Source organism: Lissotriton vulgaris, chromosome 7, assembly GCF_964263255.1.
Source record: "Lissotriton vulgaris chromosome 7, aLisVul1.2, whole genome shotgun sequence".
Lineage (NCBI taxonomy): Eukaryota > Metazoa > Chordata > Amphibia > Caudata > Salamandridae > Lissotriton > Lissotriton vulgaris.
Window position 1 is genome coordinate 1,600,504,701 of NC_141695.1, and position 72,089 is coordinate 1,600,576,789.

A 72,089-nucleotide genomic window follows, 5' to 3' on the forward strand; every position below is an offset into this window, starting at 1 on the left:
AAACATCACGCGTTTGCTCTTGCGCTGAAGACGCGAGACACCAACCGGATGCCAGGATACATGGAACGAAGTGTGCCGGGTGGGATAATCAGTTGCCAGGAGACAGACACAATGCACTCACCGCCGAGTAGTTGCTACGGCAACACTGAGATGACGTCAGGAAATCGAGGCAACGGCATTACTAACATGAAAAACGAAGAAAAATTGGGATTTTCTTTGTTACTCGCCGTTCTGCTCGATGGAGAGGTTGAAGGAGAGGTTGAAGAGACGTCCGATCCTTTATCACTTGACACGCCGGGTATGAGGAAACAGAACGCAGTATCTCTGTGAAATTCAATTTCAGCTGCAAAACGAAGACTTGAAAAATGGCCAGATGCATCCACAGCCAAGTCGCCAAATGATGTAAGTAAGGCCAGCACATCAACAGGTTGTAGGTAGGCAATAAGTAAGTAAGTTTATTGCAGCACAGATAAATACAGGTCTGTAACCGATCTGGCCAATACACAAACTGCCAGATTGTAGAACAGAGAAAGACATCATAGGTGGAACACATTGAACAATCTGGAAGTCTAACATAGAAGAGGCTAAGCAGAATACAACAGCGGTCTTCTCCGGTGGGTTGTTTTGGCTGGTGTTGTCGTTCTGGTCCGGGTCCCGGTTGCCGGTTGCTCGGGTTGGCGGCCTCCTTTATTTGGAGCCCTGGGTTTTTCTTTCTCTCCGGCCTTTGTCCCTGCTGTCCTGTTCTGGGTTGCGGGCCGGGTGTTTCCTGCGGTCTTCCTTTCCTCCTTCTCGGTGCTCCCTTGGGTGGCTGCTTTTGTTGTGGTTTCCTGAGTGTGCTTGTGCGTGCGGAAGGCCGGGTTTCTGCTTTGGTATTCTCCACTTGTTGAGTATGAAGGTGTCGAGGACGGAGGGACCTGGGGGTAATGTCCTATTACTTACCGGTAATCTTCATTACTCCGGGTCCCGTAGTCCTCGACACCTTCATACGCCCCTCCCTCCCTCCCGGGCGGCCGGCCTTCCTGTCTGGGCTTGTTGGTACAGGAGGTCTGCTGGGTAAGTACTGCTTATGTACTCCCGGGGGGAGGGGCAGTATTAGTGTCCCAGCATTCCTCTTGTTTTTTTCTGTCGGGAGATGGTCATCTCCACTTGTTGAGTATGAAGGTGTCGAGGACTACGGGACCCGGTGTAATGAAGATTACCGGTAAGTAATAGGACATTTGTAATCATTGTTATGGTTCACAAAAAATCTTTCGATAGCAGATAAGACAGTAAGACAAGATATTAACAATTTCCAAAATAATAGCAAGTAAAAGTTCATTTGGATTAGAAACAACAAAACTCAAACAAAAAGAACGGGGATATGTGAGTGAGTGGACATAAAATCAAAGTTGTAGGGCCGGATTCCGATCTAGTTTGGAAAGCATACCGACCGAATCGGTTCAGGAATGCTTTCCGTACAATTCAGATCAGGGGAGTCCAACCAAACGAGTACGATGCATCCGCATACGATTCAGTCGTACTCCAATTGACTATAGTGGGAACCTGTGTCCTGAACGTGAACATAGGCTCCCATTGAAGAAATTGGTGGGAGGAAAAACATTGCTCCCTGTGGTGGGCACCCTATGGTGCCTGCACACTGTGCATGGTTGGAAAGGGAGACCCATGGGCACCCCCACAGGCATGATTCAGAGGTCCGCGGATGAAGGGGGGCCTGCTATGGGCCCCCAAAGACTGATTCTGGCAGCCGTTTCAATCCAGGCAAGCCGATTCAGAAAGACCATTCGGAAAGGCTGTCTGAATCGGTCATCGTACGCGGTCATTCGGAAACCAAGTCCATAGAGCTGTACGAATCCGCTCCGGAAAGGCGCGACCTGTCCGAATGCCTTTCAGAATCGATTCGGTCAGCCCGAATGGTTTCCAGGCATCAAACTTGGTCATTCGGAACTGGGAATGAGTTGGTCAGATACAAGGGCTCCGGATCAGATTCTGCAAATCCGAATCCGATTCAGAGCCCTTCCAACTGACATTGGAATCGACCAGTAGTCTTCTTTCGGCATCACACATTTGAAAGAGGGACAGTGGTGCAAAAAGACTAGGAAGTATTAGGAGGGTGAAAAGGTTAGAAGGGTTTGGAAAATGGGGGCATTAATGCATTGATAGGGTTTTAGATTTGCACTAGGCAGGAGAGTAACATAAAACGTTTGCATTTTAGGGAAAAGTATGTCAGAGAAGGTATGGCTTCTTGTCTAAGCTGTCCTTAACATAAACTGGTCGCAAATGTGATTAAGGAGAAATCTCTCATGGCTCTATTTTTCAAAGACACACTCTGCAGTTCTTTCGAAGAACTCCACATATCACAACAGTCTATGGTTCCAGCATCTTCATTTATATGTTGTTTTTCTTGAGACTGAAGCTGTTCAGAATCAGCTATGTTGCCCTTTTGTGTAGCTATGGAAAAGAGGCCTGATCACTGTTTCTCATGACACCCCACTGTGATGGATTCTAGAAGCCTGCCAGAACAGATGCATTTTTAGTCGGCTTTGAGTCAGTGGATAGAAGTGGAGGAGCCTTTAGCAGGTCATCTGAAAATATGTACCTTATTGAGTTGTAGGTAGCAGTAAATAAAGTTTATTGTATTAATCGAAAATACACAATTAACATTTAGCTCTTAAAAGTCTGTAAGCAAAGCCTAAAAGTATCATTAGTGCATTAATAAAGGAAGAAACTTGATGAACAAAATAAAGTTTGACTGCTTCTTTGAGTGTTCTGACGTCTGTCTCAATAAAATATTTTCGTATCTACAACTTCCTCAACTTGAACACTTTAGGGCAAAACATCTGATGTGATCTAATGTTTCTAGTATGTAACCACACAAACAGGGTAAAATTCCATGATTTCTCAAAATGAGATAAAGGAAGTATAGGGTTCTAAATGGAGGAGCCTTCAGCAAGTCATAAAAAAATATGTACCTCATTGTATGAACAGGGAGTCTCATTTGGCATGCTTATCTATTTGACTGGCAAGCCAGTGTGACATCATCATGTTCGAGAGATAGGATGATGCTCTACCATTAAGGCCCTTGCTCATGAGACAGTTCCTCTTAAATTTGATCCATTGCTGGTAGCGTAACATCAGTGTAGGTACAGTGTAGACTTGGCACTTGAGGTCAAGGCTGGGGTGGGATACATGATTTCAGTGGTCAGTTTCTATATTGACAGGAATCCCAAACCCTTAAACTACATTTAGGGGCCGATTCCGATTTCGTCCGGAAGGGCTCCGAACCATGGGGCCGATTAGGATTGCGGATTTACCGCTGCGGCGATTGAAAAGACCCCCCGCCAGATTAGGATGGCAGGGAGGTTGGGAAGACCGTCCGCAGATTTTCCGCCGCGGTCCCGCGGAAAAGCTCTAATATGGTGGCGGTGTCTATCAGACACCGCCAGCCATATTAGGATGCATGCGGAAACATGCTTTTCCACTGCGAGTTTTCTGCTGTGGAAAAGCATGTGGTCTTTGGTGTTTGGGGGTCCGTTGCGGGCCCCCAGGGTGTTGGGGGGTGGGGGGTACCCCCGCAGCATTTACATGCACCGCGAGGTGCCTGCCGCTTTGTGCATGTAAATGAAGTACATGCATTTTTTAAACTTGCCACGGGTGCTGCTTCAAGCAGCACCCGCCGCAAGGTTAAAGGTACGGATGTGACCGCCAGGGTGGCGGTCACATCCTAATTTGCATGGAGGGACCGCCGCTGCCCATACGGACCGTCCCTTTACCTCGGGGGTCATCCTAATGACCCCCCACGTTTGGAGCCCTTCTGACAGAATCGGTCAGTGCCGGCGAGATTTGTTTCTGACCGAGCCATTCCGATGGGCTCAGTCAGAAAGGAATCTGACTCAGATTTCCGGATTGAGGACGACAGTCCGCAGTCCGGAAATCCCTCAGTACTCCCCCGGTCGCCTCTTTACGACTAAGGGAGTACGATAGCAGCTTTTCACTGCCTTTTCGTTCCAGTGTGTCCAGCATGAGATGGCAGTCGGAAGCTGTCTCTGAGGGCCCCCAGCAGGGCCCCCATGGGTGTGAGGCTGCCAGATGGCAACCTGGGGGCACCTCTGGTGCCCCTCCGTGGATCCCTGTACCCGGTGGCAGGCACCTTGTGGTGCCGGCCACAGGGCGCAGGGATGAACTGAACCCCTGCTTTCAGCAATGCAGGCATGCATTCCGCTAGGAATGCATGCTTGTATTGCAAAGTATACGAATGCGACCGAACCCTATTTGGTTGCATCGTACTAGCAGGGCTGTAACTGACGACAGCAGATCGGTCGGTTACAGCTCTTGGCCGATGTCAGACGGACTCAGGTCCATCTGACATCAGAATCGGCCCCTTAGCATTCAGGTTTGGAAGTGACCCCTGTGGATGCACATTCAGTCTTATGAGGTACGATCAGCAAGGGCAGTATTAGGTGGAAAAGGCGTAGGTGGTAGAAAGCATTTGGTATAACTGACAGACTGGCACCCAGCAGATATCTTGAAAGGTTGTGAGTTTTGGTCTATCAAATTGAACCAAAGAAGGCAGAGAAAATTGATCTATGAGGGTCGAAGCGAAGGAGATCGGTTTTGGAGGCATGGAATAGAGAAAGTACTGGAGCATACAATGTTGTACGTTTGCAAAGGGGCTGATTATGATGTCGGTCGTAGTTGCCTCTAACCGAAATCATTGCGGAATTGGGACTGACCGGCCACCTTAAACATGGTGCGGTCGCATACTCACATTTCCCTATGGAAGCGTGTGCTAACGCCGTAAACTGGCCGTAGCACAAGCTCCCATAGGGAAACGGGAGGTTCTGTATATCCCTGATTCGCATGGCAGGCACCTCAGAGTGCCTAACACATGGTGCAAGGATCCACAGGGGATCAACAGGGGGGCATCATAGGTGCCTCCTTGGCCCCTAACCTGGCCTTAAAGAGAAGGGGTCCCTGCTAGGGGCCTCCAAACTCGCTTTACGACAGGCTTTCCATGTCGGAAAGCCTAACAAGGAAAGCCTATTGGAAACCGAGCATCGTGGTATTCAGTCAAAATAGCGAGTTGGAAATCGACTTACACTAATATTGTGTTTTAAATATTGTGACAAAATAACAGCAAGAATATTGTGGTCTAGAATTTGGACTTTAAGGTAAGAAATATCGATTTAAAAAATATAGAAGTCATTAATATTGTTTCAAAAATATAGTTGTTTATAATATCGATTTTGAATTAATATTACGTATTTTAGTAAATATTTTAAATGTATGTGATGTATTTTTTGTTTAAGTATTGTTTCGTTTTTTCAATATATGTGTTACATTTTTAGTAGTTATTGATTTTATTTTAATACAATTTTATGTTTTTAGTTCTGTAGCGCGTTGCGGGATTATAGGGGAATAGGGTGGGAAGTAATTTAATTATAATAAATTAATGAACATATGTACTTACTGATATATTTTTTATTGAGATTGTATAATGTTAATTGTGTTTTTAAAAAAATTGGGTACATTTTTGGTGTGGGTTGTGGGGTTCATAGGGGTAAAGGGTGAGAAGTAATTTATTTTTACTGAATTCACAATTAATTGTTAATTAATATTAATTAATAGACAACTAATGATTGGAATTTTGTAATTAATTTTAGGGTCCAGTTGTAGGGCTTATAGGGGTAAATGGTGGGAAGTAATTTATTTTTAATTATTTATATTTATAATTAGTTGTTAATTAATATTATTTAATTAACTGTACATTAATTATGGTAATTGTGTAATTAATTTTAGGTGTTGGTGGTGGGATTTTTAAGGGTAAATGGTGGGAAGTAATTTATTTTTAATTAATTAATGATAAGTTGATAATTAATATTAATTAATTGATTGATAAAAATTAGTGTAATTGTTTAATTATTTTTTGTGTGGGTTTGGAGTTTATAGGGGTGAAGGGTGGGGAGTAAATTATTTTACTTACTTTATAATAAGTTGTTAAATACTATTAGTTACTTGATTGTAAAAGTTTTTTAATTGTGTCATTAATTTTTTTACAGTTTAATTTTAGGTATAAATGGTGGGGAGTTAATTACATTTTGTGTTTTAATTTGTATTTTAATTAATAATAATGACCATTATTTATGTTAATTATGCAAATACATTTTTTTCGATGTGAGTTGTGAGTTGTATGTTGTTATACAGTAGGAAGTAAACAGGCTTAATTTATGTAATAATTCATGTTTTTGTTAAATAATTTCTAAATAAAAATATTTATTTGTTTGAAAATAATATTTTTATTTCATGTATTATTTGCAGATATTTATATGTATTTAACATTATAATATGTTGGAATTATTTTATTTTTAATATTAAATATATTTTTTTTACATACTTATATATTTTGTAATTTACTTAGAAATGTTTTTTTTGTTTTGACATCAATATTTTCGTCACAATATTTTTGTATGGGGAAATTTTGGGTGTTGATATTTTGTCAGTGTACCAAGCATCATAATCCCAGTGGCGGAAACTCCGTCCATTGGGAGTACAGGCCCTTCTCCAACTGACCAACAGGCTCCTTGAGTCCGTCGAAATCCAGCCGAAATGAACGTCCGGTTTCAAATCTGACCGCCTACATTGTAATTAGGCGGTTAGAGTTTAAACCAACATCGTAATAGCACCCTAGTTAGGTAGTTCATGTCTTGCTAATGATCCCTACATTATATGGATTCTATCTCAAGTGAGTTTGTGGTTCTACAGTCTGCATTTAATTGTTGAAGCTGGTTCAAAGTGAGGCGGTAGGAGGGCAATTTTAACTGTTGGGACCTGTTAGGTAGATAGGATATGATCCAATGCTGGGTTGCTGTGCTAACTTTAAGGGTCTCTGAGGGGTGGGCAGAGTGTAGTTTATGGTTGTGTGTGTTGAACACTGCTGTGAGGTTGAATAGACTCAGGGGGTCATCACGATGGCGGAAGGCCCACACCGCCAGCATTGAGTGGCTGGCCCTCCGCCATCAGAAAGCAATTTTCCCCCGCCACATTACGATGGCAGGGGGAATCGCTTTCCAACCGCGGTGGACGCAAAGACTTCCCTCCACACTTCTGCCCCATGCAATCATACCGATTGCCTGGCGGAGCGTTCACCATGCCTAAAATGGTGGCGGTGCCTAGCAGGCATCATCCGGCAGATTACGATGCTGGCCACAGCCAGCCTTTCCGTGGTGGGTAAACCGCTATTGAAATGCTGGCGGCGATTGCATTCGGGCCATTGCTGGTCCCCCTTGTGATGGGGGGAAGTGGTGGTGCACTATGTTTCCAGTAACTAAGTTGCAGGTACCACGTGGTGCCTGCCATGTAGCGCAGGGAAATGCACTACATTAATTTTTAACATTGCGTCGGGTGCTGCAGCCAGTAGTACCCACCGCAATGGTAAAGATGCAAGATGTGACTGCCAAGGTGGCGGTCGCATCGTAATTCTACGTGCGGGACCTCCAACATACAGGTGGCCAGTCCTAAGCACCACCACGATGGCAGGCTGGCTCAGGTCCTCCCTCCATCGTAATGACCCCCTCAGTGAGCACTTATGGCTCTATCACTGACAATGAGCTTTTATTCCTAGATGTTCTGTAGGGAGATCTAAGTTTGTTGCTATATATGGAAACTAGACAAGAAATCAGTGAGCAAGTTATAACTTTCTTAGTTGGGTGAAGGATTGGGTATTCACTAACCATTCTGATTACCTTGGTTAAGCAGGCGAGGCTAGTAAATGGACAACAGTTGGCCATGGACTGAAGGGAGAGTTATGACCTTTGTAATAAGGTAAGTGGGGATGAGATGACAGGGTTTCACAGAGTTTGCGGAGGAGACTCCCCTGCCGTTCGCACTGGATAGGGCTGTGTGGCACAAGTAGAACATCGCAGAAGGCTGTTGGTGTGGCGCAAAGAGGAGGCTGGGCATAGTGAAGCTTTGCATTGGCAATCACCCACATGCGGTCGATGCTTCTTTGCAAAGGGACGCTCTGGCTGTGGTTCATGCGGATTTCCATGCAATCGGCGCGGTCTCCATGCAAAAGGACTCATTCGCAGTTGCGACGAGACCAAAAGCTTGATTAAGGCCCTGCCCCTTGCCGATTCCCTGCTCTCGCCTCCCAGCTGCAAGTCCTTACCCCCTCCCCTACTTAATGGCTGCCGCACCACTGGCGCACTGAAGGCATGCTAAAGGCAAGCCTGTCTGGGCTTGTCCATGACCCGTCCGCGGCCAGCGCCTGGAACACTGGATCTCCGACCATCCACCACTACAACTCAACCACCCTCCTCGCACTCACCCCCAGAAGGAACAACAACTGGCAGCTGTCTATGCCGAGCACCACCCACGGACAGTTCTCCTGCCGTCACTGCCGCTGAACTTTCACCACCACCTGTACTCCCACAACCACAACCCACACATGGAATGCCAACACTTCCGAAGTCCTGAAGTGCATCCTCCTCAACGTATGCTCCCTGCACAGACACGCCGTTGAGAGCTGGGACCTCCTCGACACCCTCTCACCAGACGTCGCCTTCTTTACAGAAACCTGGACCAACGCCTCCTCCTCCCCCGACATCGCCACCGCCATCCCTGACGGGTACAAGATCCATAGGAAGGACTGGCCCAATGGCCCGGGAGGAGGACTCACCATCGCACACAAGAGCTCCCTCCAGCTCTCCACCTCCACCCAGTGACCCCCCTCCAACACCAAACACCTCCATTTCTAGATCCAGACCAGCCCTAGAACCACACTTCACGACACCCTCACCTACAGACCCACCAGACCTCCTGCCCCATTTGCCACTACCATCGCCGACCTCATCGCACCCCATGCCATCGCCTCCATGGACTACATACTCATCGGAGACCTGAACTTCGACCTCAACAACCCCAGCAACCCCAACTCCACCACCCTCCTGGACAACCTCACCAACATCGGAATAAAACAGCTTGTCACAACTCCTACCCACAAGGCAGAATATACCCTCGACCCCATCTTCGCAGGAGGGAACAACACCCACTCCATGGACAGACCACCACTGCGTACACTTCCAGGTCGACAAACCCACGCCGCCCAAACCTGCACTCCGCCCTTCACAAAAGAACTGGAGCAAAGTCACAGCAGAGCAGTTCAACTCCACCCTCTAATGCGACGTCCCCACCACCTCTACTGGCGACAAGCTCACAGCCAAAGAACTCCGCAGATGGATCTCCATCAGTGCAGATGAGCTGGCACCCCTACATAACTCCAACAAACAGCACCCCAGAAAGGCCACCTGGTTCACCACAGACCTCCAAGAATCCAGACGCACCTGCAGATGTCTCGAGAAGAACTGGAGAAACAGCAAAACGCCAGAAGACCGTACCACCTACGAAGATGCTATGACAGAATACCACCATCGCATCAGATCCACCAAAAGGACCTTCATCCAGAACAAGACCCTCGCCAACTCCAGAAACTCCAAGGAACTCTTCAGCGTCATCCAGGAATTCACCAAAGCCCCCAGCGAAACCATGGACATCACCCCCTCTCAGAACCTCTGCAACAAGCTTGGCTCCTACTGCCATCTGAAAATCAGGGGCCTCTACGACCACTTCAACAACCAGTCACCCAACCCAAAAACAACTCCCTGCGCCAGCAATGCCAGCCAACTCACCATCTCTTCCTGGACACCAGTCACCACTGAAGACACTACTTCGACCATGAAAGGCATCCACTTAGGAGCCCCCACGGACCCCTGCCCGTCGCACATCTTCCACCAAGCAGCCATCGCTCCGGAACTACGACGCACCATCAACGCTACCTTCAAGACCGGCATGGTCCCCGATGACTGGAAATGTGCAGAATTCAGACCCCTGCTGAAGAAGCCCTCAGCAGATCCCATGTACCTCAAGAACTACCAACCCATCTCCCTCCTCCCTTTCGTGGCCAAAGTCACAGAGAAGACCGTCAACACCCAGCTAACAAAATTAATCGAAGAAAACTCCATCCTCAACCCCTCCTAATCCGGATTCCGCAGCAACCACAGCCTCAAACCCACCCTACTCACCGCCACAGACGACATCCGCACCCTCCTCGACCAAGGATACACTGCGGTCCTGATCCTCCTTGACCTCTCTGCAGCGTTCGACACCATCTCCCGCCGCACACTCACCGCTAGACTCCATGACACTGGCATACAAGGTACTGCCCTTGACTGGATCCACTCCTTTCTCACCAGCAGAACCCAATGAATCAGAATGCCACCCTTCCTCTCCGAATCTATGGAAATTAACTGCAGAGTACCCCAAGGATCATCGCTCAGCCCCACACTCTTCAACATCTACATGGCCCCCCTCACCGCAATTGTCAGACAGCACAGACTCAGCATCATATCCTACGCTGACAACACCAAGCTCATCCTCTCCTTCACCAAGGACCCCATCACCACAAGGCTCAGTTTCCAGAAAGGTATGAAGGACGTTGCATCCCCCCTCCCCCCCTCCAGCGCCTTGAGACCCTCACGGGTATGTAGCACGCTTTAGAAATGCAGTGATTGATTGATTGATTGGATGAGCAGCAGCTCCCTGAAACTCGACTCAGAGAAGACAGAGGTCCTCATCCTTGGATCCTCCCCCTCGGCATGGGACAACACCTGGTGGCCCACGGCTCTTGGAAGCCCTCCCACCCCAACAGACCATGCCCGAAACCTTGGCATCGTACTCAACTCCTCCCTCTCCATGACCCGACAGGTCAACGCCGTCGCCTCCAGCTGCTTCAACACCCTACGCATCCTTCGAAAGACCTTCAAATGGATTCCCCCCAATCAAGAAAGACAGTCACCCACACAGTCATAACCACTAGACTGGACTATAGAAACGCCCTCTACGCCGGGATCAACAAGTCTCTGCTCCACAAACTTCAGACCATACAGAACACCGCTCCAGAGTGGTCCTCTGCAACCCTCGACACGAACACATCACCCAACACCTGCGAAACCTCCACTGGCTCCCCGTCGAGAAGAGAGTTACCTTCAAGATACTCACCCACGCCTACAAATCCCTGCACAACACTGGACCCCAATGCCTCAAAGAAAGAATTTCCTTCCATGTACCCAAGAGAAGCCTCCGATCCGCCGACCGCGCCCTCGCCGAAACCCCGCTCATCTGCAGAACCAGAACAGGTAGAAGAGCCTTCTCCTACGTCGGGATCAAAACCTGGAACAAGCTCCCGATCAACATCAGACGCACCCCCTCCCTAAACATCTTCAGGAACGCACTCCAGACCTGGCTCTTCGACTGAGCGGAGCTGCCCCACCCCCCAGCACCTTGAGACCCTCACACGTGAGTAGCGCGCTTACAATTCCCCTGATTGATTGATTGCGATAGCCACAGATGGTGCTTTATGTTTATAGGTGCTATTTTAGAGTTTATTCTTTATAAATTCATAATTCCAGTTCTATTGATTGGAATTTTGTCGTTTTGGTCTTCTTTATTTATTAAATTAAGTTCTAATTTTTTAACTTGGTGTGGGATCTTTTTGTGTGGTGTTTTCACTGCTGTGCTGTATGAAGTGTTGCACAAATCTTTCTTCATTGCCCCTAAATTAAGCCAGACTGTTTTGTGCCAAGCAACCAAAGGGCCAATCACAGGTTTATCTGGGGTTTGCTTGTACCTTATCCTGACAAGAATTGTGGTTGCTGCTTGACCAGGGATCACACCCCAATCAACCAGTCACACAATTTCTCACAGATTGTTTACAATTCTTCAAGTCATCCTATAATTTCCAAGCATAATCTAGCCGATGCTTGGAAGTTTATTGTCCATTAGGTTGGGATTCAGTATTAGCTGGAACATTCACTGTGGTGCTGCTGGTATGGATGAATGTGGGATGTTCAGAGCTTTACCACATTCTAAAAGCTATAGAGGTATCATTGTAATGTAATGTAATGTATTGGCATTTATATAGCGCACTACTTACCCGTAGGGTCCCAAGGCGCTTCGACCGCTGCGAAACCCTTCCTGGCTTCCCTGAGAGATGGTCCCTTAATGGGTATCTCCAGGGTGAGACCAGGCATCCCCGGCGGTCTGGTGGGGCCGTTAGTGAAGATGAGGCAAGCTAATGCCCAGAGTTGCCGAGTGTGATCGCTGATCAGAGTGGGCACCGAGGCGAGAGAATTATCGAGTCCGCTGACCCTGGTCCGGAAACCTGCCGCGCCGGGAATCAAACCCTGGTCCCGGGCCGTCCTCTGCTCTCGGGTCTGCCGCCTCTAACCAGTGAGCCACACTACTTCATTGAAGACCCTGGATTAGGTGAAATAATTGCATGTGGAGGAGATACATAAATTATAAAAAAAAACTTTAGTATTTTGGCTTTGGAATGAGTCTACAAATGTATGTACTAAAAAAAAGATGTGATCACGGAAAAAAGAGGTACGGGTTTCGCCTGTCAATCACAATGGAGAAGAGCTGTTGGAGGCAAAAGAGCACACATTTATAGCAAATCAGCAGACGATTCTAGAATAAGGTCACAAGGGTATAAGTTTTGAATTTCTTGGAGAAATGTGTTAGAATGAAACCATTAAAAACAGTCAGTTATATTTATACGTGGATCATGGCTGCTCATCTTTCTGCTTTCACATCAGTTTTAAAAATTCATGTCTCAAGTGCCAAGTGCAACTCTCTGCTTACTGCAAGGCATGTGCTTCAGTAAATGCCTTAGTGAGGCCTATAGAAAGATGGCTGCTACAGCTTACCTGACTAGACTAAGCATATTTTTATCAAAATACTTAAAACAGTAATCCACATAGGCAGACCAACAAGACAGGGGCTTTTGACAAATCATCTCTTTATGCACTTCTCCCTATGTCATAATACTTTCTCTGGTGGAAGAACAACCTGTATGAACCGGCTCCTTCTGAATAAAGTAAACAACATGGCTTTTCCCAGTGTAAAACAATACAGTAAAGTAGAAAACAGCTAATGATTCTCTACTGTAACATTTTTTGGTTAGCCTTATCAATAGTTCTTTGAGACTTCATTAGAGCCACAAAAACCTCATATTGAATAGGCTTGAAAAGTGTAAGCTACTGCAAAGTTTAAGTTCTCACAAAAGTGCAGTTTGTGAGTACCTAAAAGTAGTAAATTTACTCAAAATTATAAACTTACCCAAAAGTGTGTTACCTTTGTGAGTCAGGCCCTCAATCTGTGAATCTGAATAGTGAACTTAATAAAAAGTGAAAATGTACTAAAAAATGTATACTATCTTTGTGAATCAGGTCCAAAGACTATGACATAACATGGTATTTTGGATCATATTAATTGCAAGCTCTGCATCCTATACCCATGTTGCATTTAGTATTTTTTAACTGGGTCTCAAGGTCATCCTCTTCAGTAAAAAGTAAGCAGCCATCAACTATTACCTTCAGCACTTCCAGCTAGTGTGTTCCAGAGACCGCCTTTCTTCTGCATTTTATGTAAAATGTAAATGTATTGGCATTTATATAGCGCACTACTTACCCGTAGGGTCCCAAGGCGCTTCGACCGCTGCGAAACCCTTCCTGGCTTCCCTGAGAGATGGTCCCTTAATGGGTATCTCCAGGGTGAGACCAGGCATCCCCGGCGGTCTGGTGGGGCCGTTAGTGAAGATGAGGCAAGCTAATGCCCAGAGTTGCCGAGTGTGTTCGCTGATCAGAGTGGGCACCGAGGCGAGAGAATTATCGAGTCCGCTGACCCTGGTCCAGAAACCTGCCGCGCCGGGAATCGAACCCTGGTCCCGGGCCGTCCTCTGCTCTCGGGTCTGCCGCCTCTAACCAGTGAGCCACACTACTTCACCATCAATGTTTTCCAGTCAACATGTGGGTGTGAGCAAACTAGAAAAACCCATGGAGTTGTGGATGAGGTCGAAAAATCATCCAGAACACTAATTGGAAGAAACTATGAAGAAGGGGTCTGCTGATTAAATGAGATGGATGTTAAAAAAATGAAAGATACTGACAATCCCTTCTAAAGACAATTAGAGAATATTATTTAGAAAAATCAAACAGACGTTAGAACCCGTCACTCGTGCCTCCATGCAAACACCCAAGTAATAATATCAACCAATTACATAAACGGTGAATTTTGATGGCTGCATCCTCATCCGTGAAGTAGCCTAAAATCACCACAAATGTTAGAGGGACTTTTGCTCAAAGTTTCTAGACTAACTTGTTGATAGAGAAAACACCACTGTAAGTCACTCAATAACTTATGTGTCAAGCAATTTTTAGTAAAGGATGCAGATTTGTTCAGGCGCCAACCCAAAAGGCAGGTGAGAGGGAGAAGGATAATCTTGAGTATGGCAAAATCGAAAAAGCAGGGTGAGGTCAATGTTTCTCGAGGAAGCAGGATGAGGTCAAATTCACCCAAGAATTAGAAAACAACTATGGAGTATCCTGGCCTACATAGGCTTTGTTGCAGTGTTTGCGCAATCTGTTATCTACTTCCAGGCACCAGGGGGCATATTACCAACAACTAGCAATAATTATCGCTATGTTGGCTTAGCGGCAATATTTTTATCGCCGAGCTGCGGCGATTTTAATCGCTTAGGAACCTTGCTATTATCAAGGTTTATCTCCTAAGCGATAAAAATCGGCCGAAATGCATGAATTTCGCTGAAAAGTCAGCGATATTCATGCATTACCGAGCTAATGCTCTTAGCCATGTTATCCACCTACCATTTGATAACATGGCTAAGAACTGCTATGGGGCAGGTGTTAGCTTTTGGAGATATTCACGCTTAGCGCGAATATCTGCAAAAGTTGGTAATAGGAGATAGCGATGTTAGCAACTGTTTCCAGTTGCTAACATCTTGGCACGCCCACTTTGCATGTCATTAGTGATAACATTCACTGACATGCAAAGCGGGGCCCAAGATGGTTGCTATCTCCTACTAGCTGTCGCTAACTGGTGTTAGTGACAGCTAGGTAATAGGGAGATAATTATATCTCCGCTTTCTTGGCTTTTAAAGCCAAAAAAGCGGAGATAAACCCCCTTGATAATATGCCCCTAGATCCTGTAAAATGCTAGTCACTACTTCAGATGTCCCACTGCAGCCTGCCAGAGTTCAAAAGCACAAGGGAGATTAATTGAGATTTTACTAAAGGAGGACTGAAGCCCTGCTGTTGGAACAAGGTTGGAACGTTTTTCTAGAGAGTTAATCAACTTTCGGCATTTGATAGTAGTAATACCTGCATTTATTGAGTACGCTATACAAGCTAAATCACTGTTAGGTGCTCATACCAAGTATTGCAGTAATCCAAAATAATAATATTTATTTAACAGCAGCAAAAGAATGAAAGGAGGAGTGTGCAGATTTAAACCTGTGATGTTGAGATGGCAAAAGTACATACAGATGCCGGCAGTAGGTTCATTATTCCACTAAGTTCAACCTTACTGTGCAAGAAACAATAACATTGAGTCAATCTGATGCAGTTCATTTTCTGCTTTATTCTCTTTTCCTGATGATGATTTATCAATGCTGATGCATTATGTTCCAAACTTGTTTCATTCCACATCATAATTTACAAATAGAACAGTTAATGGTCAGTGCTCCACTCCATTATCTGTTCATAAATTTTGAGGAGTACTTATGTTTCCTTTGCTTCTACAGCAGCATAATTTAGGCTCCATCCTTTATTCATCACACATAAACACATATATTCATATACAACATTGTATTAGGTATGTGACTTAACTTTATTAATGTATGTGATGCATTTAACCTAATAAATGAAATGTAACCATTGTGGTCATCCAGAACACATGCATAAGATAAATAGGTAGTCATGTTTCTTTATATTCATGTCTCACATTTATACTCAACATATATATTTGTGTATTTTATAATTGCGCAACCATAGTTCATGTTGATTATTGAGTTAACTTAGCCTGAATTGAGGCCTAAGTTAAAATGTATTTTACCTTGTCAGTATGTTGTCTCTTGCTTTTGCAGGGGTGCTATCATATTTTTCGTTAGTTAGAGAAAGACTCCGGGGCAGATTTACAAGTCCCCTTGTGCCCCTTTTACGCCGCCGTTGCGTCACTTTTGTGACTCAGCGGCGGCGCAAAAGAAGCGCCATGCTGCGTGGTATTTACAACGTGACGCATCTGGGAGATGCGTCACGTTGTAAAGCCCTGCGCCAGAAGGAGGCGTTCCTGCATAGGGGGGGGGGGGGCCTTCCGGCGCTGGAACGCTTCCTAAAAGTGGCTGAGTGAAATCTACAAGATTTCACTCAGTCACTTTGGGGCCCATGCTGCGTCAAAACCCTGCGTCAACTTGAAGCAGGCGTAAGGATTGACGCAGCATTAACAAAATAGGGCCTCCCAGAGCCTTGCTGGAGCTGCGTCGCGCTTGCAACGCAACTCCAGCAATGCGCCACTTTTACGGGTGACGCATCTGTGCAGTTTTTGCCCATTGGTGTGCCGCATTGTAAATGCGGCGCATCAATGGTGGCGGAGGCATGGCGCACAATAAGTGGCGCATCTCTGCTGATATGCAGGGATGCGCCACCTATTGTAAATCTGCCCCTCATTGTTTATATTAGGTGTTCTGATAGTGAGGTCAGAGTGAGGGCAAACTCAGAGAAATAATCATCAAAGGAGGCCTTCTGTTTATCACGTAAAAGGATGGTGGGATGTTTGAGGTTGAATGCTGCAGTCCCAGTTTCTATGAGATGGGAAATTTAAGGGAGTGTGCTGATGCTCTTCAAAGTCAAAAATTCAGTTGGTTCCTGGCGGTGTAAGGAGAGATATGGGTGTTATTGAAGGTACTGTTATATTTAATTGGTGTTTCGTAGTGAGTTAGGCAGACTTTCCCTTGACTCTCAGAGGGAACAGAACTCTCTCTTGCTGAGCTACCCCTAGGTTTAAGGCTTTATGCTGGACACTCTCTTGTTTTCTTGACCTTCACCGAAGTTCAACTCCTTGCTGACACCTTCTATGCCACCTGAATAGAAATCCTTTTTTGCAAATCTGTCCCCTATCTATGTTTTGATCAGAAAGGAGAAGTTTCTTTAAGGAACACCTGTTTGTGACAATGTGTTTTATTCTCGTGGTGGCTGTTACCATTCCGTATCTCATATTATTACGGCTCACCCATTGATACATTTCAACCTGCAGGTCATTTTGCTGCATCTCATAAACTTATTTGTAATATGTTTACATACTGGACTGATTAATATTCTAAAATAAACCTATGTAATCTTATTGAATGATTCCTGGTTCTTAGTTCTTAGTGTGGGCTCATATCTGGCTTCACAAGCACAGCCTGTATTTCTGGTGTTTGCTCCCTTATAGCTCCTCAAGTCAACTAACAAAGGTTCATGCAACCAATGGGGAAATATCTTTGATGATTTTACTGAAAGATTAGGGTGAAAGTACCAGTGCCCCATCACTTATATCACAAAATATTATTTATTAACAACACTTGAAATTCAAATATTTTCAACAAATAAAGAGATCATGTATCCAAAATGCATCGGCGTCTCGTAGTTCATGAGGTCGTCTGGTTCGGAGAACCATACGAGCGCATGAACTACGAGACGCCGATACTTTACTGACGGCCCTTACTGCTCTATCTCATTGAAAACCTGGATACTTGGTGCATTTTGGATACATGATCTCTTTATTTGTTGAAAATATTGGAATTTCAAGTGTGAAGACCAATGTGAAGCTGTGCCATATAGAAAAATCTAAATAAAGCCCTGAAGAAGTCCGGTCACGGACGAAACGCGTTGGTTATTGGTTTTAATCATCAGTCGTGAATAAAAGAATCTGTTTACAGAAGAAATCTGACTTTGGAATTCTTGGGAGAACAACTGGAGTTAAGGACCGGTGTTAAAATGATCGCCATTTTATCGGCAGGAAACTGCCGATAAAACGGCGATAATGGGCTTGATAATACGCCCTTGTTAATTCCCATGGAAGCCCATGTTCTGGTGTTAACATGGGCTTCTATGGGAATTAACAAGGGCGTATTATCAAGCCTATTATCGCCGTTTTATCGGCAGTTTCCTGCCGATAAAGCGGCGATCATTTTAACACCGGTCCTTGATAATATGCCCCCAGGACTCTTTCTCCATCCCCTTCCTCTTATTGTTTTCTCTCTTGTGTGCTACTTGCTCCCTTTCTCTCTCTCTCTCTCTCTCGTGTGCTCCCCACTTAACTCCCCAATCCCTTATGCTTTGTGATGTTCTCTCCATCATTTGCTTCTTCCCCACCCACTATGCTGCCTTCTCGCTCCTGTTATAGCGGTCTAGGAGGATTAAATTGCCAGATTTCTGGAGCTTTTGTCTCACTATTGGCCGAAAGACAGTGACCCTGGCCACTAGTAAGAAAGTGCATCCCAACATACAAATGGAACAGAGATCAAAATGGTGTCTATTCAACAATTCACCCCCAACGTAGAGCAAAAGGAAGCCTTGAATGGTTACTCCTAAGTAGTGAAGGCATCACAGTGGAACAACGAAAAAATTGTATACCCTCATTGGCATCACTCCCATAAATAAAATGGCTTAACTCGCCTCTATGGAACAGCTCTTAGCTAGTGAGAAAAAAGGAAACAAATATGTGTATCAAAAATAAAGTATACAAGGGGGCGTGGCTTACGCGCCGGCGTGTGATGGCGCTGCCCGGCTGAGCTCCGTGACGACGCGGGAGTCATTCCTGGATTTCTGCTTCCATTTCACCTACGGACACCGGGAAAAGCTGGTCTCGCACGGCGGAACATGGTCCCCGTGCTTTGCGAGCGGCAGCGGCGTTTAAAATTGCCGCTTTGACGTCTTTTCGAGTTGCAGCTTCTGGTCCGAGTTCAGGGACGCGAGCGGCCGCCATTTTGTGCCGCCGTGCTCGCGTCCCATTTTTTCGGCGGTTCCAGCACTGTCCCTGCTCGTATATTGCCGCCACAGGTCGCATTCAGACAAGGTATGTCATGATTATAGCGCATCATGTCTCCGCTGCATTTTTATGAACCTTGGCGCCAGAGTTCTCCTCAGCTTCTCTATTGCTACTAGCTCTACCTCTCGGCGGCCATTTTGTAGTGATATCTGCGCACTTGCTATATACCTCCATTTCTGTCACCATTAACCCTCCGCTGCTCATCGAACAAACCACATGGTTTCCATTCCTCATGGACGCTATGCTGCTTTCTTCTCCACTTTCTTCCTGGTTGGCTCTTTGGATGTGAATTCCTGATTTTTGCTGCCTCTTGACGCCTGTCATATAGATTGGAGTTAGTGCTTCTCCAGTGCTGCCTGGTACCCCACCCAGGACCTCTTTCAACAAGTACTCTCTACATATTTACTTTTAGGGTCTCACAACTTTTACTATTTCAATTGGCTTCTATTCCTGCGGTCCTCCTAGTCTGCCCCTCTGTTGGCAACATGTCTCAGGACGCAGGTCATGCGAGAGCGTCTGTCACCGGAACAAAACCAAAACGCCTCAAGAATGACCCTCCGTCCCCAATTCGCACCTCTCAAAACCCGGTTCTGGACTCTATTTTAGAAGAGGTTCGTGGCTTACAACCTTTCATGGTGGCAACTAATGAGAAGCTCAAGCAGATTGAAGACAGATGGGTTGTCATGGAAAACAAAGTCCTGCAACTAGAACAACGTATTAGTGACGTCCAGGATGTATCTACAAAAATTCCTCTTCTCGAAAAGGAGATACAGCAGCTGAAACTTCACACTGAGGACCTTGAAAACCGTAACAGGCGGAACAACCTCCGTATTTATGGTGTACCGGAGTCCCTTGGGGAGGGCGATATGGTGACCTTCGTCCGCAAACTCCTATACGAGCTTTTGGGTCTTCAACCAGAATCTATCCCACTGAACATTCAGCGTGCACACCGTCTGGGTCGACCAACGTCCAACCCGGCCAAACCCAGAGGTATCATCCTGCTGTTTCTGGAATTCACCGAATTGATGACTGTTCTTAAAGCTGCAAGAGCAAAACGTCGCCTCATATGGTCGGGCCACACCATCTACATATCCCAGGACCTCTCGAATGCTACAAATGCACGTCGCAAGGAATTCCTTAATCTGCGTCCTCGCATGAGGGAACTCAACATCCAATATGGAATCCTTCATCCTTGTCTCTGCAAAATAACCCACAATGGCCGTTCCCGTACCTTTGATGATCCGCAGAAGCTTCGAGAGTATCTTCTCACCATCTCTTCACCCACGATGGACACCAATGACTGAAACTAAATCTCTTCTATTTTTTGCAATCATTTTTCTACTGTCTTGACGACTGTTGTGGCCTTGTCCCGGTTTCTTTCTTGTCATGTCTTGCTATGACTTCACTTCCTATCGAATATATCATACCTATATTCCCGCGTTTTCCTTGCTCTGTTGGATAGGCGCCCGCGTTGGCGTCTCCATGCTTCCTTTACTTAGACCTTCTCTTTCTTCTCAGGTCTGGCATCTTTGCCTTGATCTGTTTCTTAGCTGTTTCCTTCTTTTTCCCTCCTTTCTCTTTCTTCTCCTTTTCACAGGCCAATGTTGCATATTCCTTGCTCATTCATGTTCCGTTATCTTCTTTGTTTCCCTTCTTGTCTGTCTTCTTGTAGTCTCTAGTGCTCCTCATGGTTACTCCTTATTCTTTTTATGGATTGTGATGCTCCTCCATATTTTGTTTTCCTATATTTACCCGATTTGTATTGCTAACATGTTTGTCTTCCTTGTCTCTCCCTTTAGTTTCCTACCTGCAGTGTATTGGACCCAACTGTTACCCTCCTCCCTTTCCTCCCATCATGTGTAACTTCGTAACGTGGAATGTTCGTGGTCTCGGCAACCCAGTTAAGCGTCAAAAGGTATTGTCCCACTTGTCCAAGTTGAATGCTCAGATTGCTTTTCTCCAAGAAACGCATTGTACAGATGTCGAATCGCTGAAGCTTAAGAGGGCTTGGGTGGGTCAAGTGGTGTTTTCTCCTGCGATTGATAAAAAAGGGGGTGTTGCTATTTTATTCCGTAAAGGTCTGGATGTTCAAATTTTATCATCTCAATCGGATGCTGAGGGTCGTTGGGTTATGTCAAAAGTGTCTATACAAAGCAAGACTTTGGTGCTCCTAAATATCTATGGTCCTGTCCGTCCTGACCCTAAATTTTGGAATGATATTAAAATCCTCATTTCATCTATTGACTGCCCTAATGTTGTCATAGCTGGCGCCCTTAACCAATGGTTGGACCCATTTTCGGATAGACTATCCTCCTCCAAATTCCAGCCGGATAAGACTCATAAAGCATTCCAATCTGCAATTGCCTCCCGTCCCCTTTTTGACGTGTGGAAAACCTGTAATCCTGACTCACTCGAATACACATTCTACTCTAATGTACACCATACCAGGTCCAGAATTGATTATATTCTAGTCAGTAAATCTCTTCTCCCTGCGATTCAGAAATCTGAAATTGGTTCCATTTTCCTTTCGGACCATGCACCTGTATATGCCACTTTTGACCTGTCCCACACTGCCTCCTCTTTCAATCGTTGGAAATTTAACACTTTCCTTCTCTCTGATTCAATTTTTATGTCTAAAGTTAAAAGTTTCATCTCTGAGTACTTCTCCCTCAATTTACCCCAAGACACATCAGTTTCAAACAATTGGGATGCTTTTAAAGCTGCATTGCGAGGTTTCACAATCTCTTATGTTTCTAGGAAAAAGAAACTCAACAGGGACAAATACACCGCCCAACTCGCCAACATTAAAACCCTAGAACACTCTTACTTCTCATCCAAGAACCCTGACGCTCTCCTCCAACTTATTAAAGCCAAATCTGAACTTAATCAAATTGCCACAGTTGAAGCTTGCAACACCCTTTTAAAGGTAAAATCCAAATTTCATGGGGGTCAAAATAAAGCTGGGAAAATGCTAGCAAATTATCTTAAAATTAAATCTGAACGAAAATCAATTGGCTCCATTCTTAATGAAGACACTAATACAAAGGTTTCCTCTGATGAGGATATTGCACAGGTCTTCCATAATTATTATAAACTCCTATATACAGATGATACACACCCTGGTGATGATGATCTCTCCCGTTTCTTTGAAGACCTTCCCCCTCCCCCATCTCTTCCTACAGAATTCCATCAATTAGAATCTGACATTACCCCTCAGGAAATACTCAAGGCTATTACCTCCCTTAAGAAAGCGAAAGCCCCTGGTCCAGATGGTCTCCCTATTGAATTTTATGCCAACATGCATTCCATTTTTGTTCCTCACCTTTTACAACTTTTTAATTCCTTTATTGCAAATGCCAAAGCGTCTGGCTCATTTTTGGACGCCCTCATAATCATAATTCCCAAACCTGACAAGGACCATTCCCTATGCAAAAATTATCGCCCCATATCCCTTATTAATTACGACTGTAAAATTTTTGCCAAAATTTTAGCAGCCCGCCTCGAATCCCTTATTCCTCTGTTAGTCACAACCGATCAAGTTGGCTTCGTAAAAGGCAGACTTGCAGCAGACAATGCCCGTGTTTTTGCCAATATTATTTCCCACAGTAACCGTTTCAAGGCCCCTCTAGCTGCCCTTTCACTAGACGCAGAGAAAGCGTTTGATCGGATTAATTGGAAATTCATGATTAAGGCATTGCATTGGTTTGGGTTTGGTCCCCACTTCATTTCCTTGATTAGACTCCTTTACTCTGCTCCCCGCGCCAGTGTTTTTGTTAATAATCAATTCTCTAAGTTTTTCCCCTTATCTAGAGGGACAAGACAAGGCTGTCCTCTCTCCCCTTTACTCTTTATTCTCTGCCTTGAGCCCTTCCTTATTAAAATCCGCTCGAACCCCCTCATTCAGGGATTCAAACTGTCCTCGATTGAGACAAAAATCTCGGCCTATGCCGATGATGTTCTGGTCTACATGGCTAACCCTGTCTCCTCCCTTCCCCCATTTTTAGAAGAAGTCCACTTATATTCATCTGTCTCTGGTTATAAACTTAATCTCTCCAAAACGGAAGTCCTATCCCTTAACTCATCCTGTTATCAATATATGTTTGCTTCAACCGATTTTGCATGGTGTCCCTCCAAGATCAAATACCTGGGTATTTGGTTCTCCTCCACCCTGCGTGACACACTCAAACTGACTTTTACCTCCCTTACTCAAAAAATTCAATCACTCCTTCAGACATGGTCTCCTCTTTTCCTTTCATGGTGGGGTCGCTTAGACACCATCAAAATGATGATTTCTCCACATATTTTATACACTGTTTCCATGCTTCCTGTAAAAATTCCTAAATTGTATTTTAATAGGCTAAACTCCATCTGCTCTAAATTTTTATGGAACAATAAGCGACCCCGAATTTCCCTACCAAAACTTATACGCCCTGAATCTGAAGGGGGGGTTCGCTTCCCTGATTTCCAATCGTACCACTCTGCCTTTTTAACAAAACAAGCCTTTTCATTAGCGTTTGATTTTACTGACACCCCTTTACCCAGATGGATTGCAGTTGAACGATCTTTGTTAAAGGATTTTACTTTTCAACAATCCCTTTTTATGTCAAACTGTTCATTCTTGACAAATTACCCTGTGTTGAAATATTCCCATACACTGCTACACAATATCAAAAGACTCATCGCCCTTACAAACTTTTCTTTCCTCCAGTATTTGGTATAACAAATATCTTAAGTACAAGGGTAAATCTTTCTACTTCAAGTATTGGAAAGAAAAGGATATTATGTTTGTCTACCAATTTTTTTCAGATTCAACCATTATTTCATTTGATGAAATGCAAACTAAGTTTGATTTATCTGTACAGTATCGCAATGAATTTGACATCATTACCAATGCCATTGTGTCTCACCTATCCACCCTCCCTACGTTTGATATCCTTCCTTCCCTTACTCCCTCCACCCCTCTATACCCTATGTTTACCCAACAAATACCCAAAGCTGCTCTGATTTATAAAATGTTATTAGAGAATGTTGGTCTTAGACCTAAAACTGTTAATGAAGTTGCTTGGGAAACTGATTTCTCTTTCTCGTTATCTGTTGATATTTGGGATCGGTTATGGTCCAAACTGTTTAAGACTTCAGTTTCGGCCCGTATTACTCAATCACTTTTTTTTTTTTTACCATAGAGCTCTTTTTACCCCTGTAAGCATTACAAAATTCTCCCCTTCCTCCTCACCCCTTTGTTGGTCCTGTTCCTCTCACCCAGGCACACTTAAACACCTCTTATTTGATTGCCCATCAGTTCTTACCTTTTGGAACTCAGTTTGGAAATACTGTATGCGTATTTTTCATTTCTCTGAACCATTTTCACCGTTGCATATTTTTCTAGGTTCTCTATCTGATGTTTTGGACTTACATTCTTATAATGCTAAATTGTTTGACCTATTCATTGCAACTGCATACAAAGTAATATTGTCTTGCTGGAAGGATAACTCTAAACTGTCTGTGCAGACATGGTGGAATTTTGTGTGTGATGAGCATAGAATTGCTATTGCCTCTTCTTCATCTGTCACCTCAAAAATCAAGTCTGATCTTACCTGGCTACCTTTCTCCAACTTCTTATCCTCTCCCCCCCCCCCCTTAACCCCCCTTCCTTCCTTTCTCTTCCTTTCTTCCTCTTTATCTCTTTCCTTCTTTTTCTTCTTTCTTTTTCTCTACGGTTTTCTTCAATTACATGATTTTACTACCCTGTTTTTTTTCTTCTTTATATCTCCAAATATCTTTCATGATTATCTCCTATTGATTTTGCGTTATCTCATGTTGTTATATTATGTTGTATCATTTCTCTTATGCTCAATAAACCTTTATTAAACAAAAAAAAAAATAAAGTATACAAAATTGAACTAAATATATTTTGGAAAAAATGTGTTAGGTAACTATAACAAGGAAACTACAACCAATAAAAAAAGATTTAAGTGTAGGACCTGTAAATAGATAAACACATTAACATATTTTTATGATTTCATGAGTAAGAGTCTGTTCAGAGCATAGGGTTTACTAAATGGGTGGTTCTGCCCTCTGTTTACACATTTTTGAGTTGTGAAACCACTAAATGACACTTGTATCTCCATTGGTACCATAGCTGGTAAGATATATTAGTTAATTGAGTGTCCATTATTGAAATGTGTGTGCTACCTGCCATCACGGGTTTCATCATGGTACAGTTGACTCAGTCTTTCATCTGTTGATGGTTGATAGTGTGCATACAATTGAAATGGGTAATGAAACCCAATTATTCTAGGCACTTTAAAGTCATACGACAGTGCAGGAATGCAGTATATAAGCATATTATTAATATGATTATTATTCATAGTAATGTTATTATTAATATTTGTGTTAATATTGCTATTTTATTTTTTATTGGTATTGACACAGCTATTATTATTATTATTATGATTGTTATTATTATTATTATTGGCATCATTATTATTGATAATAATAATAATCATAATAATAACAATAAAATAATAATAATAATAATAATATCAGAAGTGATAGGACAAGTAGTACCGGTATTGTTATGATTAATATTGCTCCGAATTCTAAAGGTTCCCAGGGTTTTTGGATTACCGTGGAGGGAACTGAGAAAATAGGCAAAATATAGCTAAATCTTGAGTTTTGGGGGAAAAATAGGAAAAAGGGGCTCCGGATAAAAGTGTCTTTTTGTTTTCCTAAAATGACATCAACAAATGGTTTGCTGCGCTAAAGTCTCCATCTTCCCATCTTTCAGGAACATGCAGAACTGAACAAAAAAACCAAATTGTTTGCCACAGTTTTTGCATTTTTCAAAGTGGTAGCCCATTTTCCTATTTTTGTGCTCTCAACCTACTTCCAGCTTCAGTTGAAAACCAATGTGAAACCCATGGGTGATCCATAAAAGCTATAGATTTCTAAAACGTTGACACAATTCTGAATTTGTCAAGGGGTCATATGTGTAGATACCTCGAGAGTTTCCCAAAGAAACTGAGGAAGTTATGAAGCTGTTTGTGGTGCTCTTGCACCAAGCAACGTGGTGCAAGAGCGACGCAAACCGTAAGACATATTTTTGAAGCCACACAAAGCCACTTTGCGTGGCTCTAAAAATCTGGAGTAGCACCTTACTCTGCCCTGGGAAGGCGTTCCATGGACATTGTGTGGGTATTCCCACACAACTTCCATGGATTTTGATGCATTCCTAGATTTACAAGCATTTGGAAACATGGGGATGAGCCAAAATGTTACACCTTCCCAGGGGAGGTGAAACGAGGAGAACTATCTCTATTTCCCCACGTTTCCTCCTCTTTTTATGTGTGCTGCATTCTTCAGTATACATAGAAAGGTACACAGGCCCCCTTTCCATAAAAAGGAACACAGTGCTTGCATTGGCGCTACACTGCCATAAAAGCGCAAAGGAAAGGACCGGAACGCGCCAAATTGCCTTAAATACAGGCATTCCTGCCCTTTCCCTATCATGCAGTGTAGCGCAGCAAAATGACTTTTTGCACTGCACTGGATTTTCAAAAACAATATGCCATTACGTCCACTAGACCCTTCTGGTTGCAGGGATACATAGGGTTTGTAGATTCTCAAAGAACCCAAGGTACCCAGAGACAAGAAATGAGCTGAACTCCACACTGTCAACAATGCAAAATGAGACACCCGGTTCCTTACACGGTCCCGTAGAGTTAAGTGGATTGCTCAGGAAAAATACACCTTTGCATCATGTCACGTCACCATTTTCATTTTTGGCCTTGTCTAGGAGTACTCTTGTATATCTAAGTGTGACCACTTTTTCCATACAATGCAAAGGTGTACTTCTCCCGAATAATTTGTTAACCCCACCGGAACAGTACAACTAAACGAACAGCATGATATAAACTGTAGATTCTGTCTTGAAGTATTCATGCATGTATTGACTACAGAATGCCTTGCTGAAAGGTCCCAAGATTTCACTGTTTCTTGGGAACTTTAGTCAGATAACTTTTCCTGATGAGACTGAAGACTAACTACACGTTGAAATACTGACATCGCGTAGTCTGGTTTTCGTGGGCAATCAGGGTGTCCCTATATTGTATACATACGTTCCCTAAAAAGCACTTAAAAAACTAGTCAAGACTTTTCATTTTTGCCACACAAGGTACCCTGACAATGTGCCTTGTATTCTGGTCACCATTATGTGAAACGTGGGGACTATAATGCACTTGTCAATCGGCGAACAGAACACGTTCTGATGTCGTATGAAGGTGTTGAGCAACCCATCAACAAGTCCATGATTTTCTCAATTAGAGGAACAAAAATGATATTGCTGCTTGCCTGGTGAAGTAGTGGCCCATGGATGGTAGGTTTCCATGCACAGTCATTGAAAGGTTTACCTTATGTCAGCTCCACCTCAGTCAATTCACTTTCTCAATACTTCCCTTTTGTATGGTACAACGTAAAACAAGTAGGAAAACACGGGGCTGGCTGAGATGGACAGTAAACACAACTCTCCTTCCCCTTTCCCTGCTTAGAGCAGACTCTACAACACCGCCAAGGTTGAGTGTTTTTAGGTGTCCCAGGAATGCATTTGTCACATTGTCGATCCTGCAGCCTTGCTACGTCCTCCAGATCAAATTAAGTGGAGGTACACCTTCTGTAAAAGTAAGACTTTCAATGACAGTCAACTAAATGTTAAGGAAAGACATGCGTCGTCCCATGGGGTTCTGACTATAAACAACATAAGCATTGTATGTTGTCATTTGGATCAGGTGTGTAAACAGCTTCTTATACCAAGTGCGAGTTAAATGACTAACATTGTATGGCTGAAGAACCTGGTTGTTCTTATCTATTCCGTCCATGTACTTTTTTGTAATCAAGTGTACATGTGGGCTTGTGAACTTCGGCCATCTGACCCCAAACCGCGTTAGAGGAGGTACTCTCATCATGAATTATAGTAAGCATGTATACATCACCCCTATCAGAGAACTTGACTGCGAGCAGGTCATTGGTTCATTGGCACCAACACAGTAATCTGGGTTATTTGGAGTTCCTCACAGGAATTATTTCCATTGACAACAAACTGTACTGCATGCCACAATACCAGCTTTGTACAGCTTACTGGACTGTTCTACTCCCGTATAGAAGTTGTTCACATAAATGTTATTACCTTTGTGGAAGAGTGGCTGGACAAGATCCCAAACATTCTTTCCTGTGACTCCTAGCAGCGTAGGGCAACCTACAGGGTTTGGAGTGGAGTCCTTCCCCATATACACTCTCAAGCTGTGTACATAGCAAGTAGAGCTCTCACACAGCATGTACAACTTGATGCCACAGTGAACTCTTTTGCTAGCAATGTACAGCCTGAACAGCAGCTGCCCTTTGTACATGATCATGGACTCATCGTTCACTATATTCTTTTCAGGAGTATAAATCCCTGGAAACCTGGCAGACAAATGTCCTGCAATTAGCCAAATATTGAACAACCTGTCATTGTCTAGATGTTCTCGATGCAATCCAGCAGAATTGACATTGAAATACAGCATATGCTGCAATAGAAAAAAAGATCTCTGCTCATGTACAGTGTGAAGATGGGGGTTACCAAAACTGTGCGAGTAGACCAGTAAGATTGCAAGCTTGATTTGTGCACTAACCCCATTTTGCGCGTAAGGCCCAAAAATATCTTCCACTTCTCAAGTAATGTAATTTAATGATGTCTTGTAAAGCGCATGAATCACCCCACATGGGGTATCTCCGCGCTGTAGGTCGCTGGGGAACCTGTCCTGGCTTTCCCTGTGAGATGGTCCCTACTGGGTATCTCCAAGGTGAAACCAGGCATCCCCGGCGTATGTGGGGGCCGTTGTGGAGATGAGGCAAGCTAATGCCCAGAGTTGCTGAGTGTGATCCCTGGTTAGAGTAGGTACCAAGGCAAGAATTATCGAGTCCGCTGACCCTGGTCCATGACCCTGTCGCGTCAGGAATTGAACCCTGGTCCCGGGCTGTCCTCTGCTTCTGGGTCTGCCGCCTCTAACCAGTGAGCCACACCACTCCACAAGTTAAGTGAGAGTTATCTGGTGTGCCCTAGAACGAGACCCGAGTGCCTCCATGCTCGTTCAGAAATTGTTCACACACAAATTTGTTTGCTGCGTTATTTGCGTTATTTGCTCTCAGATGTTAGTGTCAAAAAAGAGATGGACGTAGTCAATTGGGAAAAAATTGGCCATATTGACTTTAAGTCCTGCACCACCAGTGAACGGTGGAATTTGGGGGTGAACTAAATTGGGGGGCTGCCAAGAGAGCACTCAGTCTGTGCTTGTCACCGCATATGCCTGCTCTCTAGGTTGATTTAACCTGGTACATTTGCTGCACTGCATAGACTATGCTTGTTAAGGGACAGTACCTCAGAATCACTGAAAGACGAGTCGTCAGATGGAGCTCGGCCGACTGAAAAATCACTTACGGATTCTGCTCCATGTTTTCTGTCCCTTAGATGCGGTCCCAGTATCTGCTATCTCAGTCTATGATCCTGCCTCAGAGCTGTCATCCATAACCTGAGTTAGCAGTCATCCACTAAGATGCCATTTCTGCTGACTGGCAAAATTCTTCCTTCTAAAACACTGTGCTCCGTGAAAAGCAGAAGTACTGTACTAAATCGGTCAGTGGGTGTGTGCGTCTGTGTGATGTGTGCAACAGTAAATAAACAAAAACATACTTTTAGGGGGAATCTACAGGTTCTCCAAAGATCCTAAATAAAGACAGAAAAACATAGGATTACTTCATCTTGCCACATACCCAATTCCACAGCATACTTGTGTCATGGCTTGTGCAAAACTTTACTGTTGGGGGATATGCTGTGCCATTGCCAGTAAATGTCACTTCCAGAAGCTACGAATCTACCTTTGATCTCAAGAAGTACACATTCACATTGTAGCCCCTGCAACTTTGTGCGCAGGCATGCTCCTTGTGAAATCTCACATTGATATATCCAAGGTAACTGGAATTATGTGTCAGGAGAGCACCAAATAATGAGACAGGGTTGACTAAATTCTGCAGCTTGGTGTGACACTTTTTTTTTATAGTATTACTTGTAGGCGAGTAGGATCTGCTTACTATGGTTACCCCCACTTTTTTGCTGTGTTTCAATGATTTATCGACTTTAATCTGGCTGGGGCCCTGCTAACCAGGACCCCAGCCTAGCTGCTTACTCTCTAAACTGTTTGCATGTACATTAGGTACACTCCGAATTGGTTACTGGGTTACCCTTGTGAGTCCCTAGTATATGCTACCCTAGATACCAAGGGCATAGGTACCCCAGAGGCCTATCAGGGCTGAAGCATGTATTATGCCACCCCTGGGAAGCGTTCCAAAATGACACCACAGGTCTGCTCTTGCAGCCTGGGTAAAGTGGTGTAAGCACCCCTTACTGAGATATGGTATACCTACATCTACCTTTTAAAACAGACACATATACACCTATAAGTCACTCCTAAGACAGGCCTTGACAATCCTGGAGGCAGAGTGCTTGGTTTTGTGTGAGAGGGTGCCCAAGCATGAGCTGAGCCTCTCTGCAACTTTCAGAATCCTTCCTTATAGCTGTTATGTGATACAGCTATACCATATACTCTTAAGTGCATTATAACCTTGCGGTAAATGCTAACTTTGGAATGGCTGTATCAAAACATGTCGTGTTTGGTGTCAAACACTTTGGAATCCTACACCCCCCCCCCCCCCACCAGACCTGGCGGTGGGGTAGAATTCCACCGTTCTAGAGGGAGAAGACATGTACACCTGTACTTCACCAGTAATAGTTTTAAAGAGCCCCAGCATCACAAAATGGATGCTGCTGGACGAAACTCCAGCAGGGGAGGCCTGGACAATAGGTTTCGAGTCACAGGGATGTGTAACCACCTCCCCAGACAGGTTTTAGTGTATTGGGGCAGGGTGGGTGCATTCACTGAATTTTTTTCAGAAACTGCTGGGACACACAAGGTGTCCCTGCGCATTTCCCAGTTCAAACCGGTTGCTGGGGCACTCAGTCCCAGCTCTGGCATGAAACTGGACAAAGGGGAAGGGGTGTAACCACCCCTCCCCAGGTCCTGCCATAGGTGGGGCCTTAGAGTTAGTCCATCCCCTATACTTAGTATAAGTATAGGAACCCAGTCCCTAGGTCTTTAGATTACCCTGGACGAAACTCAGCAATATATTTCTTGGACCTTCGACATTCGATTTCGACTAGAAGACTGAAGAAATCTCCCTTGGGGTCAAGGAGTGGCTCCCCTGTTCAAACAGGCACCAAAGAAGCATCTTGTTTGTCTGTATTTTCAAAGCTCACGCCGGATCCTGAAGAATCTGCAACACAGGGCATGGACTTCCAGACATCTCCGAGGCCAACACGAGTCTCCAGCAAAGCTGAGACCTGTAGCCATCATGAGAGACGTGGGAACAGAACTCCTGGACATCCAGCACATTTGCTAGTGCATCAACTTCCCAAGCTTTCCCAAAGTTGTGCATTGGACTGCTTATAGTCCAAGCCCTGAGCTCCTTTTGCACCGAAGCGTGTGGGCCTCCACTCCACGAGTGTTCCATGGGCCCACTTCCTGAATTTCTGCTTGAGGCCCCTTTGCGATCCCTGGTCCAACAACTGGTGGGCCCCCCGAATGAATCTCTTTTGTTTCTTGGGTTTTCCTAGTTGCTCTAGACGTGTCATTACTCCCCTCCACAGGGTGAGTCCCTCAGCTCTTGTTGGTCTGCACCGAAGCCAATCTTTGCATTCTGCATGGGTTGCTGTTGCCAAGGCTTGTTGGGCCCAATCCAGAAACGGACACTGCAACACTCAACATACAATGTGGGACAGCTCGAATCCAGCTCCTGTTTGTCGTCAACGCCTACTGGTCCTCGTTGCTGAAGAGTCAAGCTTCACCTACATCACCTGAAATCACTCGACATCGGCTGGCATCTTCTTGTCGCCTTCCTGGTCACCGGCTAGTGACCCAGACTCTGTCCCCTCTGCTTTCTGGTTCTTCAGATCTCAAATCCACCTTTGATCCATCCGTACACTTTTTATCTGGTCGCCTGCAGCACTTCTTTGCCGCTCTCCATAGGAAACGAAGACGAAGCCCGAAACAAAAAGATGCCTATGCACCTGGCTTCCCTGGGTGAGGTAACACTAGTACTTCGGTGCTCCAGTGAGTCTTGACTCTCGAAGTGTCCAGTACTGAAGGGGTTTGTTCGTAGTCCACTCCTAAGTGTCTCTAATCTTTAAAAACCTAATTGCAACTTTCTCCATAGAAGTCAATAGTGATACATGGCTGTGTTTAGACACTGCACGCGTCCCCCGTGGGTCTCCTGCGTCCTTACCTTGGGTGGTTCCTGGTTGCCCCAGCGGTTCTACATGCACTAGGCCTTCTCTCTATTTTCACAGCGGTACTTATACCACTTTCTTAGGATATGGTTTGTGAGGCCCCTAGGGCAAAACATATACTGTGCTAATTTACTGTGTGTTAATTAAGTTCCTGTATTGTACTTTTGCCTCTAGCCTAATAACAAGACTAGAGGGGTGTGTTTAGAATAAATACATATATTTTTATATATACCTGGTGTGGTTCTCCTTTCATTTGGTCATTCACGAAATTATAGACTGGTAAAACAAGCTGCTTTACATTCCTTCAAGTCTTAGCCTGAAGGCTGCTCTCCACAGCTACCACTAGGATAGCTAGCTATATAGGTTGTCTTTAAACCTACCATCAATAAGGGTCGTTTGGACTGGTGCAAGGTGCCCACTAGAATAGTGGACAGCATATACCAGGCCAACTTCTCACATTACTTCATTATATTTTTAATTGGCCAAAACATTTCACTTCATTAGCACCAGTATAGCAATCAAATGCAGAAATAAGTAACTGAAAGATGGCCAATCAACCTTTGTGCAGGCCCTTCCATTGCATGCCAACAAACTGATACTGCACATGCCACATAAATCTACCATCTGCTGCATAATCTGCAGATGGTAGATTTATGTGACATATCCAATATATACATATATATAAATATATATACACATACATATATATATATGTGTGTGTGTGTGTGTATTATATATTATTATAGCGGAAAACGCACATTGGAAAATATATATATGTAGCTGTCTGACTGGGCGAACTATGTGCTAAGGGCCGACCCTCTACCTACTTTTTTCAATGTGCGATTCCTTAAGGGATCCACACATTTCCCAAACCTTCTTGTGGAGTCCACAGGGAGAAGGCCTGTTAACCTGGAGGGTCAACACCCTGTCAATTTCTTTTTTTAATCAATTTTTTACCTTCCCCTGGGAGTGCGGCAGTCATTTTTTTTAACCATTTTTATTATTATTATTATTAATCAGAAGAAGAATATTAAGAATATTATGAACAAAATTAGCAATAACAAGAGCATTTTCAATAACAATAATAAGGATTACTTATTTATGAATAATAATAATAATAATAATAATAGTAATAATAATAATAATAATAATAATAATAATAATAATAATAATAATAATAATAATGTTTTGCTTGCTTTTGTTTATCTGACTCCTTTTCTCTATATTCAGCACAACCTTTGCATTTGCACCTCACTGGATCAGTTACAGAAACAAAGTGATAATGATCATAGAAGTTCTTTTTTACTTTTTAAGGGTATATGTTCATATATATTTGCCTATTTCATGGAGAGACATTTGCCTTGTCTGTCAACAGCACATGTATTCGGAGTAATCTTTTGCATTTTTCCAAGCTCCATTATTCGTCCGGATTTAGGGGTTGCACCCTCCCTTCACCCTTTTAACTGTTCGTCACTTAAACTGTCGTGTGGCCACAATCCCCGTAGGAGTATCAATTCCACAGTTATGTTTCCTGCAATTTGCAATTTTTCCTCCCCGTTCCAAAATCCGCAGAGCACAGTATTACCGGCCCAATTTACGTAGTATTTGTCGGCCAATGACTTGTGTGTGCGTTGCAAAATTGAGCCGCTTAATGAAGTTCTGCGCAAATACAGATGGGGCCTCATTTATGAGAAATGACGCATTGCTGCGTGAAAGCAGCGATGCGTCACTTCTCAGTGCGCACTCCTTGCGACATTCCTGATGCGTCATATTTAATGTATGATGCATCATGTCGCAAGGAGTTACAGATACGTCAGTATTTCTGACGTATCTGTAAGCGCAAAAGTGACGCATTGCTAGAATGTGTCACAAAAGTGACGCTACTCCAGCAATGCGTCCTTTCACATGGGGCAAGCCCCATGTGAAAGGGCCTGCGTCAGTCTTACGCCTGCTGTGAGGCAGGCGCAAGATTTTGACGCAGTGGTGCCCTAAAAGTGACGCAGTGAAATCTCATAGATTTCACTGCGTCACTTCTACGACCCTTCCTTGCGCCAATACGCCCCCCTTGCATACATTATACCTGGCGCAGGTATAATGTGGCGCAGGGGTTTACAAAGTGACGCATATACCTAGATGCGTCACTTTGTAAATATGGCGCAACAAGGCGCATTTTTTATGGCACTGGTGCGTCACAAAAAGTGACGCACCGGCGGCGTAAAAGTGACGCACGGCCTCATAAATGAGGCCCCTGGTACTTAAAGTGCAATTGGCTGTCAGGGAGCACTGATTAAAATAACAGCAGTACAGGTTTACACTCGCACGCTCTTTAATCTATCGCGGGCACATAATTCATCTGCTCGGATTGCGCAGTGCTGGTAACCAGAGTCGGTCATTCTATATACAAACAAGGATAAATGCCGCCATAAGCAATGGATGCATTACGTGCGGTTTTCAAGAGCGTTTCGGTTTAAGACTCTGAAATCGAACCCTACATTCACGGCAAAAACTGTACTGATCAAGGAACAGCGCAATCGATACATGGATGTGCACGAACAATGCATCTGCAGGCGGCGTGCTTCTGTGGCAACGTCCCAAAATGTTCGAGCGCGCACTAAATTGCGGTGGAAAATGCGTAAATGTTTTCTCTGTTCAGGTAGTCGTTGTAAAGAAGTCAATTTCAACCGAAGATGGCCCAGACATGACATAAAATGCAAGTCAATGTTAATTTATTGTGTTTTTTTGTAGTTTACTTTTTGTAGGTACAGTGAGGCAACTCGCCAGATCCCCAGGGAACAAGCAGGTGGGGAAACAAAAGCCGGAAGTGTCTGCAAGCAGGTAGGTAGGTAGGTATGCCATTTGGAAAAAAAAATTACATTATGTTACTTTATGTGCCAGTTAACCATGCCTTCGTGCCACGAATATCTGTCCTTCAATACAGTCCCTCAAATGTGAAGTTGTATGCATTTTTTCCCCCAAATTTGCAAAATCCAATAAAAGTTTCAGGACATTGCAGTTTCAGAGAGACACAGGGTTTGGTGGTATAGAAATGTTTTTTTGTTTTTGGCAAGTGCACACCTCGCACTCATGACATATAGCAGGAGACTGGTTTGCACAGAAAACACCTAGGGGAATATTATCAACAACAAGCGATATTTATTGCTAAATAAGCTTAGTGACAATTTTTCTATCGCCTTGCATCGCCGGATTTTATCGCAGAGATAACGTGCTATTAGCAACGTTTATCTCAAATGCAATAAAATATCCGTCGATAGCGGCTTAATGCGTGAATGTCGCTGGAAATGCAGCGATATTCAGGCATTAACACCAATAGGGTCTTAACCTGAATATCCAATTCCCATTGGATACACAGGTTAAGAAGTGGTCTGAGCAGGCGTTAGTTTTCAGCGATATTCACACTTTTTTTCATCACTACACCTGCGTTGATAATAGGCAATATCGATGTTAGCGGCTGCTTTCAGTCGCTAACAGGTTGGGTACGCTCACTTTGCATGACATTAGCGATAAATATCGCTGACATGCAAAGCGGGCCGCAAACCGCTCGCTATCGCCTACAAACTGTCGCTAACTGCTGTTAGCGACAGCTTGCTAATAGGGCGATGAAATTATCGCCGGTTCTCGGCCGAAAACGCCCTCGAAAATGGCGATAGTTTCATATCGCCCGCCTTGCTAATAGGCCCCCTAGTTTCTGCTTTACTGGTTTGAGCAGGAAATAGCAACTGCAGATGTAGGGATTGCCAGGGATTTATTACAGTCAAATATCCAGAAATGTCTGCCCAGTAGCTCTCCCTGGGCCACATGTATCAACATTTGTAATAGCGATTATCTAATTGCAATTTTCAGCAAATCGCAATTAGGTGATCGCTATTACAAAAGTATGAAACTCAAAGAGTTTCATATAGCAATTCGTAGGGGGTCGCAAATCGACCTACCGCATTAATACAAATGAGATTTGCGACCCCCTATGAATCGCTAAAATCACGGGGATGGTAGCCTGCAATCTTATTTTTTTAAAATGCAGACCGTTTTACTTGAAGGAAAATGGGTTGCATGTAGAAAAAAAATTAATAGTTCACTTTTAATTTTTTAAGAGGAGGCAGTGGTCCATGGGACCACTGCTAGCTCTTAAAAAAAGTGTTTGCATACATTCACTAAGGGGAACAGGCTCTGTGGAGTCCCCATCCCATTTGCAAATGGGTTTCCACAAACTTGAAGCTGGTGGTAAATGCAAATGCTTTGCGACCGCATTCATGGTCACAAAACATTCATACATACCGCAGCGATTCGTTATATGGAAGCAACGCCCTAATCACACCCCTTTCGAATACTGAATCGCAAACCCATTTTGTTATTCTGTAACAAGTTACCGAATCGCAAAATAGGATTTGATACACGTGAAAAGCATTTTTTGCTTCGCAAACTGGCCTATTCTGAGAATTGGCACATTTGGGTATGCAAAAAAGGTTGATACATGTGGCCCCATATTTTCAACTCCATACTCAGGGCAATCCATAACATGCCAAACCGTGTCAGGATTCTAAGAAATTCACACAATTCCTCACTAGACAAAGACTCAGGAAACAACAATTTCAAAGTATGAAGAATACTAAATAAAAATGGATAGAAGAGGGGAGCGGAGAGGAAAGGATACATGTGAAAAGAATATATACAATTAGAAAGTTATAAATAAACAAATATGATTAGAGGTCTATTGAACTGAGGATCAATGTCATCACACACTACGTCAATCTGGATAATCTTTTAATTGTATATAAAGTACCAATTCTAATTCTACTCTCAAGTCCATGTATATTTATCTACACTTTTTCTCACTTTATGGACTCTTCCATATCACCATCATTTCTGTGAGTTATGCCAGTGGTCTTCTCCCTACAGCTTCATCATTGTTATAATCCCGTATGGACAAACTCCTAAGCACTCCTAAGTCCTCAGCACCCGGTTCAAATTCTGTATTCTGTGATCTTCCAATTTAATGGCATTCTGGAAGAGTGTCGCAACTTTCAGAGGCTCTGAATATTCAAAATTCCTTCCTCTGATCTTATGGTTTCAGATTTTCTTCAAATCCCCTACCTTAACCCTAGTGGGGTTCTCTGCCATTCTCTCATCAAGCCTCACTTTCTTTTCAAGCACCTTACAATCTTCCATCCACAGCTTGTTTTCTGTTCCTTCTTGAATCTAGTCCCCTTTTTTTCCCATGACCCCAGTATTGGGGAGGCGTGTGGTGGTTGGGCTCATAATGGTGAGAAAAGCTTTAAAACATGCCAAGTACCTCAAAGGTAGAAGTTCAGAGATGTTTATGTGATAATGTCACAATATAGTTACTCCATTTTTCATAGCCAGTTTCCACACATTTGTTGTCACCACTCAGTATAAGCATCAGGCACTTGCTAATTTGTAAAAAGCATACTTGACAGGGCTCAAGGTAGACTTGCACTGTAAATAGCACTACCCGCAGCTCATGCTCCTACCTGTGACATATTGAAGTATTCCTGGTCACCTCAAATCTTGGAAAGCCATGGATGTCTTAATAATATCACTATTTAAAATGAAACTATACAGTTAAATGTGCTGTTCTACAAATATATGCAAAAGAAACAATTGATGGACAGAATGTGGAACAATGCAAACAGTCACCCCCCGTCACAAGAATCTGTGTTTAATCCATCATTCTTTTGCTCACCACACTACCCCAGTTTGGACCCAGTCATGTGCAAATCAGTCTTGACCCTATTCCTTATGGGAACAGTCCAGCCTGAACTGCCAAGTGAGGTCCTCTCTGGGCGGGAAACAAGTATCCTGGGACCGGTTTTGGAGCATCACCACTCATCAGTCAGACTAGCTTGAATCCAGTGGCGGAGTGAGACGGGACCAACGTTTGGGCATATTCTTCCCACTGAGAACGATGGATTTAACCCAGATCTATTGACTGGGGATGAATGTTTGATTTACTTTGCATTCCGTCCATCATCTCTGTGTCCTTTGCTTACTCGCCCTAAGTGCGCCGTGTATGCACAGACGTGGGTCCCCGGCTCACTGTGTCACTGTATTTAAGCTAGCCTGGCTGATGAGGGGTGATGCCCCGAAACCGGTCACAGGATGCTTGTTTCCTGTCCAAGGAGGACCTGGCTTGTCAGTTAGGGCTGGACTGTTACCATGAGACACAGGGTCAAGATTGATTTGCCTATGGTTGGTTCTAAACTGGGGTGGCATGGTGAGCAGAAGAACAATGGATTTATCCCACATCTATTGACTTGGGCTATTGAATTGTTATTATTGCACTGAGCACCTTGAAAGCTATGAAACTCAGAGCAGAGAAGAGAGAAAAATAAAAGAAAGTCACACTCAACCTGCAATTTGGTAAATGTTCAAAAAGTTGCCAAATAGTTCCCAGCACAGAAGAGGCCAAATTGTTTGCGAATCCTGCACTGAAGACTCAACATTGCTGAACATTGTACCCACAGATGGCAGACCCTCAAGAATTTACAGTATCATATCCAATGAGCAAAGACGGTCATCTCTGGTTCCCACGGCAGCCACGGGAAAGAGTTAGATGCCTGCACGGCTGATGCCTCTGCCTGAACGTCTGGAGCAGAGCCGTTATCCCTTCCAACAGGAGTGGCAGCATCCCTTGGATTCTCTAGAAATATCGTCATTAACATGGGAATACGCTGTGGACAACTGCACTTGTGGGCTTGCAAAGGCGCCAGTAGCGCTTCTATGTCCAGCAGCGCAACCGATGGAAGTGTCAGACACAGGTCCAACATGCAGCAAAATCCGCAGAAGAAGCAACCGAACACAGGCAGGCCACAGTCTAGCCAGCCCGGTCTGAAAGACAGGAACCAATGCTCACTCAGCTCTCGCAGCCGAAGTGTAGTCAGGTAGAACCCCATGCGATCACAACAACATAATTCCAGCAGTGTTCTCCCCATTTCTCGAGGGATTGTGACGTCCATTGCGCAGCAAGAGTATTAAAATCAGGATGCCCGCTACCAAAAGCAAGACCAATGGAAGCCCTCCAAAAACGCTTCCAAGTGTATGAAGGCTGGAATTACTCCGAAGATGGTCCGAAAGTTGGTTAAGAGACATGATCCAAGTACCATAAATAAGTGTACGATCCAACTGGTATCAGACATGTTAAAGATACGATGAACCATTTCTCCGATCTCTTGGGCTGAAGTTAAGGCCAAATTTAGTTGAAACAACATGGCTTTCAGTCTGCTCAGCGAATCAAACCGGATATATACTGGAAACATTCAATGAAGGCCACAGTGGTGCCTCCCTAACTGTGGGAGCCAGGGGAAAAAATACTTGCTTACAGCAAACAACGCTGAAGTTTACTGTGACTGTATATGTGATGTTTGGTGCCATTCCACAACAGTCTTGATCATTCAGCACTAAATAACTTTCATTCGAAAGTAATTTAAAAAACGGATGAATCACAGCAGCTGGGAAGCCTTTCACGTATAAAGATAAGTTGCTTTAGACGCATTACACATTACATGAAGCAACACTTTTTTGCACACTAAAGACCCACTTAAAGCCATTCCGCAGTCAGTACCACTTAAGAAAACTTCAGTGTCCTTATTTCTGCACCTATATCTATATGGTACCTCCCAGGTTTCCTGTATGAACCCTTCACCCAATGCTTCATACCTGCCTGCTTGGATGTATCTTAGGCAGAATTGGAACTGAAATGTTGTAATTGGCAGTGTGATATGGCAATGAATTAACCATTCTGTAGACGGTGACTCTGCTACAGTGAAGGGGAACTTCTCCAATTTTTCAATGAGCAGCATGGTGGATGTTGCATCTCTACGCGCCAGAGTCAACTGTCTGTCAGTCAGATTGTAAGCCGAGAACAGGTGTGTGCTGTTAATGTGTTGCCATGGCACATGGCCTGAACGCAGTCCAGGTCTAATGGAGCGCAATTGAGATTGCCCATGCTGTAGAATAGACAAATCTTGTTTCATTATGTTGATTGTCGAGGACACAATGTTGCTCAGTGAATAAATACGTGAATATAGTGTGGTCATACCACTGTCTACCACTGCCAGGGCCTTTTCGAGGTTAATCCTATCAATTTCACTTAATCTCTCAGCAGCATCCTATTGGGAGACCTTCCACAGTTCATTGTAGATGGCATACAAGAAAGTTTTTTCGCAGTTTCTTGGAACCCAGCAAGAAATCCCCAAGATCCATGATGTCTTCTAGAAGGGACAAGTGTAGTTTCACCTGTTGTAGTGTTAATTTTTTTAGCCATTCTAGGCACAACTTCCGAACATCATTAGAAGTCACTAGCCCTGGGTCGTCTGTGTGCACGTAGCGTGGGTCGGGCCTATGGATACTAAACCCTCCAGTGATACCCTTGAATCTTGCTAGACACCTATTTGTGTTGATAGGCCAAACCAATCATCCCTTCCAATTGGGAGCAGAACCATTTGGGAGTAGCTGGTGATGAGGACATATCTCTGATCGTCCAACATCAGGCAAGATCTTTAAACATGAGAGCGGACAAACTCAGCCAGCAATACCAAGCGGATCACAAATGGCATCTGTGCTCAGAGGTGGTCCTGGGTACCTTCCAACCATTTGGAGAACCCTGTCTCGATCAATTCACCATCACAAAGAATACACAGTGTCTAGAAATTTGCATGTTGAAGTACCAATGCAGTTCTCTCTAGGAGACACCTTTCTTCTGCACTGGGGCTCGGGACTCCATATGCCAATCTGCCCAGCCTCTCCTACCCAGAGTGCACAAGAAGTTCAAGAGAGACCGGACCCAAGTTATCTGGACTGGCATGGATAGTGTGTTTTTTTTAGAACTTCTTGCCATGAGCTCCACCGATTTAGCTGCCTTTGAGGGTGTACCTTCTGTCACAGCAGCAGGGTTGGGTTCTGCACCCGAGTCCAAATGGGTTACAACTCTGTGCATGGAGATTGAGCAGAGGCATTTGTTAACATAAGAAATTACTCCAAAGATGTTGGTGTAATCCTGTGAGCCAGGCATGCATCTACAAAGACTGTTTATGATAGGTACTGGAAGAAGTTCTTGGTGTGGTGTGCCTCACATAAGATCCAGCCCTTGCAACCTTCCCTTGTCGATGTTCTCTTGTTTTGTTTATCACTAGCTCAGTAAGGTCTGGTTGTAGCTACAGTTAAAAGTTATTTGGTGCCCTTTTGGCTTTCTTACTTTTACTGGAGCAACCACCATTTTTTTAATCACCTGTTGTGATTAATTTTTTAAAGGGGTTGGCCCATTTGTTTCCTCCTGTTCCTATTATAATGCCACAGTGAGATTTGAATATAGTTTTAACTTATTTATTATGCTTACCTTTAAGCTCAAGAAAAGTAGGTGCACAGCACACTCCAAATTAAACTAGTTTAACCTATATTCAGGTATGTGTGCTATGTTGGAATTATGCCTACTGAGCATATGTGAATTGAAGAACAAAAGTGGCACAGCTCGTGAGAAGGCAGCTGGGACTCCAACATGCATCAACGTTCATACAAATTGTTAGCGATATTCCCAATAATTAAACATCGAACTGAATCATTAACTTTTCACAATATTTGTGTATATTTTACTTCAAAATACACATCATTATACAATACTATGTACAATTCATAGTCCTTTCTATTGAATTTTGACATTACAATAATAAACATTTAGATTCTAACCCAATGCATTTCTAGACTATTGTCTCTTCATCAGGGGTATATATGGATTCCTTGATAATTCCTAAATGAAACAACTTAATATAAACAAAGTTGCTTGAATATCACAAGAGTAGCTGCTTGACAGCTAGAAAGAACTCCACGGACAATAGTCTATCTCGAAAAACCTCTTTATTCACTCTAGTGATAATGACGACATTCCGTAGCGTCGTGTGCTCAAATTTTTCATTAACGGTGAGTTCTGACACTTGGAGGTATTCAAAGTGTGAGGGATGTGCGTTTAGATAGAATCTCCACCAGAAAAGGTGTTACCGAAGGTAGGCAACTTGTTCTTCTGACACTGGGATTCTTAAAGAAAAATATTCACGCAGTGTTCTGTGTCGGCTGCCTCCTTACAATTTCAAACCCTTGTTGGGCTAATATCCGAGAGGCCGCACCTAGTAGCCATTTAGGCAAACTAAGGCAAGGCATTGAGCTCTGAATTGCCACCTCACGCCGCTTTCAACTTGGTGATAACCAGGGTCAACCATTCAGCACACTGTGGTGGTCTCCAAAGAAAATGAAAAGGAGCATACCTGCTACCACCCCAGCTCGCACTTGCTCCAACTCCCTCTTAAGTTGAGAGCATGCAGGTACATGTATAATTTAGGAAAGACAACAAGAAAGTTCTAATTCCAAAAACGTTGATACTGAGGTAACACAAGCGTATTGAGGCTGTGTCAAGATGTTTGGGCAGCTCTCCAATAGCCCTCCTTGTTTCAAACTATGTCACTCTGATTTTTGCACAATGTCAATTGATCCTTACCTCTTTCCTTCTGCTGCCCTCTCACTCTCTCTCCTGCACCTCTCTTGCAACCAGATGCGTGGACAATTTCAAGCGATGCCAATAACAGCCGCTTACATTGTGTCCATTTGTTTTGCTCTCGTGCTCCTGTGATAGAATGTTTACCCAAACAACATCTTAATTACCAGACGTGGAGTAATGGCGGAATAACTGGTATATCAAATAATGAGGCATTTTTGAAAATCAATCAAGATTAAGCCAGTATTAACAAAACTTTGCATTACTTAATTGTATGTGGGCAACCTTAATTTTGTGTTATTGTTTTAGCATGTAATGTATGCTCACACGATGCATGTCATGCATAAAATTAGCACAATATGCCAGACTGGCAGTTCGCATGATTTTGCATAATCTTTCATAATTTTATTTGCATTTCGCTAATTTCCGCAATTTAAATTGAGTGACTTTCACCTCATTGCTAAAGAAGCATTTGTTTGTGGTTAATAAGACTTTGTTATTTGTTTGTATTGCTGTTATTTTGGTCCTGAAGAGAGACCCTCAAGAAGTGGGCTCGAAACACGTTAACCTTGCGTATTTGTTGCCAAACAATCATTGGTTAATGTTTGTGTCTGCTTTTGTGCACTGTAAATTGTATTTATGTAAATTTAAAAAGGCCATGTCATTTTTTGTGTTGTGCCCCCAAAAAGACTATTGGATGTAATAGGGGGCTGATGTTTGGTTGTTATCCCTGGCATTGCAAATTGATGCAAACGGGTTGGGTAGCCCGGTTGATATATATTGTTTGCGTATGTCTGTTGTTTAGTATGGCCTATAAATGTTTGATGAATGGGGTATGTGAGCAGAAAGTAGGAATGGTGTCATAAATGTGGCCATTTTGTATTCAATAATATTATGGCTGGCTGTATTAAAATGTTTATTGTCTCTTTTTGATAAAGTTTTTTGGTATATTCAAAGTATAAAAAATTGCTTTATTAAACTCAAATTGAGCAAAATATGGCCAAAAGATGTAATAGATATTTTCTATGCATTAGTGAAGTAAACTTTTTAATGAATTATCAGTATTGCCCCCATACCCGGCCCCACCGACTCACCGCTATTGCCTGCACGGACCTCGGCTGCGCATTTCATTGGAACTCCTAGGTGATTTCCTCTACGGGTAAAATATTGCATCTTACCTCACAAGATTATGAAATATTGGAATATTTAATTAGCTGCTTGTACGTCCTTGCTAAGTCCACTGCATTTTTGTCAACATATTTAAATAATTTTGTTTCCACCGACCCTGGGTAGATTTCAGATAATGTCTGAGGCAAAGTCAGACTAGCCAGGCATATTTTAAAAAGAATACACAACGATTGAGAAATCTTCTCTGGCACAAAATGCAATTGCAGACAGATGCACACTTGGAAAAATATAAGCTACTCTTGACAATTGTTCAAAAAAGTTATCAAATGAGTTGTTTAAGAGCCCCAGAACTCCACGTTTGGGCTGAAAAATCCTAAAATATCTCGCTCTAAAACTCTCAAGCAAAGTTGAAATTAAGTCTAAAAAGCCCCAGGGGTCCCGCATGTTGGAAAAGAACTCTGATGAAAACAAACAGGCCGATTGAAAATGCAGATCCAGCAACAATGAAGTGCAGGGGGAGTGGGGCTTAAATTCGCAGGATGCTTCAGAAAGCGGAGCCAGAAAATCTGGGGAAACGTCCGTGTTGTTATCTGAAATCAATAACAATGAACCATATGTTCGCTCATTTTTGCTGGGAAAAAAGCGATCACTGATTAGTGCGGTATGAATTACTGTCTGTGCTTCGACTTGACAGGCGTTGAATCCTTTCCACCGAAATTTGGGCGGGTGCCATTTTGCTTTTCAGCACTGGGAGAAGGATGAGGACTCAGAGCCATGTTTTCTGTTATAAAGCTTTTAAAAGTAACATTAGACCTTCCACGACCATGGTTTTATATCTGGCGAGGAAACGGATACTCAGCCTTTTTTAACTTTAAAACCCGAAGAGGCTGTATTTTTCATCCGAAACTAATCAAAACAAGCCAGTAAAGAAAATACTTGGAAACTTTGTTCCTGTGGGAAGAAATCATTTGATAGAGGAGCCGTGTCAGTCTCTGCGACCTTTGTTATTGTGGAGCAGTTGCTGGACCCTCACACCTATTGTGTCCAGGTCTGCAAGACACATCCAGAGAGAGAGCCTGGAAGTAGAGACGGTTCTAAGGTGGACTTCCAAGATGGCGGCGCACCAGGTGTCATTTAAAATGACGTCTACATTGCAAATGCTTTAACACAAAAGGATATATATGTTCAAAAGGAGCGTGTCACCGGAATGTCACTCTTTTTGACATTCCAGTGAAGCAATGTCCTGCACCATATTTACAAAGTGGCGTTAAGCTACTTTTTGTGGCTTACCGCCGCTCTGTAAATACGGTACCCCTTCACGCAGGTATCTGCTTGAAAGGGGCATGCAATGGGTGTTGCGGTGGGCATTCCACTGGAACGCCTATTGCTTTTTTAACTGCCCTAGATTTACAAGGAGGTGTAAATCTGAGGCAGCACGAAAACTAACGCCATGCAAAGCGGCGGTAGAATGCCGTAATTAGGAGAATCCTTTAATTTCTCCTTGCTTTTGCTTTTTCTATGTGTGCTGCAGAATTCAGCACTTATAGAAAGAGCACAATGGCATTATTGATTGGTTAGGTGCAGGAAGGTATCCCTTCCTGCACATAAATAATCATTCATTGTAACGCAGGCACCCTTGCACTATGGCACAAGTGTGTCTGTGGTGGCGCTAGGCAGCTATTTTTAGAGCAAGTGCTAGGGGCAACATAGGAGTGCGTCTTATTGTTGTAAATATGGTGCATCCCTGCATTTTGGAAATGGCTTGGTGTGACAATGCAAAATTTGCCACAGATCCGTGCTCCGTAATTTTTTTGTAAATATGCCCCAATATATGCATAGGCAAAGGAGAAGTTCTGAAGAATCAACATGTGCACCTGCAATTTTATATTGTCTGAAGGATACAAAACATGTCGTTACATGTCTGTGTAACCTCCTTGCGCCTTTTCCTACGTAATTCGCTAAGAGCCATGCAGCCATTTTAAAACACTTTAGAAAAATTAAATTAATTGAACACCAATACCTGAAAATACATTTTCACAGTAGGGAGAAGCAGAGGTGTGTCATTTCTATGCCTCTCGAATTAGCTAATGTAACTTTTATATTACAACCACTTCATCAACGTAACCAGGGGCGGCCTTAGGCATGTGCAAGCTGTGCACCTGCACAGGGCCTCCAAACCCCAGGGGCCGCCACGCCAATATATATCCTTAATATAATCCTCTGAGGATGGATACATATTTGCGTTGCCGCCCCTGGCAGGGATTTGGCGGCCTCCTGCTCTGTTCCACTTCCAAACAACCTGACCCCCATCTTCACTGGCCTCTGCGCTCCACCCGGACCCCCTCGTCCGGGGCCCCCTACCTAAGCTCCCTGCCCAGGGCCACCATGAGCCTAGAGCCGCCCCTGACGTAACAATAGTGTTTAATTTGTCAAATAAAATAAGTGCCAGGGGCTAAGATATTTCTGAAAAATCAACTTTAGAATACGCCACCCACTCTCCATGTCAGTTCTGTTAAATGCCAGTTCCAGCTCTGTCTTTCAGCGATCATACTCCTCTGAATGTGGCAATATGGACTATTCAGGGGGAACCAAACTGGTAAAACCGGTAAAAATGGCCTGGATACACCGGTTGTATTAACTTTGTAATATAAATTGAATTGTTAAACTCACTGCTGAAGTACTCTTTTTAAAAATAGATAGACAACTCCACCAGTGTAAGAAGTAAGTGATGGTCCCGACCATAGGCAAGCACAGGCACAAATTAATCATTGCCTAACCACTACATCAAACAAAGCATAGGTAAGTGCAATTGATAAATACAATACCTAGTAGGGTTACATATGATATGGAGGTTAAACAAAAAGTAATAAGACATCTTGATCCAGGTTCAGGAATATCAACCAGTAGTTTTTCTCATAAAAATTTGAAAATACATGACACCACCTTCCAGCAGTAGTAGGTGCTAAAAAAACGTAATAGAGGAATCTTTGATCAAATCAAGAGAGTAATAATTTTGTGGGATCAAAGAAAGATCTTGATACCAGACACTGATTAAAAGGTGAGTCGTTGCCATTTTAAGTATTTTTTTGCAAGGCAAAATCACCCATGTGATCAAGGTCCTAATTTCATTTTATGGTATGTGAATATATGGCCATTGGAGAAATCACATCAAACACCACAATACAGAAGCCTACAATTTCACCCAGTTTGTGATGACACATACAGAATTACCTTATGTGAAAAAAATCATACCCACAAATCAAAAGTCCATTTGGAAATACTTAATGATGGGTGATGATCTCCTTCTAAATTTTTTATATATTTTGTATGGTTTGTTTTATATTTGTGGATGATATGTGCAACTTTCATGTATATGATCTGTGTCTCTTTTATGGATTTAAACATAAACCCGAATAAAGATTTTGGGATTTTAACATATATAATATATAATGAGGTTTTAAGTAATTCCATCTCATTTAGTTTAGGATTATGCATTTAATATCCATTTTTACTATGTTTGCTTTTATGATTTTCTTCAAAAAATCGAATAAAGCTTTTTATTTTATTTATTATTACATGGTGATCTATGTTCAGGAAGGCTGATGAAAATGTTATGTATATGGTGATGGTAGTGTTTTTTTTAAACATGGTTTGTTTAAAATTGAGAAGGATTAATAGTGCAGAATGCCTTGAGTGTTCTTGTGCTAGCATCATTTTGAGTGTAACATTTGTTTGAGATATGCTGAGTATATGTTTTAGAAGCAGAAGAAGTATTTGAGAAATGATACTAGCGAAGAGGGGGGTGTTAATTATCGCACATATATAAAATAGCGCTTGCCGAGTAACGTGAACTTGACAAAAGAACACAGTAAATGCGGTGCTACAGGTGAGGGAAAAACCCCTAAACCCTCATTTATGGACCAAAGGGTCCAACTAAATACAACAACATGTCCTGTGCACACACACTTATAAGTGAATAACAGTACAACTAAGTTTTCGTTGATCAAGGATGAAGACACTGGTATCCTCTCTGTGAAATGTTCACTTTTAATGGTTTATTGCTTAGCGAGCCAGCCAACACGTTTCGTCAGTGGGGTGTAAACCCTTGACTTCTTCAGGGCTGGAAACAACATGGAGAACAACGTGTATCACAATATGTGTTCAAGAGTAGAACACGCAAACACCTTCAAAGATAGTACATTCAAAGGTGCACCAGAAAAGAATTCCTTATTGTGGGGGGGAGCACCAAAGTATTTAAAATTAAGCTTTATCAATAACTCGTAATGCCCATTGTGGTGAACACATGCGCGGTTCAAATATTGCATGTGAAATTCAGAAACTACCGGCGAGAGAATCGCACAGTGTTGGTGCATAAGAGGTGGTGAGTTTATACCTAAATTAACAGTCTATTGCCGACTAAAATCATCTAAAATGTGAGTGTGGGATCAAAAATAAGCGGAACATAAAAGCATACTCCAGAGTGAGCGACGGTCTGAATTGTGAGTGCGGGATTCTAAATAGAATAAGGATTTTGACATGTCCCTAAGTCTAATATACAAGTGAAAGTGCTGTGATATCCGTATTCTGTCTCAAACTCTCGTGAGAGATATAAACAAGCCTACCTGTAACGGAGTAATATAATTCTTAGATCTGAAATGAGAGTTAGGCCCTCAAGTCACAACCAGTACCTTTTGGCTGTGTGAAGCACAGACACATTAGCTCAAAGTAGACACAAAAGTATGCAGGCGCTAATGTAACCTCACCTTGGAACAGGTGATAATTCCGACTCGGTTGGTCATAATATTTCTCAATGATGAGGTGCAATTCCTTGTATTATCTGCACTGAAAATCTGTGAAATAACAGCTTCTATCAGTATTCAAATGTGAGTAATTTAAAACAACTCTAATAAAAAAGAAACAACCATTGTCTAATCTCAATTATTGTCACAAGGATTGCCATTCGAATGTTCCCAGTCACACAACACAACCACTATCAGCAAAAAGTGTCTATTGTCCCTTTAGTAGCTAGTAGTTGATATGTTAGCTAGCTGAACATATCAACAAACAACCACAAATCACTTATAGGAGGGGCAGCACTCTCAGGACCAGCCTTAGTACTAGCTACTCGAAAATACAAACCAAAGATACGTGCCTAACACCACACACTTTAGGCTTCCACAAATGTGGTTCCTGTGGAGTATGCAGATGGGCATCCAATCACAAGAGAGTATTCTTTGGCCCCATTAGAACAGATGACATCAGATATAACATAAACTGCAACACAACATTTTTGATCTATGTGCTGGAATGCGTCTGCGAGCGCAAATATGTAGGCAGCACCATCAGGACACTGAGGGAGAGAATAGGAGAGCACGTCTACGAGCGCAAATATGTAGGCAGCACGTTCGGGCTCTAAAACAAAAGGATCCCAGATACCCAATGGCATTACATGTGTGGGAATGTCCCTCTCAAGGTATGCAAAAACATTTCCTCTTCTATGGAATCAACATGACTGAACTCAGTCTCAGGGAAGGGAATAGGGATTTATGTTTAAGACGATCTGAGGCCATTTGGATAATGCATTTGAAATTGTTCGAACAAGGACTTAACAGTGATCGAAAGATGCACTATTTCTTAGGCAATTGAGGACATCAGCTCATTTCTCACATGCACCCTCTTTATTGTGTGATACATAGAAATTAATATTATGTTTTGTCAAGCTTTCTGTAATATGGATATATTATATGCAGTGCTGCCCTCACAACCAGAGCAATCAAGAGATGCATTAGTTCTCAGAAATTTGAGAGCAACATTGCACCGGTCACGTGCACCTCGACTTTGTGTGACACATAGAAATGAATATAGTTTGTCAAGTTTTCTGTAGTATGTTTATTCTCTATGTACTGCTGCCATTACTTACAGAATTTCGCAATTTGCCCTGTAAAAACAAGCCAACCCATTGTGTTCTATTTCTGTAAAATGGTTTATGACACTTTTTTTCCAAAGCCTTTTGAACTTCTACCATTGTTTTGCCCAACACACGCTTGTTCTTGCCTCTTTTTTCACACTTGGCACATTTTCACTATGTCATACTACTTAAAAAAAACGCCAGTACCATGTATCAATAAGGATTCTGTAATTCTGTAGTTCTATCAATAATCAGCCCCTGCTTTAAGTCATACGCATGTGCGATGATTGCACGCACTGCATGCCACACTGCTAACAACACGACGTTTCAGATGTAAGAATGCTCCTGCGGTTTAGTTGTTCCCACAATGGAGCCATCAAATACATTTGCTCCGGTTGTAACGCGATCCCGGAGAGGCAAGAAAGGCTGGGCGTACTCGCCAGAGGTAAGCGAGGGTTAGATCACTTGGGGCCGGATATAGGTCGGTCGGTAACGGCCGAAAATCGGTATTTTCGGCCGTTACCGACCGAGATTCACAAAATGGTATGTAGGGCCACATATTTTACAGATTCGGTAAATTTACCGATCAGTAAAATTACCGAATCTGTAAAATACCGAATCGGTATTTTTACCGATTCGGTAACAATGAGATGTAGGTGGGACTCTTCTGAGTCCCACAAGCCTTACAGAATCGGTATTTTACCATGAAATCCAACTTCATGGTAAAATACCGATTCCGGTGTGCATGCACATGTGTGCATGCACACCTGTGCCATATGACAGGCAGACCTGCCCTTAGGGCAGGTATGCCTGCCACATGGCCCCCGAATCTTTTTTGGGGGTGCTAGAGGGTGTCAAAGTGACACCCCCTGCACCCTTGTCAAAATCTGTATTTACCGATTTGGTAAATACCGACCGGTAATGCCCATTCATTCCTATGGGCTTCAAAGCCCATAGGAATGAATGGGGCATTACCGTCGGTATTTACGGAATCGGTAAATACAGATATTTACCGATTCGGTAAAAGGAACATCTGGATGTTCCTACATATCCACCCCTAAGATTTACCGATTTTTAATTACCGAATCGGTAGAATTCGGTAATTAAAATTCGGTAAATCTATTTTACCTACATCTGGGCCTTGGACTCTTAGCACTCTTTCGTGTTTACTGATACGATATAGCATGATGCCACATAATAAACTAATGTAGAATTATCTCTGGTTTGATTGCAGCTTCAACCACGGCGGTTGGTGCTGTGTCAGCAGTTTTAGCTATACTGAGGCTTTTCATAACTTAGGAGTGATAAGTACGTGCTGTACACGGCCAGGAGAGACATATATAATTATTGCTGTTTCATAGACCACGGGACGCAATCAGGATTAATATTTTCAAAAAGCCATAATCCAAGGTAAGATAAGATCTGGGTACTAAAGGACCAATAGACACTTTTTGCTGATAGTAGTTGTGTTGTGTAACTAGGAACAATTGGATGGCAATCATCTTGACAATAATTGAGATTAGACAATGGTTGTTTCTTTTTTATTCAAGTTGATTTAAATTACTCACATTTGAATACTGATGGAAGCTGTTATTTCACAGATTTACAGTGCAGATAATTCAAGGAATTGCACCTCATCATTGAGAAATATTATGACCTACCTGGTCGGAATTAATACCAGTTCTAAGGTGAGCCATTTACATTAGCGCCAGCCTACTTTTGTGTCTACTTTGAGCTAATGTGTCTGTACTTCACACAGCCATAAGGTACTGGTTGTGACTTGAGCGCCTACCTCTCTTTCAGGTCTAAGAATTATATTACTCCTTTACAGGTAGGCTTGTTTATATCTCTGACGAGAGTTTGAGATAGAATTTGGATATCACAGCACTTTCACTTATATATAGTTTTTTTTTATCTGGACTTAGGACATGTCGAAATCCTTATTCTATTTAGAACCCCGCACTCACAATATGGCTGAGATACCCGCCACCCCCTCTCAACACAATCCCCAAAGGAGGGAAACCGGAAACAGTTCTTGAAGTTTTTGGATGAGGGAGGGAGTGACCCTCCCCGGCCGTATTTATTAAAACAAAAACTTAAACGTTAAACAGTTTCATATTAATGTACAATTTCATAACCACATTGCGATGTTAGGCTAACCTTAACAGATTCTCTAATACAGAGGTTCTCCTAGCCGAACTAACAACCTACAAAACATTTTCTTGAAATAATGAAATTGTACATCCTAACGTTTAAGGGCCAACGGCAAGGTCGTAACCGGTGTCAAGATCCCTAACCAGAAATACCCCCCCCACTTGGGAGGGGCGACAGCACTGAGGCGTACCCCAAGTGCAACTACCAATTTCCCTTGACTTGACGGGGGCCCCAATAAACTCGACGCCACTTAAAGGTCGTTCGAGGACTCGTGTGAGATCTAAAAGGTAGCGTAGACCTCCCCCCAAACCCCACACAACTTACCACATCTGCCGTCGCAGACGTCACTGGCCCCGGGAAATTCCCCAGGAGGGGGCTGTAACCCCTCCTACACAGGAAGGGGCCTTGACCGCCTTTCCTTTCCTTCCGGCGGCCTCTCCTTAGACAGGACCGCCTCCCCGTTGAGGGGCCAAAGGCCACCTCTCCCGAGCGCTCCCATCCGTGTTGGGTGACGCCCACTCATAGGGATCTTCCAATTACTGCTCACCGATCATGACCTTACCGCCCGACCAAAATAAATACGACAATGCTAACTAAACCAACACTACATTGGCCACTATGACCATAATAATCATGCTTATAAACGGACACTAAAAACCGAATATCTTTAATCACAAAACGTACATAAAATCGACCAACTTTATTACATACTCAATATCAACATGGGAATACCACAACCTGTAAACGAAAACAGAATTATCAAGCTATTTTAAAACCACTGGCTGTCTTCAGGGGCTGGTGGGTGGGTCAAAATTGGCTCTTCGTTCCGTCTCGAGCTCACGTGCAGCGAGGAGGTGCAGCTTCAGAGCACAGGAACAAGAGGATGTCTTCCGGTCTTGCGTCCCTTTTTATCCATCTTCAGGGCGGGCGTAAACCCGCCCCTGCCTGCCCCGAGGGCGTGGCCAGCCGCGTCAGTGTCTAGGCCAGCCCACTCTAGGGCGGGAAAGAGCGCGCCCCGGCTACGCCGCTTCGGGCATACCAGCCGAGACGCGCCTCCCGCCCGAAAATGGCTTCCCGGGGGGATCGAGGTACTCTGCCATACGTTCGGGGGGACCGAGTGGTCGCCCCTTTCCATATGGCTGAGATACCCGCCACCCCCTCTCAACACAATCCCCAAAGGAGGGAAACTGGAAACAGTTCTTGAAGTTTTTGGATGAGGGAGGGAGTGACCCTCCCCGGCCGTATTTATTAAAACAAAAACTTAAACGTTAAACAGTTTCATATTAATGTACAATTTCATAACCACATTGCGATGTTAGGCTAACCTTAACAGATTCTCTAATACAGAGGTTCTCCTAGCCGAACTAACAACCTACAAAACATTTTCTTGAAATAATGAAATTGTACATCCTAACGTTTAAGGGCCAACGGCAAGGTCGTAACCGGTGTCAAGATCCCTAACCAGAAATACCCCCCCCACTTGGGAGGGGCGACAGCACTGAGGCGTACCCCAAGTGCAACTACCAATTTCCCTTGACTTGACGGGGGCCCCAATAAACTCGACGCCACTTAAAGGTCGTTCGAGGACTCGTGTGAGATCTAAAAGGTAGCGTAGACCTCCCCCAAACCCCACACAACTTACCACATCTGCCGTCGCAGACGTCACTGGCCCCGGGAAATTCCCCAGGAGGGGGCTGTAACCCCTCCTACACAGGAAGGGGCCTTGACCGCCTTTCCTTTCCTTCCGGCGGCCTCTCCTTAGACAGGACCGCCTCCCCGTTGAGGGGCCAAAGGCCACCTCTCCCGAGCGCTCCCATCCGTGTTGGGTGACGCCCACTCATAGGGATCTTCCAATTACTGCTCACCGATCATGACCTTACCGCCACAGGCCGGATAGTTGACCGGCTATCCGGACCCCCCACAAAGCTCCTACCTAAAGGTCATGTTTTAACGTTTTTAACCATGCTAAGAAGTCTCCTATGAGTAACTCATTCCCCACCCGGGACAAATGCACACCATCCCCCAAATACATCCTGTCATCATTAATACAGCCATGCGAAATAGAATGCAATGTCCCAGAACGGAACAACCTACCCACTTTGTTATTAAGCTTTCTAACAGACTGATTCAAAGCAGGAATCGAAATGGCCCCCCGCCACACCTTCCGTGGGATCATATGGGACCACGCAATTGTGCACCCCGGAACTCTCCTCGCCAACCAACTTACCGTGGAAAGCATTGCCTCCAGGAGAAGTCGTCTACCGGTGGTGACCAAATCATTGCCCCCTAAATGCACTATGACTATAGACGGCGGTGACCTCGTCCGCCCTAACAAATCCTCAAAAAATGCTTGAAACTGGTCAATACAGAGACCGCCTCTTCCGTAGAAGGACACCCTGTACCCGTATTCCCCAGCTACGTGAATCATGTCACCTGCTTTGAATACGTCCGCGGCACGCCTCACGTATGAGTGGCCCACGATCCACACCTCCTTTTTCACAGCCGGTGATGTCTGACCGCTGGCCCGGTGTTGGGTCGACTGCATAGTCCGCCCCGCCTCGTAGGCTTGCGTAACTGAAAACCAAACAAAAACAAGAGGCGTGAGTACGACATTACAGCTTTACAACATGTGTAACCGCACATACCTCTTATAACAATTGGAGGACCAACGCCCCACTCGTTTCACTTGTTCAACATTTAGACCCCTGGCTGTAGCTTCCGTAGCAGCCCCTATCCGAAAGGAATGGGTCCCAAACTCGCCCGGGTTCAAGCCCGCAGCGGCAATTGACATCGCAAGCACCCGCTGAAACTGAAACTTCGTCAGTGGGGTGGCGTCCGCGTGTCTCAACAAGGCCCCCCCCCATAATGCCACCCTTCGTGCTAGGTAATCTTCCAAACACTTTACCGGGCACATGGAGGACCCGGGAATCCTGCGTATGATTATGCAGTCACCCATCCCGTCTTGATCGGTCTTGGACCTGACAAAGGAGACCGTCATTGCCTCTCCTCTGATCTGAACGTGTTCCTGGCACAAACCCCCCGCCACATCCTGTTTGTTCCTTGCCACCAGTTCGCTCACTCGCATTGCCCCGTGAAATGCTAGTGTAAAAGCGGCTCGGAACAATACCGCCTCAAACTGAGATGAACATGTGGCAGGGAGTGTAGCCAACAACTGGGCCAACCTATCCAAACCTATCGGGCGCCTCTCATCTACTCTGCGACCCTCAAGGCGTTGCCACCCACGCAGCGCTTTCTGTACAACGAAAGACGCTGTCGGGTCCTGGATACTATGAGCCCTGGCAACAAAGGAAATAGCAGCACGATGCCCCTGGGCCGTAGCCACAGATTTCCCGGCCCTACGTAAGGACATCAGAAAATCCACTACCCATTCCTCGTGGCCCCAAAGCCTCTCTCTATCCGACCCCAAAAAGGCTAAATAGGACCTAAACGCCCCTTCATATGCTTTCCTCGTCCGTGGTGCTAGACTCTCTCCCACGAGGTGACGAAGTTCGGGGCACCGAGAGACCAGAGAGCTTCGGGGAAGGGTGCCGGCTCTGGGTCCGCTGAGGGAAGGAAACCCGAGAAAGCCTGCATATGGAAACGAGACAGTGCATCAGCCGCCTGATTCAGTACCCCTGGGACATGTTTTGCTCTGAACAGCACATTCAGTTGCATACACAGTAAAACAATCTCTTTGAGCAGTCTTAAAATCAGTTTACATCGTGCTGCCTGACTATTGATGCACTCGACCACGGTCATATTGTCGGACCAAAATATCACAGAGTGATCTTTGAACCCTTCTGGCCAGGTTCTCAGGGCCACCAAAATTGGAAAAAGTTCCAGGAAAGCAATATTACTTGTCAGACCATTGTCATACCACCATGTCGGCCACCTTCGTGCCGACCATTTTGTGCCGAAGATGGCACCAAAACCTATGCTACCTGCTGCATCTGTCCATAGCCCCAGCTCTTCAGAGGATACGGCTGGTTTGTTCCAGATGACTCGACCATTGAAGTCCGCCAGAAATGTTAACCAGATACGCACGTCCTGGCGGACCTCAGCCGATAGTCTCGTGCGATGATGGCCCTCCTTTAGGCCGACCATAGCTTGGGCAATTGAACGAGAAAAGGGGCGGGCCATCGGTATAACTCTCAGGGCAAAATTCAACTGTCCCACCAACTGCTGTAACTGATGCAGCGTAACTTTAGATCCATTTAGACACACTTGCAGGGCTGCCCTGAACTTCCATACTTTGTCAGGTGGCAAACGAAAACAACCTTCTCTGGAGTCTAACTCGATCCCCAGAAACTCGAGGCAAGTCGCAGGACCCACCGTCTTACCTGGTGCCAATGGCACACCAAACTGCTTCATTAACACACAAAATTCGGCCAAGGCCCGGCCACATTCGAGATCCCCGGCTGCCCCAAGGAACAGAAAATCATCAAGGTAATGCATTACATGTTGGAAACCCGTCTTCTTTGTGAAGACCCATTGTAGAAAACTACTAAATTTCTCAAAATAAGCACAAGATATAGAGCACCCCATCGGCATACACTTATCCATGTAATAAGAACCCTGAAACATAAAACCTAGGAGACGCTGATCGTCCGGGTGTACCGGGAGCAACCGGAACGCTGACTCGATATCTGACTTCGCCATCAGCGCCCCGGGCCCCAGGCGATTCAAAATGGCTACGGCCTCATCGAAGGATGCGTACCGCACCGAACACACTTCTGGGTCTATTGCATCGTTTACAGAGAGACCACGTGGAGCTGACAAATTATGAATCAGTCGAAACTCACCCGGGTCCTTCTTGGGGACCACCCCTAAAGGAGAACAAACAAAATTCTGCACCGGGGGTACACTAAATGGGCCGGCGACCCGACCCCGAGTAACCTCTCTCCGGATCTTTTCCTGAACCACGGTCGTATGTTGCAGGACGGAAATTTGATTTTTACACTTCTCTATGCCCTGAAAGTCCCCTACCGGGATGCGGAAACCATTCGAAAATCCGTTCCGCAGCACCCCAGCAGAAGTACGATCCGGGTATTCACTGAGCCAGGGAATCATCGCCAGGGTATCAATCGGGGTAGGTAAAGGCGCCCCTCGGACTACGTTAGACCTGTTTGGCGCCTCCTCTCCCCCCGTTTTCACCCGTTTTGGCTCTGCACGTGGACTCAGGATGGGACGACCCGCACCCACTACATTCATGTTTAAATTTACACGATCCCTGGGGCCTGGTACATTTACCTTTGTTGAAATTGAAGCAGAACCCCCGTTTTCCTGTATTGCCGGCAGGTCTCGAGTAATCGTCGGTACTCGTACCTGACCGAAAGGGCGTCCCCCCATAATGGCGGGAGGATTCGCCAACATTACTTCCTACCAATGGCATTTTCAACATACCTGTCTCCTTCATTTTATCCCATGTCAAAGAATCATAACAATCCCAGGTTAAACTTTTATTATGCTCTTTTGCTTTTCTAAAAAGATTATCGTAGCAGAACCAATGGTTACCCTGGTGGGATGTCGAGTACCCCATGATTCTTGACTGATAGGTCGGCAACTCGGAAAGCAACTCGGGCCTACGTTCCCCCAAGATTGACGTAAAAATTCCCCATGCATTGCCCCAATTGCCGATAGTCTCATTTACTTTAAAGGCGGCCATTTTTGCGCGCCAAACACTCGGATGCATAAGATCTTTCTGACCCTTAACATGCTCCACCTCATAATGATCAACAAGCAACGAGAAGATGTTCACGTACTCCCCCGCCCAAATCTTCTCCTTAATTGCCAAAGGCACGTGTTGACCCAACCTTTCTCTACGAGAGGGTGCTGACTCATCCCTCGCAATCGGCAATGGCCGCTTACCTGCACCGGACGCTGCATCTGCGGTCGCGATCGTCCCTTGTGGCTTGTCAACAACTGCAACCGGCGCGGACGCCTTGGCTGCATCCCGTTTCTCGCGTAATTGCTTCATCAGCGCCTGGGCCTCGGCAGCCTCGGCAGCCGTGGCGCCCTCACTACTGTCGCCCAACCACGCTGCAAGTTGTGCTGCCAGCTCGGGCGGCATATCCTTGTTGGACACCGGGGTGACCACTACGGGAATCGGATTCCCCTCCACTGGTACTGGGGTTGGCGCTTCGAGCGGGGTACAGGGAACCGGGGCGTCTCCCTCAGCTGGTCCCCTCCTTGGCCTCTTGGCTCTTCCTCCTGGGGCTGCTCCAGCCGACGGACGCTCCGGCCCCCCTTCCCCGTCTCTCTCCGCCACCCGCCTCTTCAGCTCTGTCATCTCCTTCATGAGAACCCGAACCATCTGTTCGGTCGTCATTTTCTTCCCGCCTTTCTTGGGCATTTCTCCGACAGAGTATCTGTAAGACAAAAGAAAGATTACAACGCTCAAAATTGGCTCTTCGTTCCGTCTCGAGCTCACGTGCAGCGAGGAGGTGCAGCTTCAGAGCACAGGAACAAGAGGATGTCTTCCGGTCTTGCGTCCCTTTTTATCCATCTTCAGGGCGGGCGTAAACCCGCCCCTGCCTGCCCCGAGGGCGTGGCCAGCCGCGTCAGTGTCTAGGCCAGCCCACTCTAGGGCGGGAAAGAGCGCGCCCCGGCTACGCCGCTTCGGGCATACCAGCCGAGACGCGCCTCCCGCCCGAAAATGGCTTCCCGGGGGGATCGAGGTACTCTGCCATACGTTCGGGGGGACCGAGTGGTCGCCCCTTTCCATTCAGACAGTTGCTCACTCTGGAGTATGCTTTTACGTTCCGTTTATTTCTGATCCCGCACTCACATTTTAGATGGTTTTAGTCAGCAATAGACTGTTCATTTAGGTATAAACTCACCACCACTTATGCACCAACACTGCGCCATACTCTGGCATGTAGTTTCTGAATTTCACATGCAATATTAGAACCGTGCATGTGTTCACCACAATGGGCATTACCAGTTATTGATAAAGCTTCATTTTAAACACGTTGGTGCTTCCCCCCACAATCAGGATTTTTTTCCTGGTGCACCTTTGAATGTATTATCTTTGAAGGTGTTTGCTTGTACTACTATTGAAAACATATTGTGATATACATTGTTTTCCATGTTGTTTCCAGCCCTGAAGAAGTCAAGGGTTTACACCCCACTGACGAAACACGTGTTGGCTGGCTTGCTAAGCGATACACCAATAAAGTGAACATTTCACAGAAAGGATACCAATGTCTTCATCCTTGAATAACGAAAACAGTGTTGTACTGTTTATTCACTTACATGCGTGTGCATAGGACCTGTTGTATTTGAGAAATTATGTAGCGAAGCGTTTTTTGCTTTGAAAATTTTGTTTTCTATTTTAGAAACTTACTGATGCATGTGCACAGTCAGTATCAAAGCAATTTATGTTTTTAGAGGGCCATGTATGCACTAATATATCAAGTGTGATACCTTGATTTCACTCATACATAGCTGAGAAGAAAAGCATGTATACAGTACAACAGGTAGTATGCTACTGATAGAAAGAATTAACCAATGATTCAGAGATATAGTGACAACTGTAATGTATCTAGGGGCGTGACTTAGCAAAATGGCCGACTAGACGTGTTTTCGTTTAGCTCCTGCCCTAGTGTCCCCTAAATCCTACATTATCCTGGCACATTTCGCATTTACTTGGTGCTCCTGAGGTGAGAAGCTCCCCCAGATCTCGGAAGTTGCCCCTCATCGAACGATTCACCGCCAGTGACTGCGAGAGACCCGATGTCCCACGGCGATCCTAACTGTAGCAGGGTCTGGAAGATGGCGGCCGCCGCGCGGTGAAACTACCCCACCGGCCGGCGAGAGACCGAAGGCCCAGCGGATCACAATACCCGCGGCGGAGGCAGGCGGGGGGGCGTGCGACCCCCGGTGTCAGGTGGGAGCAGCGGAGGGTGAATCAGAGCAGCTGGCAGGTACGCCGCCGCGGTCCCTGCGGTGAGCGCCTACGCGAGGCCGGTGAGGGGAGGCCTATGCGCACCCTTGCCCCACCAGGGCGCTGAGGTAGAGCTGTGGACGGAGCCCGTTGGGACCTGGCGGCCTGGATCCTTGATTCCACTCTCCCCCCCCGGCCCATTGGGGGACTACGGGATTGCGGACGTCTTCGGGGGTGAAAGGGCACCTGTGCCCCGGACCACGAGGGGCCCTGCACGCCGGCGGCCCCCCCCGTGAAGTGGGGCGAGACACACCGGCCCTTAGCGGTGACGGAGGAGACAATCGGCTCCACTGGGTGCGGCCGACGGAGGGGACGCGTCGGCCCCCGGAGTGAATGCCTGCGGCCTATGCACGTTCCTGAGGCCCTGGGAGCGCCACGGAACCCACGGCCCTCCTTTCTTCCCTCCATCCGGCAAGGGGAGTAGTGCCTTGATTGAAGCCCCTTCCGTGGGGGGTGACACAGGGAGAACTGGCTGAGACGTGGGGCGGACCGGGAGAGAGGAGCCCCGGCCTGGATCGGAGGATGGAGGCCCACCCAGATACAGCCGCACAGGACAAGGCCGATATTCTAGCGGCGACTCGTGACTCCAGGGTGTCGCTTAAGGGCAAAATGGACGGCATGGCCATGGATATTAACCACTTACGCCTTGACCTCCGGAAAGTAGCGGACAGGGTCACCAACACGGAGGGGGATCTAACCGAATTGCACACTGAGGTCCGGCAGTTAAAGGAGACGGTGGCAGCCCTCCAGGAACACACGGCCCGATTAGAGGATAGGGCTGAAGACGCGGAAGGCCGGTCCCGCAGGAACAATCTCCGCTTCCTAGGATTTCCAGAACGCACCATGAGGACTGGATTGGCCAGGCCTTTCCAAACCTGCGTCTGTCCAACATGTTTGCAATCGAGAGGGCCCATAGAACCCTGGGGCCGCCGCCAAAGCCGGAATCCCCACCTAGAGCCATAATAGCCCGGTTCTTCCACTTTTGAGACCGGGACGTGATCCTACAACACATCCGCAAGACCGGACCGCCCAGGTATGATAACCACGACATCCACATTTTTCCAGACTATACTAGAAAGGTACAAAACCTTCGGAATGATTTCCTGCAAGTTAAGCGACGACTGTGGAGCCATAATGTCAAGTATAGTCTGCTCTTCCCAGCCCGGCTCCTAGTACAACACGACGCCGGGACGCATTTTTTCGACCGCCCGACGGACATGGAGGATTGGCTGGACTCGTTGGGCCTAGAGGACCGCTAACACACAAAGGACTGGCAGGAGCAGAGGCGGTGGAGTGCCAGACGGCAGAGCCAACGACGCGGAGAGGGAGGTCAGCCCCTGGGAGGACGCACTGTCACAGAGAATGGATGGATCACGGTGGGCCCGGATGGTACCCTTTGGGCGGAACTGGATGACATCCCAACCCAGAACCAATTCTCCCTGCTTTGCTTGGTTCAGTAAACGCAATCAGACTCGGGGGTACCGCCGGCCCGGCTACTGAACCTCCACAGGTCACCTGACTGGTAAATCCGATGGGCCGTATCTGATGCGGGGGGTCATGGACATTGTGAGTATTTTCTTTACCTTAATTTGGGGGGGTCTGCATAGCCTGCTGGACTGGAAATGGAGCTGTTCCCCAGAGTACTAGGAGCGGCATGATGGGGGGGAGATGTAGACCTGTTGATTACAGTGACTGTACTACTGTGCCAAGCCTCAACTTCAAGAGGCCGATTGTAGAGTGCTGGCTAGGCCCTGGCCGGGTAAAGCTGTGCGGCACCAGGCAGTTGGCTGAAGGTTCACTTACGGGGTGAGGGGAGGGGTTTTCTTTTTTTCTGTCTTCATTGGACTGTTACGTACTTAAGTGTTCAGTTTAAAAACAAAACAGGAGAAAGTTGGTTTCTATTTCCTAATTGTGATTTGAACGGGGAGGGTCTGTGGGGGGGGAGTTTTTTGGGGCGGGTTCGAGGTCTCCCGACCAGGTTGGATTGGGAGATGCGGTACTACCGCCTGTGGGTGGGAAATGTTGGGGTTCCCTGTTTTGGGTCAGAGGGTGCTGCCAGGTCATTTGACATTCTTGCTTTGCATTATTTAAGTTGTCTGATTTTTGGAGGGTCGCATCACGTTGCTGAGAAGGTTCCAATGGGGGCCAGGTGGGAGCTGCGAAGTAGAAAGGTGCTGACTCATGATGGGTGATACATGTAAATACAAACTACTGAAGTGGAATGTTAGAGGGCCCAATAATATGGTTAAACGGATCAGAGTAGCCACCTATCTCCGGCGCTATGGGGTCAGCTTCACGTTCCTCCCTGAAACACACCTTTGGGGGGACTGCCTTAAGTATGTGCAGTGTAGATGGCGTGGACAGTTTTTTGCCACATCTTACTCCGGGTTTGCCAGAGGGGCTCAGATTTGGGTGGCATCAGGGGGTCCCCTTTAAAGCCGCACACACAAAATTGGATCCGGAGAGCAGGTTTGTGATTGTGGTAGGTACCCTGGATGGGCGTAGCATATGCCTGGTGAACATTTACTCCCCGAATACAGACAACAGTGAGTTTTTGGGTCAAGTCCTGGGACAGTTGAATATAGACCCTGACACAGAGCTCCTGATTGCCGGGGTTTTTAACTGTGCACTCAATGGGAATTTGGATAGATGCCCCCCGAATTTAGACGCTGAACCTAAAATGAGAGATGCAATGGCCCAGATGCTCCAAAGTTATGACCTGATAGATGCATGGAAGCACAGCAACCCTGCTCACCGGGTGTATTCGTGCTACACGCCTGCTGCCAACACACATAGTAGACTGGACTACTTCTTCCTTCAGGGCATGGTAATGGACCGGGTGGACGAGATTCACTATTTGGCGCGCTACCTATCTGATCATTATCCGCTCCTGTTCACATATTTGGTGGGTGGACCTTGGCCCAAGATCCCGCTCTGGAGACTCAATACGGAGGCCTTCGGGGATCCCACTTATAGGGAGGCTATCTCGCACGGCCTCTAGACGTATCTGGAGGTGAACTGGGGGTCAGCTACCACACGGGCGACCAAATGGGACGCCATGAAAGTGGTTGTCCGGGGGACATGTATGTCCACCGAGGTAGGGGTAAAACGGGTGCTGGAACGGGAACTCCGACAGCATGAGGACCGCTTGGCGAAGATGGAGAGGGACTTTCCCACAGACAAGGAGCAACGACCTGAATGGACGGCCATGTGGCTGCAGTTGGGGGACACCTGGGCCTCGCTTGGCAAATTTAATAAGACGGCCAGCAGGCGGAGATAGTATACGGAGAGCGACAAGGCTGGAAGACTATTGGCGCGTCTGATACAGGCAGAAACCCAACCTCACCCGATATTGACGCTGCAGAATGAATCGGGCCGGATGGTATATACCTAGCAGGCGATTAACGAGGTGTTTCAAACCCATTTATGCAAAATATACTCGGAATCGCAGCCTTTAGCGGGCGCTGAGCACATAGAGGTGTACCTCGAGGGGATACAGCTACCTAGGATTGAAGCAAATAGCCAGGAGGACCTGGGGGCCACTGTTGGAGGAGGAACTGAATGCAGCAATAGCCCACCTGCAGACAGCGAAATCCCCAGGGATGGACGGATTGGCGGCCGAACTCTATAAAGAGTTCAAGGGGGTTCTGGTCCCAAAACTCTGTGAGGTGGCAATGGAGGCCTACGACCGGGGCTCGCTCCCGGACTCCATGCCGGCGGCGACAATCGTTATGATTCCCAAGCCGGGTAAGGATCCTCTCCTCCCCGGGTCCTATGGACCCATTTCCATGTTGAACGTGGACTTGAAGATCATCATCCAGGTGCTGGCTTCCAGACTCCTCCCCTACCTTCGATGCCTGGTCCATGATGACCAGTCAGGGTTCATTCCGGGCCGGAACACCTTACGGAATATCCGTCGCCTGGCCCACGTTGTGCGTACCTTAGAGGGACGGGCCAAACAAAGCAAGCTGGTCTTTCTGGATATCGAACAAGCGTTCGACTCGATTCGCTGGGCCTACCTCTGGAAGGTGCTTCTAAAACTGGGCCTGGGAAAGGATTTGTAAAATGGGTTCAGTTATTGTATACCAGACCTGTGGCCAGGGTCCGCACCGAGCGATGTGTCTCGGATGAGATACCAATATTGAGGGGAACACGCCAGGGGTGCCCCCTCTCCCCCCTGCTCTTCGCCCTGGCGATGGAGCCGTTGGCATGCCATCTTCGCACGGTGCTACAGGGCCAGGGTATCAAACTAGGGGCAGTGGAGCATGTGGTATCCTTAAATGCAGATGATGTCTTGGTCTATTTGAATCAACCGACGCAGTCACTGCCCATCTTGATGTCTGAGCTCTTACATTTTGCGGCTGCTTTTGGCCTCGCAGTCAATAGGGCGAAATCCCAGCTTTATGCGATCGGGGAGCGGTCCGAATGGGAGGGGGTCCAGCGCCCGGAGATTGGCCTCCCATGGGTAGACGACACACTCCGCTATCTGGGGATCTCGATTGGTCGAAACCCAACCGTCTTCTTCCACCATAACATGGGGCGGATAATCCGGGGTCTGAAGGGAAGTATCGCCTTCTGGAACACCCTTAAGATCTCCCTGATGGGGAAGATTGCTCTGATCAAGATGGTAGTCCTCCCGCGCTGCCTGTACACGATGCAGGGGTCCTTCTATGAGTTGCTGCATCAGACTTTTAAGGATTTGGATTCCCTCTTGGTCCTCCTGTTGTGGAATGGGAAGAGGTGTAGGGTAAGTCTGGAGGTCCTAAAGCGTAGCTGGGGCACGGGTGGACTGGAAGTCCCCGATCTAGAACTGTACTACTTCGCATCACATCTACAGCATGCCATTGCATGGTTGGATACGGAACCCTCCTGGGAACGGTCCTTGCTGGCAGGGGCCTGTGGGAGCGGACAACTGGGAGCGCTGCTGTGGCAGGAGAGGGGACGGCGAGATCACATTCCCCGCTGGTACAGTTAGGGGCCGCAATCTGGGACCGTGTGACGCGATGCCACATCTGCAGCATGTCGTTCGCCCCTGACATGGATATATGGCTGATGCCGCCCTTTGCCCGGATTGCACGGATCTGTATCCTAATGATAAATTCATCACCTACGAAGAGGCGGTCACCACCTTCGGGCTGGGTCCAAGGCAATTCCTTCATTACGCTAAAATAGCGGCGACTGCACAATAGTTATGGCCCGCGTTCCCGGAGGCCCCGGCACGCACCCATACCATAGTCACTATGTTGGCAATGGCGTCATTTTGTAGTCATGCGGAAGGTTCCGCGAGCCCGCGTTTATTCATCACAAGTTTGTTCCTACTATTGGTGTCTCCCTCAGCAGCAATACGGAGTGGGATACTGAGGACAGGACAAATGTTTTATACGAACAAGGACATGATTTCCAGAGAATAGTGGCAGCTTTCTAGGCAGTAAAACAGGCCATGTCTAAACGAATACAAAGTATTCCCCTCAGACGCAATCAGATAAAACAGCACAGTCTCTCCTGTTCGGTGCCTCCCCCAAGCCTCAGGACTGCTTGGTGGCACCGACGGAGAGGTAAGCACTACTAAAGAAGCTAGTATAATAGTAACTTTTAAGGATATTTGAAGCTAGTTTGGTTTCTTGACTATAGAGAAGGTCAGTTTATGAGCATTTGAGAACTGACTACTTAAGAGACTGTATAATCCTATATAGAGGGAGCTGAGCACTGACTGCATAATTCCATATGGTCTGCACTGATGTAGGAATAGAATACAGCTGGGCATCAGGTAACTAATTGCAGCATTTATTCCTATATGAGACAACTTTGTTAAGTTGAGATGTGTGCATTGGGGATGAATGACATGTATTCTTTGGATGCATGTCTATTGGGTGCCTCCCAGAGTATGGGGGTTGTTCTGTCATTAAGTCAAATTGCGGATAAAGATGACGCACAAAACAGGAGTGTAGTTCGGCATTTTTGGAACCCTATCCTACTAGGGGAGATTTGATGCCTTCCACCTTGTTTGCATTTTTATCCTTAGAGCGGGGCCTCGTATACCTGAGCACGGTCCGGGTGAGGTGAGGTCCAGTCCCCTGTCATTCTGGGTGAGAAAAAATACGTTTACATTTACTATTCTTTCTTTGGTTATAAAGGATGCAATGGGAGCATATGTGTTTGTGTTTGTGAACTATGTGATACATTGTATTAATTAGGAGAATGATTTTCCCTTAGATTACTTTTGAGATCCACTGACAAGGAGGATGAGTACACGGCTGTAGGTACAGGTTGTATAGTTTTCAACAGTTATTCCTTTCACTGATCTGGTTGGTCTATTATTTTAGTTTACACTATTATTAACAGTAGAAACAAGTTAAGAGCAGTGGCCCTGATGAAAGCCAAGGGACGTCTTGCCCGTTAGGCAGAAACATGTTGGCCCATATTGCGACAGTTTTTTGTTTGACACTGTCGTTTGCGCTGTTCCCATTTTTTAATTAGGGGATGTGCCTTGTTTTCTATTAAAATAATTTGTTAAGACATATCACCCTATTTTAAATTCACCACCTTTTGGTTAGTTGCACTGTGTTCTCACTATCTGTGTCTACCATCACTAATTGGCTAACAACTGGTGGCTTGTAGCCAACTGTGGACCTGATCCAGTATCAACAACTTACTGTGTGGCAGAGGGTCTCGATGAGCAAGGGACCTGCCAGGTCACAGGTTGGATGGCCAAATGATATGACTGATCACCTGGTCTGTTTGATGGTAATCCTTGATGAGATGATCTGGATCATGTTGACCAGTTTTTGAATTAGCCCATTGCTTTGTGTCCTTAGTTCACTGCACTTTTGTCCCCTTTTTCTTGTTACTTAGAATTTCGCTCAATGGTGAATGTAGCACTCACTGACATAGTGTAATCACAAGTCAGTCGGGCCAAAAAAATTTGGCTTATAGACCTCCTGGGTTCTTTGTGTTGTTCATATTGCGTAGCTGGGGAAGTGAACCAGTAGTAGGTCTTTAAACTCTTTTTCCCTATGACCCTCCTTTCTCTGTTTGTTGTTTTAATGGCGGGGGGCTGGAAGTTCGTGACTCACCTCTACAGGGCTCTGCGGGAGGATAAAAGGTTAAGGCCCTTGGTGATAGAAGAAAAATGGCAGCAAGCGTGTCAGCAGGACATCACCACCCGTGACTGGGAAAAGATTCATGAGGGGCCCTGAGCCATGATTGCTCCCGGACAACGTCGGGACGGGCTGCTAGTATTACATAAATGATGACATGGTCAGTGTCATCACTGATGATATGACTGGTGCCATCTCAAATCACATCACTGATGACATCATCCAAGTAGTGTAAGTTTTTTGTAAACGTTTCTGAGATTTAAAGATATATACTAATCTACAGCATAAGTTAAATTACTATTCTCTTCGGTACTAGTAATTAGTCATACTATTTCTAATATATGTCATCTGAGTGACTGTGTGACTGTCCTTATCAGGAAAACCATTGATGCTAAAGAAAACCATTTGCACTTGATGTATTGGCTGAGGGATCCAGGGGGAATGGAGCAGGCTATATTGCCCTGAGGCTGAGATTATCCGTGAATTATACTGCCTTTCAGACAGATGGTTGTAATAATGAAAATTTATGTTATTAATGTTTACGGTGATTCCCAGAAAGTGACCATTCAAGGCAAGGCACATCAGGTTGTTAAAGATGTCACTATCAGTCCGACTGCTGAGTCTGTGTTATTGTACTATCTGCAAAAGTGAACATTCGGTTATGTGTAAACCCAGGCTACAATAACAGTGGTTGTGAGACAGGTGGTTTATGCATTTTACATTTTACAGAGAACTATTCTGGTGATTAGTGCAGACCCATGTCTGTATCGTTCGCATGTGTCTTACATTCTGTTATCTATGTGGTCTGCTAACAATTTCAAATTGTGTTCACATATGTTGCTGCAAATATTTTTTTTATTCCAATAGTGTGTTTGTGTTTTTTGCAGGGTTGGCTTGCAAAACATCGACTGTTACAGTTATATTTTTTCATCTGTGAGGGTCAAAAGATATTTCTTCAAAACACCTGTTTGTTGTTTTGATAGCTTTGTTTTTTGTTTCTTGATTACAGTCTTTGTTTGTCCTTGGTGGGCGTGGTCATGCAAATCTGTCTTCAATTTAGGCTTCCAATTAATTTTTACTTGGAAATCGGCAATGTCTGCATTGTTTGCTCATTAAACTGTTCACAATCTGTGAATTTAATTAGGGTGCTAACATATTAGCATAATTTGTTTTCGTGTACTTACACAAAATCTTGGGAACTTTTTGACGAGCACTCATTCCGTGCTCAAATATAGAGCGAAGAAACAGAACTGATGGCCCTTGCGTTTTCACGGTTCTCTTCGGTCTTGTGTTCCAGCGCTTTCATTTTGCAATAAACTGCATTGCAATTACATGTTGTAGCTCATGACGTAGTTTTCATTAATTTTGCTTAACAAGTAGAACACAAAATTATGCCCACAGGTGGCCCACTAGCCCACCTGCTCAGCGAAGACCATGGACTCCCTGGGGCATATTTACAAGGGTACAGGACTAGCAGAATTACACTTTTAGCGACGTTCTGGTGGCGCTATGCCCTTCTCCATATTTACAAAGTGGCGTTAACGCCACCTTGTAAATACTCCCCCTTTACACACATGACTTAGTGTGAAAGGGGCGAGCAATGGGTGTTGCTATGGGCATTCCACCGTCACACCCATTGCGCGTGTAAATGTGTAAATCTGAGGCAGTGCCAAAATCTAATGCCAGGCAAGATCAGGCATTAGAATGACGTAACCAGGAGAATACTTTTATTTCTCCTTGTTTTTGCTTTTTCTATGTGTGCTGCAGAATGCAGAACACATAGAAGTAACACATCATCTTTATAGATTGCTTATGCGCAGGAAAGAACATCTTCCAGCACATGAACAATTATTACCTGCAATGCAGGCACCCTTGCACTACGATGCAAGGATACCTGCGTTCGTGCTAGGCAGCTAACTTTAGCACCAGCACTAGGGAAAACCCAGGGGTATGCCATATTGTAAATATGGCACATCCCTGCTTTTTAGAAATGGCAGAGTGTGGCGCTGCCAAATGTGGCTCAGCTCCGTGCTTCGGCATTTCATTGTAATTATTCCCCCCACTCCCCCGCCTGCCATATTTAGAGACCCCTGCAAGGCCGGTGGGGATCCCTGTGTCTTTATAGGCATTGCAGCTGTTGGAGCTTCATTAATGGCACTGAAGCCTATGATGTTTAGAGCATCTGCTATGAAATGTCTGCTTGTTTCCAAAAAACAGCTCCCAAAGATTCCCTCCTTAAATGGGGTTGGGAAGGGCAACCATCACTTTGGCCTAAGGACCACGTGGCCTCACGTCTGGCGGTGCAATTCTGAAAGACTAATAAACAGGGACTTCAGCTTTGCTTGATTTATCTTTACCTACCCCTCAAACCTAAAACCCTTTTACCTCCCTTTACCTCCACCCACCCCGGAACCATAAAAAACCCTTACCTCCCTTTACCACTACAACCTGCACCTCAACTCTAAAAAAGCCTTACCTCTTACCTTCCCTGAACCTTAAAAACCTTTTACTTCCCTTTACCACTATCCATAACTAAACCCTAAAAAACCCTTACCTTCCATTACGGCTTCCCTCCCTAACACTTTTGTTTCCCTCAGGTCACTTTGAATTATGGCTGGGGAATAGTAATTTATGCATCAGTGTTGACTAAATTATGCACAAGAAAGTGAAAATTATGAGGCAAAATCCAACACATATTCTGATAGCATTAATTCAATATTTTGTCTTTTCACATGGTGAACCTGTCTGCATAAGTAATTCACCTCATTAGTACCAGTTTCACAACCAAATACAGAATTTAGCAACTAACAGATGACCAGTTAACCTTTGTTATGGGGCCTTCCTCCGCATGCAACCACATCGCCACATTGTTCGTCATTTTTGATCCATTTGTGTTAAAAACATTTTTCTAGTTAAAATCCTCAGATTATGTAGCAGATGATGGATGATGTGACAAATGCAGAAAATACTTAATTATTCAAAGAAAAGTAGTTGCAGAATCACATAGGTCCAGAGGTCCAAATCTGCCTTTTCTGCATGGTCACAAAGTATTTTTTCCCTTTTGCTGGATCCTATACTTTTGCGGGTGCTGGAGCTCTATGTACTTTAACCCTACTATCCAGTGATAGAGTGCCTGTGCGCCCCCTTTAAACATGGCAGAATTGGTATATTCCTAATTGCTATATATACCTTACCAAGGAGTCCCTAGTATATGGTGCAATATGTACCCAGGCCTGTAAGTTAAATATCACTAGTGGACTGCAGCAGGAATTGTGCCATTTAATCTAGGGACAGTGTAAAACATGGCTTCAGACTCATCTCTATAACCTGACTGTGGTAGTTTAAACACTGAAATTTAACTTTTCAAAATAAACACTTTTGGATAATGTAAAACCTCTCTTTTAAATATTAACCACTTCGATGCTGATGACGAGCTCAGCTCGTCATCAGGCTTACCTGCCGTGTGCTGATGACGAGCTGAGCTCGTCATGTAACGCGGTAATTTTAAAAATGCCGCACACAGCGGGAAAAGCCGCCGCAGCGATGCGGTTAATCTCATCCCTACATAGTCTTTGTATCCCACTGGTCGGGATGCATAATATTTAAAAGTAGGATGTAGAAATTAAATGTTAACATGCCTTACAGTGACTAACAGCCAAAAGCCATTTTTCGCTGTACCAGCCCTAGCTATTTTATGTGGAAAACCAGATTATATATTAAAATCCCAATACTGTATTTCAGGAAGACTATTAGAAAAAAAATTAATCAATTATTTTTAACCACATCGCTGCTTGAGAGTTTCCCCTGCTGTGCTGGACAGCAATAAAAACTGGTGTGGTCATGACGAGCTCAGCTCGTCATGAGCACAGGAGCACTGTACTGCATGATGAGCTGAGCTTGTCATGAGAATGGAAGGGGTTAATAGTGAAATTCAATGCTGAAATTAGATTTTTGATAAATATTAAGTTAAAGTTACTTTTAGAATGTTACATGTTTCCCTCCTGAAGTTCTTGTGCCCTATTTTAAATTCACCCTAAAGGTTCTAGCAACCATTGATTAGCATTTGAATAGGTGTGAAATTAGTGTAAAATGCCTACCTAGAGCAAACAATAGGCTGGCCTGGCTCAATTGAACCTCCCAGTATATGCAGGGTGTGTGGGCTGAGAACATCCTTTTTTGGCATTACACTGTCAAATTCTGGTTGAGTGTTAAAACTTGTTTAGAGGTTTGCTGACCTTACACATTTGGCCATACTTTATAGGCAGAAAACAGGATGGCAAGATAATTTGTGTGTATCCACTGTCTGGTTGCAGAAGGAACCTGCTTTGTCCCACCAGACGTCTGTCTCTGTCTTTTACTTACAACACTGCGGGTGCACTTGAATAGGATGAGGACAAGGTGACAAGATTCTTGTGTCTCAACTGTCTTGTTGCTGATGAACCCTGGTTTGTTCAACTAGAATTGGGAGGAGAATAGATTACAATAGTACGCTCCAGCCAACACACCCCAGCCCTCAGAGCCCAAGTTTAATGTGGCTGAAGACAATTGCCATTGGTTAGCGTGTTCCCTGGAGTCATTCCTATCTACTAGCTCATGTCAGGAATAAATGTGTAAGCTCCAGCTACCAGTTTCAGAACACTCGAGAACACTCCGGGACCTGAGGAAGTGCAGAAAAGAACTGAAGATCAAACAAGAGCCTTGAAGAACTTGACCGGCTCTCTTTTTTACCCAGAACTAAGAAATGAACTCAAAGGGTCAAAATGCTGATCTCTTGTTCAAGCTACATGGATACAACAAGCTACAAGCTACAAGAAACCGTTCCTGCAACAGCTCAACTCCCTTGTGAATCTGTGAGTGCATCCCTGAGGTCCTTGTAAGTTTTAGAGGTGTACTCCTGTGGTGGATTAAGAATTAAAGGACTGAAGTCAGAAGGTAAAATCTTTGACCAGGATGAACCACATTGCTATATCAGATCGAAAATCCATTGTGATCAACATCAAATTGCATCTAGATCCTAACTGCGCCCTTCA